General features: G+C 38.8%; 1 protein-coding gene across 2 annotated transcripts; it reads right to left on the reverse strand.

Moving 5' to 3' along the window:
• Positions 1-15114: 15114 nt before the first annotated feature.
• Positions 15115-58661, reverse strand: Slc27a6 (solute carrier family 27 member 6). Of its 2 annotated transcripts, XM_027400939.2 has the most exons (11): positions 58541-58661; positions 57577-58203; positions 45239-45436; positions 36814-36972; positions 34226-34350; positions 28750-28944; positions 23871-23961; positions 20358-20556; positions 19110-19207; positions 18044-18174; positions 15115-16020 (listed from the first exon to the last, which is right to left on the reverse strand). In XM_027400939.2, the coding sequence occupies exons 2-11, from the start codon at positions 58055-58057 to the stop codon at positions 15844-15846; spliced, it is 1854 nt and encodes a 617-aa protein (XP_027256740.1). In that variant the 5' UTR covers positions 58058-58203; positions 58541-58661; the 3' UTR covers positions 15115-15843. The 2 variants fall into 2 exon arrangements, with proteins under 2 accessions (XP_027256740.1, XP_035296029.1); XM_035440138.1 differs by lacking the exon at positions 18044-18174 and having other exon boundaries at positions 15937-16020.
• Positions 58662-72089: the final 13428 nt, after the last annotated feature.

Consider the following 72089-nt stretch of genomic DNA (forward strand, 5'->3'; position numbering starts at 1 on the left):
CACTGCCATAAACTCATTAGCGAGTGGATATTAATCCAAATACCTTTTCTGGAATTGGACATTTATTTATTCAAGAAATGACTCTGCCTTGCATTTGCCTGAACTTTTGGGAAATGGGTACTGTGTTAGTCAGATGCTTGTCACTCCGACAAAGTTCCTGCCTGAATCAACTTAAAAGAGAATGCATTTGTTTGGGTTCACAGTTTTAGGAGTGGCACTACATTGTTGGCTGGCTGTATTGTTTCTAGATCTACCGTGAGGGACAGCATCATGGCAATAAGACAGGTAGACGCAAAGCTTCCGACTCCATGACAGCCAGCAGACAGTACCAGGAAGGGGTCAAACCAGACACGTGGTTCCCAGAACTGAGATGACTCTCTTCCTGCAAGTGGGTCCCACCTTCCTCTGCTCTTCTACCTCTCAATAGACCACTACATTTTGAATCAACCAGTGAATTAGCTACTGATTAGGTCAGAGCTTTCAGGGTCTAAACATGTTTAGGAACACCCTCACAGGCACACCCAGAGCTGTGTCTTACTGGTATGCTAGATTTCTCAAACTTAACCAATCAAAATTAAGAGTCATAAATATTTCTGGTTTCTGTAAAATATGTGCCATATGCATTTTTATATCATTTATAGGCAGTGACTCTTTTGGATATATTCAAAACTTTCCTATTTGTCAGTTGTTTTAGTCTTTAAAACATGTTTGCAAAGTAAGTTTATAACAAATCTCTATTTTGCAAATAAAAACATAGGTTTTAGAGTTGATTTGATCAGGTAGCACAACTGATTAAAAAGCAAAATTGTAATAAAACACAGAAATTCTAACTCCAGTTGCTCTTCGGTTACAGAATTTAAGTTGAAGTAAGAGTTGAGCTAGTAATGCATAATAATAAATGCCAGATAAAACTAAATAAAACTTCCAGAAACTATTCATTAAAATAAACCTCTGTCATATTTCAGATATATGCAGTGATGAAAATGTAGTATGTTTATCAGTGAATACATAGTACTGTTTGACAAGAGAAATTTTAAAGAAGAAAAAGAAATGACTGCAGGGGTTGGAGAGATGGCTAGGTGGCTAAGAGCACTTGTTGCTCTTGCAGAATCCTATTTTAGTTCTCAGCACCCACATAGTAGCTCACAGTCATGCATTATTCCAGTTCCAGGGCATCCGATGCCTCTTCTGATCTCTTCAGTCACACACGGTGCTCATACATACATGACAAAAAAACATACACACACATCAAGTAAGTAGATCTCTTTAAAGTCTCTCCAGATTGATAGGCAAGAATAATCTCCATGGTCTGTTCTATAGAATTCATAGAATCATAAAGTAATGTCTCTACTACAAAATAAAATTCTGGAATTATTTAACACAGAAAGAGCATAAAATTAAAATTTCAATTATAGACACAAACTCATTTCATAATGTATATTTTAAAAAGTCATTCCTAGCTATCACAATTTTAATTGCTGCTTTTTAAGCATCCTAGCTTTCATTTGTTGCTGACACCTTTAAATTAAAACCAGGTACTTTGAATAAATGTTCAAGTATCAATATTCTAAATGTCTTTACAGAACCACTAAATGTTTATTACACCTTGAAATAGTCACCACAAGGGAAGTAGAGTGAAGGAATCTTTTACTTGGCTGTAAAGAGAGTGGATGCAGTTAAGCAAAGGATATCTATTATGCTCTGCAAGTCATGATTTAGAGGTTTAAATTCAAAGCATTGATTCACACTTATCTTCATATATATATATATATATATATATATATATATATATATATATGTACATGTTTATACACAGGTTAATCTCAGTATGTGTATTTCTTTGCTCTGCTGTCAGTTGTCAAGACCTAGAAACCAAACATGCCACTGTCAACCCAGACCTCTGATTCTTCCATTTGCCCTTCAGGAGGAAACTGGAATGGATGATTGGGGTGACTGTTACACAAAGTTGCTAAAGTACAAAGCATGCTGAGTCCTAAAAATCTTGTGGGGCATAAAAAGTTATTAAAACAGCGAAGAATGCTTTGATCTGAACTACATAAACATCTATTAAATGCACACTATAAAAATCATGTCCATATTGTCATAGATTAAAAAGTTAATAGGGACTGGGTCTTTTCCATCTTTGCTTATTCATTTATTTATTATTTATTTTGTATGTTTGCTGGGAGGCATGGCACTTGCCATGGTGGGCATGTGGAGGGTAGAAGACAATTTGCAGGAGCTGGTTCCTTGCTTTTACCAACTGGGCTCCAGAGTTTGATCTCAGGTCAGTAGGCTTGGTAACAAAGAACAAATGCTGTTACTTCTGAATTGTATCACTGGACCCAACATTTGTTTCAAAATACACTCTTACCTTTGAATGCCTTTAGATTTATTGAAAAGTCAGTTCAATCAGACAGCTTCCCTGTACACATATCCAGTTTCCACTATTGTGAAGTCTTGAAATAGTGTGCTGCATTTGTTATGATTAAAGAATCAATGCTGATAATATTACTGGCTTTCATCTCCTTCCCTAGCAGATTTTCTTAATATTTATTTAATTGCTCTTTGTGCTGCAGAATCAGAATTCTACCCAAGATACCACATTACTTTGATATGCTTTGTTTAGTCACCTTCATGATTTTCTACAGTGCTTTTCTTTCTTTCTTTCTTTCTTTCTTTCTTTCTTTCTTTCTTTCTTTCTTTCTTTCTTTCTGAATGTTCTTAGTTAGGATTTGTCTGATGTTTTTCTCACAAGACCAGGGTTAGCTCTGTGTTAGTGTAGCCCAGTGTCAGCAGACAGCAGAATAGTCCACTTTGAAATCAGTTTGCTCTTGTTGTTTTGCTCTTCTCAAGGAATTATTAAATGTTCACTCATTATTTTTTTCTTGCAACTCTATTTGCTCTAAACGTCTCTAGGTTTTCAGCCAGCATGCACAGCATATGTTATAATAATTCAATCATAATATATAATAGTTGTTTTAGCAGTTTCAAGTACTTTCTCTTTGGATTTGAATAGACTGTGTAAAAGAAGGAAAATAACAAACTCAACAGCATGGATGGTGATTAAAAACAACTGACCACGATAGACTTTCCTTTTAAGCTTAATGATTTGACTTGCCTACTAATCACCAAAATATTTGATATCCATCTCAGAGAAATCGTTATGATCATTGTCTGTGCTGTGAACTAATGAGTATGAATTTCTATTGCAGGAATTTCTATGCTAATATGGGCAAGTTAACTTTGATGGGAGAGGAATTTGTTCATTGCATTATTACATTTTGGCAGAGCTTTCATGTGCCATTTTCAATATTTTAGTTTATTTGCATGAGACTATAACACATGACACCTATTAATACTCTTGCTTAAATTTTCCAATATGTCATTGACAATTTAAACAGTTCATGTCTTTAGAAACTGGTATTTCAGACAACTACATATAAACACATCTAAGAAAACAAAAGAGTCTGGTGAAAACTGATGATGTCTACTACAAATTTAGTGGCACAAGTAAATATGCAACTTCATCATCTGGCCCCTCCATTGGTCTGAGCTTTCTGCTCTCTTCTCAAGGACATTGGACATGCTGCTTTGCTGATTCAAGTCACAATTCCCAAATGCATTGAAAGAGGAACATCCATCTCTCGGTTTGAGAGATCTGCCTTCTGCAGTCGTATAAGAAGACTCTCAGAAGTACAGCCAAGATACAATCTCCTGATCATCAATCCACCAGAACCATTTTTAGCAGCATTTTTGTATGCTAAGAATGCAAAGTTACCCTGCAGAGAATTTAATTTGGATCACAATTAGTTTAATTTCCATTTCGAAAGTTCATAACAGGGCTTGATTTCAGACAGTTATGGTCTTTCCTTCTCCTGGACATCAGGTCTAAGTTCTTTAGAATGCTCTAATCACATTTGGAGAGAAGGAAGGGGTCAGATAAAATGCTATGTAACTTATCCAAAAGAGTCATTATTGAGTTTGATTCTCAGAGGTTCATAATTTCAGCCACAGAAGTGTCCCTCATTCACAGTCACTAAACCTCTAAAAGCCCAATGACTTTATTACTGATGTTTCAACCCTAACTAGAGTCATGGAGCTGCTCTGTTTCATAAATGACCTCATCAATTTTCTTATGGCAGCCTCCCTAGTGACAAAGGAACCGGCATAGACGGAAGCTCCCTTCTTCTTAAAGCTTTCCAGTCTGATCTCCTAAGCAATGAAGGTGTGTTTCACTTTTTGTTTGTTTGCTTTATGCTGTTATTTTAATTAAGATGGGGAAGGCTTTCCTGTGTGTTCTGTCCTGGTAAACTTGATATCGAAAGAAGATGTGTTTGTGTGTGTGTGTGTGTGTGTGTGTGTGTGTGTGTGTGTGTGTGTGTGTGTGTGTGTGCGCGCGCGCGCGCGCGCGCGCGCGCGATCTTGTGTGGACATAGCTGCATATGCATGAATTCATGTAGAAGCCAGAGGTCAGTCTTGGGAGTCATTGTTCAGGTTCCTCAGGAGCCATCCACACTGTTTTTTCAAGCAGGGTCTCTCACTCTCCTGTTGTTCACTGGTTAGGGTAGACTGGTTGTCCATTGAACCTCTTGGATCCGCCTGTTCTGCCTTCCCAGAACTGGGAAGTGTCACCATTGTAGGCTTTTGAAATGCAACACAGCTCCTCATGCTTGAATGACAAACACTTTACCCCTTTACCTCATCTGGAATCTTGTTATGAATTTGCTTTCTCATTTTCTTTTCCTTACCCTTATGACCTCTCCCTCCATTGACACGGCACCAAAAGAATTTAAGGAGTCCAGTATGCATTGAATCCTCTTGTTCTTCCATTGTCCTGGAGAAAAGTCATGATGGCGCCTTTCCCCAGGAAAGGAGGATGAATCCCAATGAGAAGGAACTTGGACCATTATACACAGTAAGATTTCCTGTTCTCATTGGAGATCTTTGGCCATTTACTCCAATAGTTTCACAGCAAGGGAAAAAGAAATATCCAAATCTTCTTATATATGTATAACAGAAAAATCATTTTAATATGTTAAGAATTTGTAGTACAACAGATGTCCTATTCACTAGAATAAAAATCAGGAAAAAGGCAAGTTACATGTCACAGTAGTTTATCTGGGCTTATAGACTAACCCTGTCCTTATCTCCCCAGTTCTAGACTGTATGATAGGGACAGCCAGATGGAGAAAGTGGAACACATATTATTTTTTGTTTTCGTTTTTTTAACCTAGATAGTGAGGTCAACAGCAGTGAAATAATCACAAACAGCAGTCTTGGAATTCTGCTAGCTCATGCTTAGGTAGACATCAATGTTAAAAATAATGCCACATCCCAGATGACAGGGCACAAATTTATGCCACCTATAAAGTCTTAAATAAATGTGGCAGAGGTAATGGTCACCACTCAATTCCTGGTTGAACTGTTTGATACATGAAAAGATCAGTGGGATGGTGCTGGACGACTGTCAGTGAGAGGTCAGGGTAATAAAAAGCTGACAAGTGCATTGGAAGTCTTGCTCCCATATGTTGCATGCACTTTTGAAGGCAGAAGAAAAGTCCTACAGGTACTCATCAGACTGCCTGTAATTGTGTAATAATTTCCACTAAGATTAAAATATTCCATCCTGGGGAAGCTCCTTAAGCAGGAAGGTAAACCACTCAGAATCACTAGGTCCCTCCCCATGAGAATAAGCAATGAAAGCCAAGAAAAGCAAGAAGAAGAAGAAGAAGAAGAAGAAGGAGGAGGAGGAGGAGGAGGAGGAGGAGGAGGAGGAGGAGGAGGAGGAGGAGGAGGACTTGCAGACAAGCCAAGCTGCCAAGAAGTCTCCAGATGAGCTGCCTAGAAGGGGTTTAGGCCAATTAAGGCATCTCAGCTGGAAAGGAGGGTCTGTGGGAGCCACCCCAGCATGGCAGTCTTTATCCACATGGTAGGGAGTGGCAAGTCTGCTTGATGAGTGGAGTGCATGGTGTAAATAAGGAAGATACCCTAAAAACAGTAAGGTTTGGAGGAACTTTTGGAGGGTCAACATTGTCAGCAAGCAGCAGCAGAAATTGCCTGGCTTCTGTTGTGTTTATTTAGAAATGCATCTGAGGCCGAGATGGCAGCCAGGCAGGAACTTGCTGTGTAAAGGAGCAATATGAATAAGAAAGACAAATGTACAAGCATCCTCTGTGTTAGCTTCTGATTTGACAAGTTGCATAAATGAGAGGATAAAAGAGAGGTGGTAAGAGACAGCCCTTAAGTGAGAGATTTTTAGAAAAGGAGGAAAGTTCTGCGATCCCAAGTACAGATGGGGACTTTACAGTGGTCCAGCACAAAGACACTAAGGTGATCAGGAAACACTCAGCACTTGAACTTCTGAAATCAGGGAAGGCTTTTAAGCAAGACATGAAAGAGCCTGTTATAGCCAGGTTTGTGAGGCTGTGGGACATGAGAGTAGGAAAACTGCTATGGATGTAGGAAAACTGAGTAATATCTAATGCAAAACAAACAAAATAAAAAAAAAACGACTTAAAGGCAGAGGCTTTGTAGCATGAAATAGTAGGAAGGAAGTCAGTCCCTGATGGACTGGGTTATCAGAGCCATTAGGGACACTCATTTATTTCCATCCAAGGTCCTTACAGATGCCTGGGAATGGAAGATTATAGAAAAATAGAAAGCACTATTGATGGAACTAACAATATGAGAACCAGTGCTTGAGCTACAGTCCATTAGGTCAGATGAAATTATGTTCACAACGGATTTTTAAGCCCTCTACATATGCACAACAGTTATATAGCTTGGTCTACTTGTGGGACTCCTATCAGTGGTAGTGCGGCCATCCCTGATGCTTTGACAGGCATTTGGGGACCTTTCCTCTTTCAGGGTTGTTGCACAAATTCTAATTGTTCTTAACAACAAAATCTCAGAGTCAGCTATCAGGAGGTGAAAGCTGGAGGATCAGAGAAGCAGAGCGGTCAGCCACTAGAGTTCTTACCTCTACCAATGCTCAGAACAAAGGGGCAATCCTGTCCCTGTGAACCCTCAGGCTGCCTCCTCAGACTGCATCCCTATCTACAAATCCTCAGGCTGCCCAGACTGTCTGCTCAGACTGCATTGAGCTCCTGTCTCCTCCTGCCTTATAATCATCTCTCCTCCCAGTCGTATCACTCTTGCTTCCACCTGCCTAGTGCTGAGATTAAAGGCATATGATCTCACGTTCTGGGATCACCTTTATGTGAAATGTTGCTGTTTTAGACTGGATCAATTTCTTGTAGCTCCGGATGGTCTTGAACTCGCAGAGATCCATCTACCTCAGTCTCCTGAGTTCTGGGAGTAAAGGTGTGTTCCTGGAATCTATGGCTAACTAGTGTGGCTAGCTCTGCACTCTGATCTTTGGGCAAGCTTTATTTATTAGATCGTAAACAAAGTATTACCACACTGAGTGGCCTTGCCAAGCTTAATCCTACCTCAACTTGATATATCATGCTTTGTTGACACCCAAGGGAGGCCTGCCCCTTTCTGAACAGAAGCAGAGGAGGAGTGGATTGGGGTAGAGGGGCAGAGGGGAGGTGAGAGAAGAGGATGGGAAGAGAGGAGGGAGGGGAAACTGCAGTCAGGATGCAAAATGAATGAATAAATTTAATTAAAACAATGGTTAATTGAGCAGGGACTTGGAGACTGGTATGGAATAGACTTGACTGGCCCTGCTGAGCCCTTTGGTGGGTCAAGGCCTCTATAAAGAAGGAAAGGCTTTGGCAGATCTCAGTCACTTGGACGGCATGTACGTTGTGTCCATGAAGTAAGAGGGCAACCTAGAGGAGTTATGGGGACAAAAGGATAAAACATAAAGAGATGTACCTAGATTACTTGAAGAAAAATGTGGTAGGACTTGTACTGCGCTGAAGTTCCTAAGGAGAGAACTGAAAAGCAAAGACGATCAAAGGCCAGACTGTGTGCTGCTGAGGAGATCCTGGAAGGCCTAGTGCCTGAGGAGCAGTTTATAAAGGGCATCCGTGATAAAACAACACAGGTGAGGTCAATCATGCCTGCTCCAGTTGTGGTCATTATCTCCCCAGACTAAGGAGGGTACATTTTGCTCCAGCAGAAGGTTATGCTAGGTGTGGAAATGGTTTGTCCATCCAGGGTGGGGGAATGGAGAGGCAGTAGCTAAGACTACAGCCACCGTGCCAACCCAGAGTCACTCTGACACAGGGAGCTAGCAGGGACAGCAGGGAAGAGAGCAGGGCTACACTAACCTTTGGCCCTGAATATCTCTGAGCAGATTAAGTCAGGCCCACTGAGTTAAGCAGGGGTGAAGAAATGTAGGGAGGCTCCATAAAAGAGATTCAAGATATAAAAATGTAATTGCTCAGAGAAAGCGACTGAAGGTTACAGGGAGTTAACTGAGTTAGAGCCTCCGATCCATGCTCTGTAGCCAACCTCACCCTGTGGGAAAAACAATTTATGCAAATAAATGGAACCTTTCCCTGCTGCATTAGACTTTGCTAGTGTCCAACTTTAGTGTCTTTTTATTTGTGAATCACTGGGGTCACTGAACACTTGCTGAGACTAGGTGGCAACAGATTTCAGAGTACTTCACCAAGGCCATCTTTGTAACCCCATTGCTTGTTATGGGAACATGATTTGGGTCATTACTTTGTCCTGCCCATCCTCTATGAAAGGTATATGTAGATGATGCTAACCTCAGAGTGTTTTACCAATTTGAAAAGCTATTGGGGAGAAAACCAGTTATACTGGTATTTCCATCTACCTTATAACCCTCCTGGAGCTGGGTTAATTTTTAAAAACTTGCAAAAGGTATCCTGCATGGATTAAGAAGGACACTCCTAAAGGCTAAGGCTATTAAATAAAAGCCCAGTGCTAGAGGTAGGCTAAATCCCTGTGAATTGTTGGTCAGGAGACTCTTTGAGGCCCTGCAAACCATAAAGGCTACTGACACTGCTGTTGGTTGTATGTGAAAACTAAAAGGTAAGACTATTTAAAAAACATTCCATGTGCATGTGTAACTACAGGAGAAATTAAGTTGTGACTGAACTGGAAACTCCCACCATGCTGACTGGCTTTCAGAGTGCCAGAAGGGGCTATGTAGACTACTGGTGACAACTGCCACCAACATTCCTGCCTGGCAATGGACCCCATATGCTAAAACACAGCATGCCAAGCAGGATGGGCCTGCTTGCACAATAGTGACTTAGTGGTCATGGGTAAAACAAATGGCCTTCTGTATGGATATAAGGCCCACTTCTTAAGAGGGAGTATAGTACCACATCTGGTACTATAGGTTCCAATGGAAAAACAGCTTCTAGTGTTTTACTAGATGGATTTGATGCAGCTGTCAAATGCTTTTTAAACATACATGAACTTATGTGTTTACCCTCATAGGTCACCCACCTTTGTTGTGAGCCTCAACTCATACCCATTGGTAATGCTCTGGAGAGCAAGTGTACACTGATACACAGTGTACACAGTGATGTATCACCCCCTGCAAGGCTGGAGATCATTGCAAAAGATCACACACACACACACACACACACACACACACACACACACACACACACACAAGAAACAGGTGGAATGTTGTGTAACACTTTCCTCCAAGGCTGAAACACACCCAGCATGGAAGTTCATTATACATGATGATAAACAACTTCAGGAAGTCTGTAAAACAGATCAGATTCACTCGGCTCCTCTCTGACAGAGTAAGCAATAAAACCCGTAGAGAAAAAGAAGACTCTCAGATAAGCCACACTGTCAAGAAGACACTGAGACCAGACCTGCTGTCAGGAAGAAGCTGAAACCAGCTGCCTGGAAGGGGTTTAGATAAAATCACTTGGAACGGGCACTCTCCAACCTGTTGAACGGCCTGAAGGCTGTGCAGTGTTTTAGATTCCCAGATTTGTGCGCTGTCACCCATGCTGGGGTAAGCTTTGGTGATGCAGCTGTCTTTGACTCATTTCTCCTCCTATAAGTCACCCCTCACCCATACTCCAATAAAACTCACTGATTCACCAAGTTGGTATTTGGTGGTACTTTAGTCTGTTATGGGTTCCCTATTTGGGGTGAGCAGATGTCTGTGGGGTGTGTGTGTGTGTGTGTGTGTGTGTGTGTGTGTGTGTGTGTGTGTGTGTGTGTGCTTGGTCTCCTCGGTGAAAAGTTTTGTCACACAGTCCTGCTGGATCAGTGAAGCTTTCTGATGTTTAACTTCTAGCGTAGTCATGTTCTTGAATCTAAAATAAGCTTATCACCCAATGACATACAATTGGATACTGCATTTTTATGCATCTGCCACTTATATGTTTCATTGGGGAGTTTAACTCATTTATATGTGAATTCTTGATCCATACATATATATCATTGCTCTTTTACTTTTATTGGTATCAGTATAAGAATTCAGCTTCTTCCCATGTTACTGGCTTTGTACTTCATTTTGTGTGTGTGTGTGTGTGTGTGTGTGTGTGATGGGCTTTGATATAGATATTATCTCTGTCAGTAACATGACTTATGAAATACACACACACACACACATTGCAATAGTAGCACCCTGCAGAGTTATATTTCCCACTGAATTGTGTGCTTTCCTGTGTTCTTGAAGCACTGTGCAGCATCCCATCGCTGGAAGAAGTTCTCTTAGAAGATGGGTCTAATAGTGGTGAAGTTTCTTAGACACTGTTTGACTAAGAAAATATCCCACTTTCATTTCAAAGGGACACATTTGTCCAGTATTGTGGTCTTGTTGGAAACTTTTCTTCCAGCCTTTTCCATACATCACTCTCCTTCCTTTTGGCCTACAGTTTCTGCTAAAAAGTCTGTTCAGTCTTTAATAGCAGCACCCTGATTTAACTTTACAAAACATGAGTATTAAAACTAGCTGTGGTTAAGCTGTGTTCATGGAGACACAATTTAAGCAGCTATACACTGTGGCGTTGAGAGCATATCATGCAGAGAGAAATGGAAGTATAGGGTGAACGCATGCAGTTAAAGCGGGGTGCTGTAGTCTTAGATCATTCCCTCATAAGTCACTTTACACCTCATGCTTCCAAAATTCTTTGTCTGACCTTTGACAAGTTAATGAGCACAGGATCCACTGCATCTCTTTTATGTCCTTGGGGCTTCCTGACACTGGAGGCTGATTTCTTTCTGAGTTTGGCTGATTTTCAGATATCATTTATTTAACTGAACTTTCTATTTGCTTTTCCTCCTTCTTTTAGAACTCCCATAGCACAGAGGGTTGGTTCTGTAGGTAGCTTTACTCATTGGTCCTTTGGACAATTGTTTAATCATCACCTGTCTTTCTTTGAGTTCCCAAACCTTTCTTCTAGTTGATTTAGTCTGCGGCTGAAACTGTGCTCAGTGTTAAACACACTTAGCTGTTGCTTTGTTCTCCAGCATTCCAATACGCCCCCCCCAAAAAATACCCTGTAGGCCCTACATGCTGTCAGAAACAGGTAAATCTCAAGCCAATAACTCAGACTGCAGCTAGCAAACTGGTGGCTAAATGGGTAGCCCATGTTTTCCCAAGGAAATGCTGTAGGCTTGCTTTCTCCTGACACAAGTCAGCCATTTGAGAGGCCGGTAAAACTGTGCTTCAAAGTAAAGAATCAGGATACAATACTAACCGCAATTTAGAATTCTAGAGCTGTTGTCACAAATCCATATTTACAAGACACTGAGTTCTGGATTCAGTAAATCTGGTAAAAGTCAGACACACGCTTATTAAAAGTTGCAAGAATGGCTTGTTGTACCCTCTAGTTTTGAGAAACAGCTGATATTTGTTGAAGGCCGGGCCTTAAGGTTATAAAGATTTCTGTTATTGTTGAAATTACAATAATTCCACAAAGAAGAAAGAGCCATTGCTGTTGCCCAGGTCAGATCTGTTACCTAAGTCATTGAAGACATCAGCCATTTCACCACATGGCTAAAGTGTGACATGGTGCAGCCAGCAGCTGCACAGCTGTGTCGGACCTATAAAAGGGTCAGAGTCCCACAGTTTACAGAGGGAGGTGGCGGTTGCTCTAAACCAAGAAGCCAGTGTTCTGAGTAAAGAGAGCATTGCAAGTTTATAACATAAACTCCACGGACAGTTTTAATACTGCGTTTTAATGCTGCTCTTTAATCTGCCAGTGATGATATTTTCCAGGGCTGCTTGGCATGGAGGCTGAGGCATGGCACCAAAACCCCTCATTGGTGAAATAGTCACACTTGTGACAAGCTTTCAAAGAAGCAGTGTGTGTGTGTGTGTGTGTGTGTGTGTGTGTGTGTGTGTGTGTGTGTACATGTGCATTCATGGATAGTCAATGGTGTGTATGTATGCACAAGTCGGTGGAGGCCTGCATACAACCTTGGCTGTTACTGCTTAGATGTAAGCGTTACTGCTCCGAGGGGAAAGGTTCCCCCAATGAAGTGCTACTCCTCTGAAAGGATAGGTACCCTGGCAAGGCACCTTTGAGATCCAGGGACATTTTATTCCCTATACATTAAGTGTAAACCAACAAACCATTATAAATTTTGTTTTACATATTTATGGGCCATTTTTAAATAGAGAGAAATGAATTTTCTTTATATCTACCCAAATGTGTGCCTTTCAAAAAATCATCATTTCTTCCTTCCTGAAGATAGGAGTTTCCATATAGCTTATTTTACATTTATCTAAAATAAAACCCACTTTAGCATTTCTTGTGGGCAAAGTTTCATAGCTCATGGCTGTTTTTAAGGTGCCATGGGTGAGACTGCTTTTCAACTTCATTCCTAGGAAACTTTTCTCAGTGGGTGTAGAGTTCTGAATAGATGTTTTGAGTGTTTAGTATATAAAGCTTTTCCGTCTTCATCTGGGTTTCTTAATTTTGATGTATCAGACATATTTTGGCTTTTATTGCTTCATGCAAGCAATATGATTAATTTTCTGAGATATTTTCTTATTGCCTAGCATTCAGTAATTTGGTAACTAGTAGAGATTTCAAATCACTAGATTCTAAACTAGATTCCTCTCCTCCTCCCCCTTTACCAGCTCTTATGGAACCATCCATCTCTACATAAATATATTAAGACATACTTACACTCACAGTGGAAGTCACCTGAGACATTTTTCTGAAAGTCTGTGTTTATGCAGTATAACTGTGAACAATTTCAATGCAATTATCAATTCATACACCATAAAGATGTGTTCTATTTATTTTCTCTTAGTGCCTGGCACTTTAAAAATAGTAGCCCTTCCTGTGGTTTGCTTTTGTTCTGCGTAAACTTGTCCATTCATGTGGTGTTGGCTTCCACTGCTTTCCTCAGTCAGGAATGAAATTGTTCGCTCATGGACATTTTCCACCAGCAAAGGGAATGCAGAGCATCTGATGGAACTTTCTGTGATTTATTGCCATGGTTCCACAGCAGCTCACCCTCAGTTTTCATATGCCTTCTTTTGCCATTGCAGTATTTCAGCTGTGTAATGCTGTTTCCCATTTCTCCCACCATTTCTTTAATCACATAATCTCATCTGCTGTGTTTTCCAGCATCTTCTTACAAAACTCTACCAACTTGTGACTTCTATCCCCATCCCCATTTCTAGAATGCATTGTTCTCCTCCAAACCTTTGCCTCTAACACCTATGGGTTTGCCAAATTTGAGTAGTGGTACAGGGTGCTATTTAAAATGTGTTTGTTTATTGTCACAGTTCAGTATCCCTGGCTTTTAAGGAGTTAGAAATTAGTGGAAACATGCTAACACATTTCAAATTCTTAAAGGACAACTCCAAACTGCAAAGCACATGCCCCAAGCAAAATCTTAATAGTAATGGCAAAAATACTGTGAACATTAACAGAGGATTATGCATTCACGTAACATTTTTTTAATAAAGGAAATCCATCCATTTTCATTCACGTATTGGTGTGCAGGATTTCTTAGACAACATAAATAGGCAAACTTCCTTTTGGAGAGCTAGGTTAACAGGTCAGGGCCATCCAGTTGGGCCCTATTCCACTTCATAGTTCTTATTCTATATGGCCTTCTAATGTGGTTATTATAAAATGCCTGGAGTTGGGTGGGGTCTTACACAAAAAAGATGTTTATTTAGCTGACACTTTGAGAGGTTGAATGTTATAGATCACGTGACCATATCTGCTTGCCTTCTAGTAAGGGCCCCCTTAGGCTGTATCATCCTTCAAAAAGCAGAAAGAGGTATGTATGTTCAGGAGAAGCCAAGAACAGCAACTCATTCCCTCAAGAATGACCTGGAGTGTGAAGGGACTATAAATTCTTACTAATCCTTTCCAAGTGTGGCCACCCCAATGGCTGAACTATTTTCTGGCAGACTCTTGCCTCTGTTGTCACCTCAACACTGTACACTGGAAGTCAAGCATCCAGCACAGGCAGTTTGGAGGATGACACACTCAAACCCCAACCAATCCTTGTCCCTTTCCTATTGATGATACTTCACCTTATTGAGGGATGTTTTGTGGTTCTAGATTAAAGGCAACACCAAATATGAGTGCTCCAGCTTGTGGCCAGCACACTGTTCCTCACACAGTCCCTGTGCCTTGTGCTTCAGGTGACTCCTCACATTCCTGTTCAGGCTGGTTGTTCTATCTGTCTTTGATCTTGGTGGCAATTCCAGGGCTCTGCTCCAGTCCAGCTGTTCTGTGTATCACTCTTGTGGTTCCTATGGCTCCTCAAAAGTTTATCCCTAGTCTTCTGTTTCTACAGCTGTCCAACAAGGACATGGGCTAACCTGTTTCCCTGTTCTGTACTTTGACACTTATACATTTGTTTGCCTCTTTAGTGTGGAGTTAAGAGAAAGGACATATGAGTAAATGTGTTTTCTGTCAGGCTCCTTCTTTTGGAGTTTACACTTGAAATCAACACAACAAAGACCCAAGTCATTGTGCTAGAGAGATGGCCACTGTAGATAAGAGTACTCTACTATTCCAGAGAAGCTGGAGTTCAATTCCCAGTACCCACACAGCAGCTCACAACTGTCTAACTCCAGTTCTGAAAAATCTGGTGCCTTCTTCTAGGCTCTGTGGGCAGCAAAAACAAACAAGGTGCACAGACATACATGCAGGCAAAACACTCACACACATAAAATAAAATAATAAAAAAATGTGAAACACCCAAATTACATATTACTAAAGATGATTTTATTGAGTTACAAGATAGAACATGTAAAAACAAACTGAGTAAAAATTTTATTATTCATTGAAAAGTATAATATTCACATATTAGAAAGCATTTTAAGTGATTACCTGTTAACTACTTATGTATTATTTAAAATCTTCACTATTAAGGCAAGCATTTAGTTATGCTGTGAATCTTCAAATTGAAAAAAAGCAGCTAAAGTTAATATGAGATGAAGCAAATTTAAGCCTTATTAAACTCAAGGAACTTTTGCCTTTGAAAGGAATGTAGTACATGCTGGATACTACTTCCCCACCTCTGCTTCAGAGTAAATTATCACCTTTCCTACAGTCTCAGAGTCATGGGATAATACTGTGGACTGATTGGCTTTATTTCCCAAATGTAACCAGAAAACACTGTATTTTGAATTGTGGTCTCCAGAAGGAGACCACATGCTACGCAGTAGGACACCTTTTGGTGATCCTGGGCAGCAACTGTGGGCAGTATCCCCAAGTCAGCCTCATGAGCATAAGGTGAACTTCTCATATCTCATTGCTCACTGTGCTGAGAAGTACTAGCCTTGAAAGCTCAGGTATAGCAAATGTACTCTTCATGTATGATACTTTCAATTTATGATTGATTGATGAAAGGAGCCCTCCTTGGATGTCAATCAAGAAGCTCATGTGTCTTCCTTCATCTTTCCCAGGAAGGAATCAAAGTCCTATAAATAGAATCTTAAAGTTTAAGCTCCTCTACCATTATCTGATTATAAATTTCTTTGGTCAATGGAACATAAGATTTTTTCAAGTTATCCATGAAGTAAAGTGGGTCAGAAATCTTCAGTGGATGAAATCCTTCTTCCACCAATTGCATCTTCTGTAGCTTGAAAGTCCCTGTTGTTTCCATCTTATCCTAGGAAACAATTACAAATCTGAGTGGAACAAGTGATTAATATTCATGGAGGCTGCTTTGCATGGTTACAGCGTTCAACAGCATAGGCCACATCTTCTTGTCATACTTTGTATCTACTTAACTTCTTTATATTAATCTAATATTAGAAATAGAAAACTTTCATTCATCTGTAAACTTTATTGAAATACTAGCTTATTGAATATACAATAATTATTAATATAATCAATAAAATAAACATGTTTGAAATACACATTCTACCTCATATCAACACCAAAACAATAGAATGAATGTTCAATGCTGTAATAAGAGAGTTATAAAAGACAAAACTTATGATAGAAGTTTTCTCAGGAGGTTCTGGTAAGTTGAGTCTCTGGTGTCTTCAACAAAAGACAGAGTTAGCTTTAATTCAGCCATATTGAGTGCTAGAACATTTAAAAATTTTTGTCATGGGCAAAACTACCCTGTTAGGAATGTGACTTAAATTTTTTTCACAAATCAGTTGTTTTATTGATGTGGACAGAAGTAAGTTTTAGTTCTGTATTTTCTCAGATTACTTATTACTATAATTAGTTTGTTGTATGTATTTTTTTGAGACAGGGTTTCACTATGCAGCCCTTCCTAGCCTTGAACTCATTATATAGACCAGGTTGGCCTTGAACTCTGAGAGCCACCTGCACCTGTTTCAGACCCTCGAGCATTAGGATTAAAGGTAATTGCCACCAACTCCTGCTGCATAAATATTTTTGAGATCTGAGTATAATGCTTTATTTAAATGTTAGACTTTCTGTTAATTGTAGCAAATGAAATAATAATCATAGCTATAATTACCAGTGTTTTGTTTGGAAATTAATGACATTAAAAGATTTTTTTAAACACTTATGATGCTGACCTAGTCTTCAATAGTTCAATGCTAAAATATGGCTTCTGCATCTGTGAGTAAATTATAAGTTATTCTAGGATTAAAGGCTTAAAATATTACTTTCTAAATCTATGTTCTATTCCGTGAAGATATATTTCCCATGGGATAACAGAAGGGAGGTTGGGGAGAGTGGGAGTGGCTATAAAAGGACAAGGTAGAACTATTGGCTTCTTCCTTCCCTTGGAAGCTTCATGGCAACTTCTAGTATCATAAAAGCTAACCCTAGAGAGGAGCCTTTTAGGCTAGATCCAGCTCAGATCCTCTGGCTACTGCGTCTGAAATATACATGTCTAAAGTCATAAGGATTTATCTACAAACTTTGAGAGGCAAGCAAGGACAAAACCAATCATCTACCATGTTTTAGGACTCTTGGGTTCCCTGACCAACAACTAGTAAGGGGACTATGAACTAAAACAAGGACCAGCATGGCACAATAACCCTAAGAGTGCAATAAGGACACTCATATCTTAGTGGTAACCAAGGGCTCTCTAAATGGATTTAAGAGCTGCTCAATAAGAAGAAAACCATGTCTTGTACTAGAAAGGTATCCAACTACCCTAGAGAGTGCAACTAGCTAGTGAGGTCATGAAAGAGTCTTTATCAAAAAACAAATGAGCTCAGGATTTCCCATAATACAAGGGTGGGAAGAGTGAGCCTAAGGACTATAAAAGGGGTGGGGGAAAACCTGCTTAAAGACAAATGGCTCCAGGTTCTGTAAACAACCTGCAAACACCTCCAGGATGACCCAGAAAGACCTGATTTTAGGCAAATCTCTCCACTGTCTTCGGAGGATATTTGCAAGATACAGTTTTAGCTTGCCACCTCAGAGAGAGTAAAACTTTGTTCAGAGGTCCTGCCTGAGGAGGCTAAGAGCAACTCTACAGGAAGGACAAAGACAAACCTAGCATTTCCTCATTCTTCCTTCTGACACAGCTCAAGTCTAACATTAAATAGCATCAACTCCACATCTTTCTGCTTTTTATTATTAAAATTTACTAATAAAAATAAAATTGACATGTTAACTAAAGGAGACATTTTGCTACTGATCCACCTCTTGGTTCTGGCTCTTATAATTGACAATAAATTTTGAAGCTGTAAAATTACCTGAATTCTTAAAAATCGTGGACAGGCATAAGCTGGTAGAGATGTTACAACTTGGTCATACATTTTTTCTAAGTCTAAAGACTTATTTGGTTTTAGAATAATAGAAGTCATCCCTGCTTTTCCTTCATAACCTGGGGAAAGGGTTGAAATAAAATCAATGTATTATTATGTGAATTTTCAAAATCAGTCCTGTCACTCCCTCACTGCTACAGAGACATTCAATATGTTGCAGAGGTAACAGTGTGGCAGTATCATAAATTGAGTCTGTGTCTTTCCCTGACATAAGATTTAATCACTAGAAGTAACTGAACAAGAGGGAACACCACACTTTGACCCTTGACTGTACCTACAGAAATGAAACAGGTGGGATGGAAAACACAATAAATTATATATAATTTGCATCCCATCAACACAAATATTAAGAAAGAAAATATTTATTTTGAGGTAACTATAGCCCTGCAAAAATGTACATTTCAATCATATGAAAAAATAAAGGAAATATTTGAAGTTAAGAAAACTAGAAATCGGTATTTTGACTACGGCACATTGCTTACCGCCTACCATGCCATCTGCAGACCACAGAGAGCTGATGCATCTCTCCAGTCATCAGGGACAATTTCTGAATCTGTCCCCTCCCTCCTCTGCTGCATCCCTGGCCTCCCTTCCAGCCACAGGATAGCAGGAAACACGGTTATTCGTATAATAGGACACACTTCAATCACATTTAAAGTAGAGCATATTCCTGCTTAGTAGAGCATAACAAGAAAGCTGAGATGATTACAAAGATCAGCTTGAACAATTTTCAAGCAGTAAGTCCCTGGCTAGATTTTCTAGCTTCTACCTAAAAACACAGAAAAACATGGAAATTCCTCTGTACCCTTCTTCTAGGGTGTCCATAAAATTTCTTGGTTTACTCAAAGGCCTGCTTGCCAATGCAAAATGAAAACATTTTAAAATATTAATTTTAATATGCAGAAATTTAAATATTGATTAAGAAAGTAGTAAGACCTGAAGAGGACATGCATCTTCTCTTCTACAATTCTCAAGGTCATCAATATCCACATACCGGGCACAGGCACACCATACACATTTGCTTCCTGTATGAAGTCCAACCTCCCGATCACATCAGCGACCTCTGTGGTTGCAACATTTTCTCCTTTCCACCTGAAAGACAGACATTTCCAACTGATAGCACAAGCATTTGAAGAGCATGCTCCCACTTAGGGTTTTAGTGACTTGCATTTGGCTCTGTGAAGCAGCCTCTAGCGGCCAAAACAACTAGTTTCCGAGTAAAAGCCATGTCTACAAAAGCATTTTGTTCAGAGTTCATTAAAGTCAGCAGCTGTGGCTTGTTAAAATAACTTAGAGTTTTTATTGGTATAAATTGTTCGCCGTTAAATATTTTTAAAAGAGCCATAAAAATAAATGACGATAGAGAGGATATATCCGTACAAAATCACTACTCGGTGCAATAATAAAAATTAAGTTTAAAACTGTTTCTTTTGTAGTAGTAGTTGAAAGAAATACTACAATTATCTCAGTATCTTAATTCATTTTAATCTCTAGGTTTTGACTCCTCCACTTCTGTTATTTTAATGAAGACAATTCTAAAGATGAGAATTTGATATACTACTGATTTATTCCTTATTTGTCGTCACTCAAGCCCTTGTTAAATGCTTACTTTATGCTATTGACTAGTCTATAGTCATTGAATAACAAAGTAAAATAAATTAGAAAATAAAATGTAAAAACAGGAGGTAGCAGTTTCAGTTTCAAAATCTTTTCATTACATCATGAATAATCTCACGACTGGTGAGACAGCTCAGTGAGTGGAGGTGCTTGTCACCAACCCAGAGTTCAATCCCTGAAACAGACATGGTGGGAGGAGAGAAACAACCCCTCAACGTCACATGCCCACCAACACTAAATGGGGAAGTATGAGATAAGAAATGAATGAATGAATGAATGACTTTATAGCATTCCTATTTAATCCTAACTCTCAGTTTCACAGAGTACTTCTCTTTTATGCTAATACTAGCTTCACATGTAGATTCTGCTTTTATTCCCACTGATTTCATACAGACTGATTAGGTTTTTTTTTGTTTGTTTGTTTTAAAAAAACAATTATGGAGTTTGACATCAGGACTCAACTCATAGTTTGTTCTGTAAAGAGAAGGCAAGTGAATCTTTGCGTGGGGAGTCATTGTGGAGATGAAAGGACTGTGTCCTGAAATAACAGAAGCAAAGGCTCCCCACTTCCCACAGGAGGGGTTCACAGGCACCAGGGCCAGTGGACATCCAACCTCACTCCTACCTGAATGTGTCTCCAATACGGTCCCAAAAATAAAGGAAGTTCTCATGATCTTGGACCATTAGGTCTCCTGTGTTGAAGTAAACATCTCCCTTCTTAAAAACATCAAAAAGCAGCTTGCTTTTTGTGTGCTTGTAAGAACCAGCATAGCCAAAGAACGGATTCTTCGTATGTACACGAGAAATGAGAAGTCCAGGTTCTCCTGCAAGAGAAAGGGCCATTTTTGCAGCCATCTGATCTGACAATTATCATTACAGACACTGCACATGTACCTATGTTATATCAGAGAAACCCAGCTATTACAGGTTCTTATCTTCCTTTGTGCTTGTTTCCATCCTACTTAATGACATTTATTCTTTGTGCCTACATCTAGAATATCCTTTCACAAACAGCTTTGCAAAAATCAATGGCAAAAGAAATATATGCAAAGGTAATGTGAATTTAAATTCTTTTATACTCTGGCTTGATAGACCAAAGGTAATGTCTCTTGTAATTGCACAGATTTTTTGCTCAAGTAATACTGAGAACGAATAACTCCATAATTTTAACAAGCTAATAATAGCAACACATATTAGTGACCATGCCCACTCAGCAATTATAATTGTATTTAATTTGATTAACAATTGTTTGAAACTGGTATTACAATTCTTTTTTTTTATTATTAGTTCAAATTAGGAACAAGATTGCTTCACATTTCAATCCCTTGGCATTACAATTCTTATTTCACTGAAAAAAAAAAGAACTAATGTCCAGCTTCAAAATCAGAAAAAGAAATAGATGTAGAACTCAAAATGAAGCCTTTACAATTTTGAATCAAAGAGTCTGGGAAGTAGGTTGACCCAATTAAGACAGTAGTAGAGTGTTTAGTCCTCTAGGATGTTATTCTGGAAACACTTGACAGGGAAAGGGAGGACATTAGAAAGATCTCCTATCTCATGACCCTTATTAGTGCCACTCACGCTTGGACACTTATCTGAAATCATTATTCCAGTTAAGCCTATTTAGTCAAAGTTGTGCTTGACCATCTGCAAGACAAGATTACATTTGAAATAAAGGAAAGCAGTTTCCGCAGAAGGCCATTGTTTCCTTTTATCTGAATTAGCTGCAGTGGTGGGATGAAGCATTCATAGGGCTCTCGGCAAGGGCTGCGCCATACCTCTCTGGATAAAGATGCATGCTCTCCTCCCACAGAGCCCCACTGAGTCTTTCTCATCATTTCCATTCCCACTAGCACCACCCCTATCGGCATCTTCACCACAGTCATACTGCACACTCTATCTTAGCATCACTGTTCTTAGAGCATTGCCTGTCTATCCATCCCCTTCTCATCACAAACCTCTAAGAAAGGTCTTGGTTACATTTTCATTTTACCAATGCAGAAAGGGAGGCAGACGAAGTAATGTGCCCAATGTCATGCAGCCGTAGAAGTCATACATACACAGGTAGAAGTTAGAGTGTACATTTTAGGACAAGGTGTACTTTCCTCCAAAGCCTCACATACATTGTGTAGTCTGTCAGGCTACATTTAATATTCTAGAATTTTAAAAAAGTCTTATCTTCCTCAAAGTTTATACTATTTGTTTCTACTTCTGAGAATGTAGATATTAGTCCTTTTTTTTTTTCCTCTGCAAATTACTATAAATGCTTACATAGGTCATGGTGTATTCATGTCTTTCCTGATGAGGCAAAATTTACATAATGATACAATGTTATAATATAGAGTAAAATGCAATAGCTCATCATGCAGATTCCAAAATGGAGTCAGTCAGCATTTTTAGAAATGCTGAAATTACATAAACACAATCCCAAGGCTCAAGTTCCAGTTTCCGATCTCATGGTGATTATGAACAAACATGCTACAAAGGACCTCAGGTTCTCCAAATCTTCCACAGTTGATCTTTTACTCTTGGACAGTGTCTGTGGCATTGAATTAAGAGGCATTTGAAAATATTTATTTTATTATTTTTAGTGTGTGTGTGTGTGTGTGTGTGTGTGTGTGTGTGTGTGTGTACCAGTGCAATAGAGTGCAGGTGCTCTCACAGGCCAGATGCTCAGATCTCCTAGAGTTGGAGTTACAGGCATCTGTGATCTGCCTGACAGGGGCTGGAAATTGAACTCAAGTCCTCTGCAAGAGCAATGCCTCTGTTTGTGTCATTTCTCCAGCCACCAAGACACTGATTTTTTAAAGTAAATAATACTTTCTTTTGCAACGTCTCCAGTACCAGTAAGAGAAACAGAACAAGTACGACAGCAAAGCGGGTTTACAACTTGTATTATCACATTGAAGCATTGATCTAGGAAGTCTCCTCTGGTGCTGTGTGAGGCAGCCTGAGGTGCTGTCTTGTACTTGAATGTTGGTCACATCTACATAGATAGCACCTCTAAACAATTCTAAGTGCACATCTCCACAATCTATTTTTAATGATGACATAGAGGTAATTGAAACCTTTGTTTCCAGCAAAACTTCTAAACTGAGATGCTTAGATACTCTACCTTGAGAGAGGGATAAAATGGAGAAAAGAAGGAGGCAAGAGGCCACAAAGATTTGTACACACCATTTAATTGTCAACATGAGGCTCGTGAAATAAATAATGTCACTTCTGATTTACACAATGAGTCTCACATCAGCTAATCTGCCCACAATTTCTAAGTGTCAAAACCCAAACCTAAATCAAAAGTAGCCTGACCTCTGGTTGCACCTAGGATGACAAATTAATTTAATATTATTGGTAATATGTGATGTAGACATGTGTCCTGGTAACTGTGGGGGAACATTTGATCACACTATGAACCCTGAGGAGTTTGCACTTGCATTGATTAAATGCAATTAACCTTGGATCAGGAGGTTCAGTTAGCAACTAGCTGACAGGAAGTAATCATAGAACATCAGAGGGCACCTGGGAGAGATAGAAGGACATGGGAAATAGTAGCAAGGGATTTGGAATGGTGCAGCTTTTTCTGGTTTGGTGGAGAAGAAGCATGACTCTTCCCAAGATGCCAGCAAGGACAGAGGGTTAGCTATTTGCTGCTCAGATTCTCACCCAGCCCTTGAATCTTATTTATAAATAGAACGATAGAGATTTAGTTAAAGCTACCTTTAGTGGCTGTGACAAGCCCGGTCAGAACAGAATTCCCACCAGGCTGCAGTCTGAGCATCCAGGATGCTGCTAGAGATGCAGGCCCAGAACTGCAGAGTCACAATTGCTGGCTGAAATAGCATTAGGTTAAGGCCCAGCCACTGTGCCAAAATTAAAACAACAGCCTACAAACTTGATGTGTATAGAAAAATAAATAAAGCCAAAGGGATGCCACTGAACCATTTAACAAATTGGCACTTAAACGGCCTGATGAGGGCTCAGCATCCAGCAAGTAAGCCAGTCCACCTGCACTATGATTCAAGGTCACTCACATTCCGAACAGCCTTTCTTCCTTTCCGGAACCTGGCACCAGTCATGTGTGGGTGGATTCAGGTTCTTTTCTTAAGAAGACATATTCAAAATTCATAATTCATCTTACCTGTTCTCACCCGGTGACACCAGCCTTCATCATTCCTCATTGGTTCATCTTTTTGAAAGTCATACCTTATCAACTCAAAAGCAAAAAAAAGCTGCAAACCCAAAAGGAAGCAAAAACATGTGAACATTGGGCTATTTGTGCATGAATAGGAACTGCCAGTACATTCCATGCTCAATTTAAACAAGGGAATTTAACTGACAAAAAGATTTGAAATAAAAATGTCAGGCATTAGTAAGCAGCCCCACCTCCTACTTGGTATTCATTTTTTCCCTTCATGCTTTGTTTCACCTTAGCACTGTTAGGGTTTACCCACAAGGGAATGAAAGCAAGTGACAGAAGGTACCCAGCACTGGTTTCCTCATCCTTCTAACCATGCACAGGAGGACCTGTTTCTAAGTCTTTGAAAGCATCTCCTCTAAAGGAAAATTTTAAACAAAACTAAGCTATGAGCCCTGAATTATCAGGGTTTCTGTTGTTGGTGGTATTTTCCTCAAAGCCTCCAGGAAAGTGACCAGTTGGCTAAGAACTAGAGTAACTTGACAAATGTTTGTTTGGCTTTCTTCTGGGCCTTTCAAGTTAACTCCCCTAGACAAATGTGTAGGAGTTTGCCTATCATTGAGGCATGAGAAGATGTATTTGGTAGAATGCCCTACTCACTCAAAAGCCAGGCTAACAGGATGTCCATCTCCCCATCTTCAAATGGTCCCAGTTGCCCTGTGATTGCTATATCATAGTGTCATGTTGACACATCCATTCTATCAAGTCTGACCAGACAGTAAACTAAAAATTGTTCAGTCCAACTCCCTCATTTTATCTATAAGAAAAGTGAAATTTTATTGGCCATTTAAATCCATAACCTTATTAAACAAAATTAGAAAACAGATTTAACATGGAGGTAATAAAATTACAAGGGCAGGTAAATGAGAAGGAAGAAATGAGGAGGGGGTGAAGATTGCAAAATGCACAATAGGAACAAGTAAATTTAAAAAATAAAAAGAATCTCAAAGATAAATACAATAGTAATATAAAAATATAACAATATCTGGTGCTTAATCTTATTAAAAACATTTAATCAGATCCACAGCTCACCATCCAATAGTTTTTAAATTATATTTAGTTATTTACTGTGAATGTATGTGTTTGTATATGTGTATGGGCACATGTATGCCATCATGTGTGTAAGGGGGGGGGGTCAGAGGACAACTTTTGGGAGTTGATTCTTTCCTTCTGCAAATGGTGCCCAGGGTAGACACTTTTATCCAATGAGCTCTCTCAGCACTCCACAATTCATCATTTTAATTCAGTTTAAATGGCAGCATCTGAGGTACAATGGCTACACCTACATGGATTTCTATAATCAGATGCATAAATGTGTATGTTGTTAAGGAATCAAAAAGTTTTTCTCAGTAAATACATGAGGAACCAAAAAAAGACCCCAGGTTATGACGTCCAGTAGAGCTGACACTGGAACAGGGCTGTCTGTGTTTGTGTCTGAGAATTTTGCCTTGAAAATGATGCTTGGCCCCTACCCTCAACTTCTTAATCATTGTCTCCAAAAGCTTGCAATGCTACTCTTATTAGGGATATGCTCATTTGTCTCGGATGTTTAAGTCATTTTTCACAGATGCTTAGGGCAATCAGATAGTAACGATGGGATTTTTAAATGGGGTCTCTTAGCCATTCCAACAATGGTGTGGCTGGGCTTTGGGTCACACAGCTGCTGCATCCCAAGAGCAGGAGGAAATGGAGGCCAGCCTTGTGGGCTGCAGAGAGAAGACACATAGCGTTGTCCTTGATCCTTTCCTGGGTTCTACCCATGAGCTGGTCCCTTGGCTGGATTTAGACTGTTCTTTAGCTGTGATAAGCTGTCACCTGGAGTGTGACAGCTTCCAGCCAGCTGATCCCTTGTCATCATCAAGGGTGGTCCTGGAGGCAGGTAGTAATAGGGCAAATGTGCCCTGACTGCATTTGGTGGACTTTGCTCATGGTGGAGAGATGATTAGGTTACATTTAAGATGATTAAACAGCTTGTACAAATGTTAGGAAATGAGTTTTTTTTTTTAACAGTCCACATTTTATCTTCATAGTATTTACTTTATGGAAGAAATACCACCTGTACTTCCTCTCCACTATTTCCTGTATAGGTTGGTAATACATACATTTTATGTTTTCAGATTTTGTTTCCACTCCATTTAGAGGCATAGCTTGGATTTGTTTAATCTTCTGTATCTAAATGGATTTATTACTGGTCATCAAACTTTTTAAGTTGAAGTTGATATCTTTTAAGTTTTGTTTTATTTTCAGACTGACCAGATGTTTTCATCCAATGTATTTTTTCAGAGAAGTACAGCATTCTTATAACATATATACACACACATACAGATACGCGCGCGCGCGCGCGCACACACACACACACACACACACACACACTTCTATTTATGTGTAAAACTTAGAAAACTCTTTGTTGCCCTTATACTGGGAGCAATTTAATCTTTATTAGAATCCCTAGATGAAAGATGAAGGCATTTCTCTTTTTTGTGGTCTGGCCTTTGGCTTTCTGTTTGCATTTTTTTGAGAGATCCCTACACCTTGTCCCATAGTCAACCAAGCTATGTTTTGTACAACCCATATTTCTTTTTTTCTTTTTTAGTTTTTTTGCTTCAGCATCACCTGGTTATTTACATTTTGTTCATTACCTTCACTAGTGTATGTTTTTTCTGTTTGCTGTTCTACACCATACTTTACTGGAACATAGTATACTCTTCACCTAAAGATTCAAATCTTCATGAGCATGTTCTTCTAGTATAGTTAAAAAAAATTATCTTTCTCTGGGACCAGTTCTTTTCTACAAGATCAGTTAAGCACATTCCAGAACTGTCATTATTTATGAACTATCTTTTCACTTGTATGCACACATCATATCTTCTCTTCAACAATGTTTACAATCTGTTTTGTTTTTAAGCTTTTTATGTGATAATTCATTTCTATTGATGTTCAGTTTTCTTTATTTATCTTTTTGGGATAAGCATGTCTAGTTTCCAATTCCTTTGTTGGTCTACATTGCTCCAGAAACCTCCTCTTATCAAGTTTTAAAGAGAATCATGTTGTGATCTTTTCTTGAATTTATAGAAAGAATATTTTTATAAGCATTTCTTTGTCACTTTGCAGCACTTACTCTTTTGATGTGATTTGTTTTTCCGTTGGCTGACTATTGTCCATATTTATAGATTCCTTTGTTTCAAGATTTCTGCCTTCCATAGATTTCATGTTTAGCCTTTACAAATTATTTCCCCAGATTAACATTGGAAAGGTCATGGATGCTCATAAATTTGAGTTGGTTTCACATATATTTTTCTGGATTGTCTCTTTTGTTTACATTGGGCACGTTTACTGGATGCAGTCTCTTTAAAGAGCACAGATTGCAGCTGTAGGAATATTGGGGTTACAGGAATTCCACATTCTACATACTTTTTCCTTTACCCATAACATTATCTCTGTAGTTGGAAGCTGATTCCTCTCCAAACAGAAAGCTTTCAAAGTTTGTTTTTGTTTGTTTGTTTTTGAGACAGGGTCTCTCTACAGGGCCCAGGCTGTGGTGGAACTCACTATGTAGACTAGGTTGGCCTCAAACTCAGATCAATCTGCCTCTGTCCCCAAATGCTTGGATTAAAGGAATGTGCCACCATGCCTAGCAACGTTTCAGGTTTTAAGAGACATACTTAAAAAAAACTCCTTTGTCTAATTATTTAATAATTATTGAATGTTTTTATTACTCAGCTGTAAACAGGCAGCATTTGGCTGAAATGATAAAAAGACAAACTAGAATCCATATAATATCAGGTGCAACTTTAAAAAGAAATCATACTATGAATAACTGAACTAAAATGAATTTAAAATCAGTATTTTCCCAAAAATATGGAGACAGTGTGATATTTTGTATTACTGACATTATAGCTGTCTCTCAGGAGGAAACTATAATGAAGTCAAGCCAGCAACACAAAACACAAGTCATCTTTATTATACTTTTGGGGTCTTCATATGAATGCATTTTTTAAACTTCCTAAGTGGTCCAGTAATTTCTTTTTAATGTTTCCCAAATGCTTGAAAAGAAAGGGTATTATACATTTAATATATACAGGTCCCACGTACATCACTTAGTTTAAGTACCTTTTTATTGTATTGTTCAAATATCCTACATTATTGCAATTTTGTTTATTTCTCCTTGAGGTGTTTCTTTAAACGAATTTCCCTTTACAGCTTTAAGTTTGTTTCAACAAAACTTTCACCTTTCTTAAGAATTTTTTTAAAACAATCTTTATTTATGTGTATGCGTACATGTGTTTGTAAGTGCATGTCCTGGGTGTGCAGGTGTCTGAAGTGGTCAGAAGAGGGCATCAGATTCCACAGAACTGGAGTTAGTAGAGGTAGCTGGGAGCAGCTGCCTGACAGGGTGCTCAGGGTCTCTGTGTCCTATCTATTAAAGGAGCTCTCCAGACCTTGCATTAATTTTTATTCTTAAAATATGTATATTATTGCTGTGTACTAGGAGCTTTTATTTGGCATAAATGATAAGAGGCATGGAGGAGTGGGAGAAAAATACTCAAGAGGAATGAAAAGAGACTTGCTCAGGACTGGTGCTTTGCTCTTAAACATGGAACTTGAAAAACTGAGCAAAAGTAAATAGTTATCCTCGTGCTACTGAGGGAGCACATGGCACAGGACTGGAGTTTGCAGAGCTCACAGCATCGCAGTTCACATTTTGCAAACGACCCCAGCTTCAAAAAAAGCGATAAAAACTTTTCACAATGTAGAAGCTTAAGTTCCAGACAAGAGTTTGTAGACCTCAAATCATTTCCTATAGAGAAAGTGCTATACTTACCTTGTAAAAGAAGTTTGCTCTCCCGACTGATCCAATCTTCCCGGTGTGGTTCATGAAACATATGTTCCCTTCGGTAGCACCATAAAATTCGCACATTTTAATATTTCCGAATCTGTCTAAAAACTGTCTCCACACATCATTGCTCATGCCATTTCCAACTGCCAAACGCACCTGATGGTCTTTTTCCCCTTCTCTCTGTTAGAAGAAAAGATTTCATTTGTAAATAACTCTACTTTCCCTGTCTCTCTTTTATTGGTGCTATTTATATGGCAACTGTGCTAAAAGTAAACAGGGCATGTGCTATTGCAGAAGAGAGGCAAATACAAGAAGAAAGCCACAGAGTTCTGTTGGAGAATTGTGTCCAGTAGCTAAAAAATAACAGTGGGTTGTATCTGGTTCCTTTAAATATGTGGAGGGACATTCTTCCAAATTATAAATGCAACGACCCTTTTGGGGGGTATATACTAACAGGGAAGTGTATTTCGGGATGGGCAAAACTTTTAAAGGGTTATGAAATATTAATATTTTAGGCCTATCATTTATTGCCTGTATAATTTTGATATTGATTCCCACTCTGATTCTGTTTATTCATATTTTTAAGATAGTAGTGGATCCTGTATATTGCAGCTTACCGGTAGTTCTCAATTACCAACATAGGAGGTAACAGTAACTTAAACCCTTGGAGTCCATGTCATAGTTAACTGAAAATGAGGCAATGGGATGTAATGCATATTTATAATGACCGACCTTTGCACACATTTTTGTATTTCAAATTAAAGAAGAAATGTATTTTCTTCTGTGTTCAAGAAACAATGTTAATCAATGTGGATAATGAACATTTAAGTTCAAGTAAGATTATGTTATCATTATAATCATAGTAAACTAATAATTTGCTCAGAACTACTTTTGGGTAACATATGATCAATTGATCACAGTATGTTCCAACTTCTCTAAACACCACAAACTGGTTTTAAACAAGACATTTTAATCAATGAATGCTTAAGAATAAATAGAAATGAATGTGAAGTGATTGGGAACCAAAAATATAAACAGACAGTAAGGCATGACTAAGGATGGGTGAGGTGGATACACAGGCCTGCATGCGGGACCCAACAAATGTTCCTCAATGTCAAGAAATTGTGAGAACAGGGAAGCTACAAAGCTTGCCTGGGAGTCTCCCCTTACTTGCTCCTTCTTCTTTAAATGCTAGGGAAGTTACTCTCTGAATACCAGATATAAAGAAACCAGTTTAGGTTGAGATGTTAATGAAACAGTAATGTTTAATGAAAGTGCATTTCAGATGAGGGAAATCACACTGTGCTGATTGCAATTCTGTGACACTGTGATTATGGACAAAGCAGTAAACTTTTGAGTTACCAGATAAGTTATTTAAGAGAAAACACATCCATTTTTAGAAGTGCCTCAATATAGAATGTGAACTTTTGGGTGCTAAATACCATACATCTTTAATTAGATTTTAATGCAAGTCTGCAATATTATTAAGCATCGATTTTTAAAGGATGAAGCCTGTGAAAGGGTGTCTAAGATGTCTGGGCTGCCTTGAAAACTGTCCCAGAGAAAAATGTATATACCTGCAGAACAGTAAACTACCAAAAAACGTTAACAACTATTTTTAAAAGAGATAGGAGACTATCAAGCTATGTAATCAAGGTCAAAAAAATTAAAACAATAAATATGAGAATGGTATTTGAATATTTTCTGGTAAATTAAGGGGAAGAAACAAAGAGAGAGAGAAAGGGAGATAGATAGATAGAGAGATCATTCTTAACGAGGCAGTAGAGAGACAGAGACAGAGAGAAACAGACACACAGAGACACAGAGAGACAAAGAGAGAGATCATTCTTAAAGAGGCAGTGGAAGTACTTTTGGCTATTTTATATTCTATGAACGTATTGTTTAAAACTTTAAAAATGAAACACATCTTCAGAAAACTAAAAACTAAATGCTGAAGCTGGAGACATGAGTCAGTGGTTAAGAGCACTTACTGCTCTTGTAGGGCACCTGACTTCAGTTGCAGAGGAACTGAGTTGAAACTGGCACCTATGCCAGGCTTTCAACCACCTGTAACTTCAGCTCCTGGGGTACAGAGGACAATTACATACATGTAGCATACTCACACAGAAACATACATATTCACATAAATAAAAAATGTTGTAGAGATAGGTAAAACTAAACGAGTCAGCAGAAAGGAGTGAAATGAAGTATGTATGTGTATGAGTAAATGGACATTTACTCTTGAATGTCAATAATGTTTATAGTGTATTTCATGTGCACAGTTAGTGAAAATAATTATAGCATTCAAGGTATTGAATGAATGAAAGTTTTATAAAATCAATGCACTGTCATTTACATGGGAAAATACTGTCTCATGACAGCACATGACAAATTAAGAATCAGTGTTGTATTGTTTAAAGTAAATTACCCAAGGGACTACAAGGATAGTGTTCAAGTTCTAAATTAAATTTGTGTATGTGTGTGTATACACATGTGCTTTTAAATGATTTTCAATGATACTTGAAACCCTAAACTTCCAAATATATTTACTTCTGAACATAAAACATGACAAAATTATTTTCCTGGGTGATATAATGTTATTATCGCACAGGTCATTGAGCCATTGGAAGTTACTGGTATCATCATTCACAATTGTGTTTCCTTGTGAATTTGCTAAAACAGAAATATGCACATATAAATAAAAATAATGGGCTTATAATAATAAAAATGTAATATCACAAATCCCTGTAGCAAGCCCAAAAGTTAGTCCTATTGGTGTATACACTTATGCACACAACCACTATTATTCATATTTACATATGTGGAAGGAGGGAAAGAAATGAAAGGAGCCCTAAAAATCTTATTTGCACATGAACAGAAATTTTGCTTTGCACAGTGTCTAATATTGCCATGAAGTCTAAATCAAGCTTTGACAAACTACAGCCTTCAAGGTACACTCATTGGCCACCTGTGTGTTTGTAACATTCCAATAAGCACAGTCATGCCTGATTATTAGGAGACCATCTATGAGAAATGTAGATGAGATTTTGAATATGGATTTTATATCTAGAAAAGCAATACAATTCTTTTGATAATACTTTCTATGGTGTTTTCTCTGACATCTACATACTCTTTTCATTTATGACAAAGTCTCAAAAGTCCACAAGTCATTTTATTAAGATTAACCCAATGGTTTCAGTAATGAAAGGCTATGGAAACATGAGCTTCTGATGCAGTTTTTCTCTTAATATTTCTGAAAAAGCATACAGAATTCTTTACAACTTTACTGCCAGATATTTATATAGTCACACACACATATACACATACATGAGTGATAGAGATAGATGATGGATGGATAGATATATGATTAATAGACAGACAGACAGATAGATGGTAGCAGGCACATGGATGAGCCATTATCTAAACCACAGAAAATACTTGTTTACTCTCCCAACACTTAAAGTCCCTTAAAACAGTTAAACAGATTTCTGACAGTTAGAGCTTCTATCACAGATACCCTATGGACTTAGATCTCAGTAGACATATCCATCTGGGTTTCAGTACAAAGAACTGGGCTGATGTGATGATGTCCATGAAGAAGTCACACCAACATTGAAGCTCTGGTTTCTTTAAAAACCTTCTTGTGAAGCTGCTGCCTGGTGCAGCAGGAACAGAAGGGAAGTTACCTACTACCAGATCATCAATTCTTTCCCAGAAACAGTCTCTTTCTTCCAGAACACAGAGTCCATCCAATTTTGAGAAAATCTAACACAACCAGGCCAAAGAACCTCTATAGACATCTACAAAAATGGAAACTCCACAGTTTCTCTTTAAATGCAGAAAACTCTATGTATGAGTTTTAAGGAAATGAGAATGTTAGTTGCTACATGGGGAAGCAGAAGTGAGACACACTGAAAGCAAAATCAAATGACTACTGCCTCCAGCCCAGCATAGAAGACTGTTTATTGCAGAAAGTAAGGTTCCATCCTCAAACAATCATCTAAAGCTCTAACAGCAGATGGTAGGAATTTTGGTCCTTCCACTCTGATTCTAGGTAAGACTTCTTGGTTCTGAAGCCTACTGATAATCATGCATGCATGCATATGCCTGCCATACACCCATGCCTCTTTAAGAACAATCATATGATCTGACAGTTGACTTTCCTTGCAAGCACTACAGTATATATACACTGAATTAGTACAGGCAGCAAGTTACATAGGTTTACAGAATGGGGGCAAACTATGAGTATCCCATAGACCATAGTTTGAAACCTTATGTACATATTTTTATTTTAAAAATAATGATAAGAAAGAATAATGAAACTACATGTTCTTTAAATCCAGATTTGCTGATAAAAATTGTAGATAGCTTATAACAAAAGGAGGAACTTGGGTAGAGATGGTGAACTCCAAACTCATGAATAAAAACATCTTGTAGATCAGGCTCTCCAAGTTCACATTCTTTTCTGTGTTCATCTGTCCCATGCAATCCTGCATACTCAATAAAGTTTTATTGAGGGCTCCCTGCCTAGTCTCATCAGGATTGGAGATAATTAGTGGAAGAAGAAGTAGTGTTAATATTTTAACCATGAAAGAGATATCCTAGTCTACCATCCTTAGAAGACATGCTGAATGAGGGAACTCAGGCCAGGAGGTGTAGCTCAGCTCTATGGCTCCACTGTCTCTCCTCATAGAGAGTAGTATCCTCCCTAACATTCCTGGAAGGGGTTGATGTTGATTTGATTCAAGGAAAAATAATCACTTCTTTGCTGTCAGGGGTGTTTAGGAAGTCAGAATGTTTTCCTTTTCTTTTTCTCTCTTTTCTTTTTTAAGCATTTGGAAAGATGAATGAGACCAGAACAAAGACAAGGACAGAAAAAGCAAATAAGCCACAAAGACACACTCCAGACTCTGACAAATCTCTGTGCTTACCTATTTCTCATGCAGTGGCAACTGATCAAAAGATGTCATATCCAGTTTTGGGGTTGGGGGAATGAGTACAAATAAAGTTCCCTTTTAATGCTAAAACACATTAACAGGAATGTACCCACTATAATTATTTATTCAAAAGAAAAATGGAAGAGTATAATTGGTGTCATTTTTAAAGCCCAGTGTTTTAAAGCATTGTCGACTTTAAACTTGGAGTTATTTTTCTGCAGACATCTCATGCATCTAATTTCATAATAAAATTGAATTAACCTGGACTTGAAGTGCACTGCAGTATTGATCTGTCCTGTTCTGCTACAGAACAAAGCATACAACACTTTACTGGGTAATCTGCCTCTTATTTTCTTGTGCTTTTATACTTTTTTATCATAAGCATATCTGTGTCTTTGATAGATTATGTTCTGGAGGACTGTGGAGTGAAAGCAAAGAAACCAAACCTCTCCCCTGACACAACCCTCATCCCAGTGCATATTCTATCTGAAATCTTCAGCATCTTCAGTAACGGACTCTCTTACCTGAGGTTGTTTGCACAGATAACGGCAAAGTTCTCCAATGTACTGAAACACAGTCACATTGTACTTCTTGCAATCATTCCAAAATTGGCTCGCAGAGAATTTCTTCTTTAGTACACATGTGGCACCTACATGAGAAGAGGCAAAAATAGGCAGTAGGTCACCATGAAGCACAAATGACACTGTTGTCTTAACAGTTCCACTCACTTCCAGGGCCCTCGTGACTCATCCTCAGTCACGAGGTAGTGAGTTCATTTGGAAATACTACCTTTACTAAATTTTTAGTGTCGTCATGTGATAATTATGATTTTCTACTGCAAATGTGCTTTTTGCAATTTGCAGAAAGGAAGCACCTTCAAAATTAGTAGGAATTCCATTCATAGAAACACTAGCATTGGAATTACATGTATAGTATCACAAGCATTGGAAGTTTGTGTATACTACCACAAGTGTTAGACATACACACATACTACCACAGTCACTGGAAGTACATGTATACTACCACAAGCATTGGAAGAACATGAATACTACCACAAGTGTTGGAAGTACACATATACTACCATAAGCACTGCGAGAGCCATCCATCCTTCTCAGGGATGAATGATATTGACTCATTTTATCCTTGCACAAAAACATGCAGTTTGTTCTGAAGACTTTAAAACAGATTTATCATATGCCAAAGTTGAGATTTAAGAAGCTATATCAAAATTCCACCAACAAAAGTTCACTAGTAGATATAGTACCTAGTTTTAGGAACATATTTTAACATGGTGTTCTATATTTAATAGGGATATAAGTCATGTACCGAATAATTCACAATTTAATGCATACAAACCAGTGGTTTTTCATATAGTTACAAGCCATCACCTAATTCTAGGACATTTGTTTTTATTACCCCAAAGGAACTTTACCACCTTAACAGTCATTCCAATGTCCAACTCCCCTTACCTTTGGCAGCCATTTATGTACATCTGCCTCTAAATATGTTTGTTGTGTACTAATGTGACATATTGTGTCTGGTCCTTTCATCTACTATAAAATGTGATTTGAGTTTATTTATCTTATAACATGTATCAATATTTCACCCTCTTTATGATTTAATATATTCATGGGTATGCAATATTTTATTTATAATTCAACAGTAATATGTACTTGGGTTGCTCCTTTTTTTGTCCATAAACAATAATGGTAATAGGCACACTCATGATCAAGTGTGAGTGCATGTTTTCAGTTCCTTTGGACATGGATCCATGAGCAGAATCACTTGGTCATGTGACTACCCCATGTATTACTGGCTCTGAGTTCTAACACAAATACCCTCACAGTGGATGGAATCTTGCTCCCACCTCTGCCCCTGGTTATTCAAGAAGTGCTATGGGCAGTTAGTAAACTAGCCTAAGGCATTTCTCCAGCTCAGTGCATAAGAGTGTTGGTGTGTGGGTGGGGTCTCTGGAGCCTTTACTGACAGTGGATTCCACCATGGAAGGTTTGGTATTGAGCTTCAAGAAAAGATGTAAGTCAGTTGACTCTCCCTCTCTCTTTTTGTCTCTCCCCGCTCTCTTTACATCTCCCTCTCCTTCTTCCCCTCTCTTTTTTCTCCCTCCCTCTAATAAGCTGCTTAAAGTTACTTAAGGGCCAACATGGAGACAGCTCCTTCCCTTTTGTCTTCTTCAGCATGCCCCTTCTTTTTGTTATACTAAAATCAGGTGCTCTGGTCTGTCTCCCAATTTCCTTAATTCTCACAAGATGATCTTTATGTGTATGTACGAATGACCATTTTGCTGTGTCTGTGGAGAAGTGACTATGATCCTACACTCACTTCTAATAATCTAGTAACAGGAATGGATGTCTCTGTACAGATTCTTACAGACACTTTTAATGATTGACACTTGCTTTCTGCGAATGACAAACACACTCTAAATAAACTACCATTGTATGTCAGGCATACACAAGCTGTAGTGAATGAGCTCTATTATTTCAGAGCTAGTGAAGGAAACATCATCTTGCATGTCTACAAATGGAATCTCCTGAATCATCAGTTCTATCACAACAGTTCTGGGGTGTTTGGGACAGACTGTGGGGAGAAGAGAAACTGGCCTTAATAATTCCTTCCCCTCACTTATCTGTGTAGTACCCATTTGTCCTTCTCGCCTGGAAGAGGTGGAGTCTATTTTCCCACTGTTTGTATCTAAATGCTTGTCTGAGCTTTGACTTTTTTTGCTCAGCAGAATGCTGCTGAAGGCATCCTCGTGCTTTTGGCGAGTTTGTTGCAAACAGTTATGCAGCTGACATATTTACTCCCTGTGATTGACAGCCTGGGGATTGCAGGGCTAGTCTCCTAGAGAATGAGAAACCACAAGGAAAGAGGAGTCTGTAAATAGCTGAAATCCCACAAGCAAATGCCCAGGACTTTGGCTTTTGCAGTTTAGGAATGTGCTATGACACGAAAATGTGTCCTTGCCACAAATATTACAGTGTAATTGTGCAATATCGATGCAGTTCCTCAGAATTCTATGAATACTTTGAAGTTCTAGTGAATATAAGCACTGTTTAAGCATTCTGATGACTTATCAAAAAGAAAAGAAACTTACCCAACTCTATACAGCCACCAATTCCAAGGAGAGCCCCTGAGCTATGGTATAGAGGGAGGGTTATATAAATGATGTCATCAGCTGTGCAGCCAAAAGCCCACAACCCAAAAGATCCCTTCAACACCTGCAACTGACTAATCACAGCTGCTTTGGGTAGACCTGGAAGAGAAGAAAAGAATGAAAAATTAACCCACACACATTCTCTCTCTGAGGAACACTTGAGTTCTCCAAGGGACCCCCATCCATGTTAAAGATTGTGTAAATTGATGGCAGCAAAGTACAGTATCATAATTATGAAGGGGTAGAATGTAAGGGGGAGAACCAAAATTATCTTTGGATAGCTTACATGCTTTAGAAACTGGCTTCTAAAAGTTTACCTTTGTATGAAAGCTAATTTTCTCATGACCATTGGGTAAACTTTTTGGAACATGTTGCTAAGCTTAGAAGAACTCTAGCCTCCACCAAACTTTAGCTAAGTATTCTTTCAAGTAATATCTGAAACATACTGAAAGAATTTCCCACCTTGCTGTAGCTGGCTTATCTAACACCACTTCTATATTCACAGAATAGGTTGATTTATAATTTCCTTTGTTCTGTTGCTACAGAAGTTCATGGAACCCTTTAAATGGCACAACATGCTTCCAGCATAACTTGAATCTGTTATGAAGGTCATGGTCACTGTTAAATATCAAGTGTGTGTGTGTGTGTGTGTGTGTGTGTGTGTGTGTGTGTGTGTGTGTGTGTACATGTATATGTCCCATAACACATAGATCTATGAAAGAAAGTTTATTCTGATACAAACAACACAAAGGATTGAGACAAAAATACATCCAATTATTCTAGATGCATAGCAGGAAACATGCAATGTGAACTGTTGGTGTAATGAAGTTCTGCATTCTTTAATCTATTCAAAAGAAGTCAAAATTACACAAAATCCAAGTACAATGTCTTCTAGAAACTAATGAAATAAATACTAATATCTGCAAATATATGCCCTCAAATGAGAGGACTCATAATATAAACCTAAATTACATGTAAAGTAGAAATTTTCTAGAGAACAATTCCTTCCATTAGGACTCTCACTCTGGACCATTCACTTTGTCATGTTTAAACATGTCTTGTCATATGATCCTTTAAAAATGAAAGGCTCGGGCTGGAGAGATGGCTCAGAGGTTAAGAGCACTGACTGCCCTTCCAGAGGTCCTGAGTTCGGTTCCTGGCAACCACATGTTGGCTCACAACCATCCCTTATGAGATCTGGTGCCCTCTTCTGGTGTGCAGATATACATGGAAGCAGAATGTTGTATACATAATAAATAAAATCTTTAAAAAAATTAAAAAAAATGAAAGGCTCATGAAATATGTTGGAATGGTTCCATGCATTTCATGAATCAATCAATTTCCTTCTGTCTAGTCTTCTTTCACACATAATTAGTTTCTTATGAAAACATACAGTTGTAAGTAATATATAAAATGTTGGCATTTTGCATAGTGTCCTGGTACTAGCATGTATAGGCAGATATTTTCCTTATTGTTTTGGGATTTGCTATTGTTATAGAAGATTATAGTGTCAGTGTAAGAAATTCATCCATTAAAAAAGACCTGATAGGTTAACACATATGACATTGTATGATCGGTTGAACATTATCACTTTTATGTCTTTCCAACTATATGTCTCTATCATGAAATATGACTTGTTTTCCTGATGGTTAATACCATCACTTCAATTAATTCATTAGATTTGATTGTATCCTATTCTTCTTGAAGTTTAAATGGTCTTCATTTTTCAAGTGACTTTCTATACAGGGCTCCATTTTGAATCTATCTCATTGTGACTTGAAGTGAGACTCAGTGGTAAAGGGATCACCCAGTCAGCGTTAAAGAGTATGCATGCCCAGAGTCACAAACACTAACAAACATATGTCATTAATAAACTGGTTGTCATTATAAAATGCTAAAGGGATAAGGCCAAGCATAGGTTTTCATGGATGCAGGCAGAGAAACAAAGCCTGAGTGACCACAGGAGGCATCAAAGGAAGGGTCACAGTCCACAGAGACTTCAAGTGCCCTCCAGAAGTCTCCAGTGTGCATTATTCTATACCAGTTCTGAAAATCCTCCCAGGCTTTGTGCTATATTTCATTAATAGGATCAGACTTGACCTCATGTATGAAGTTGGGATAATATTTACCACCCTCTTAAAGTCATGTTCTTTCTTAAAAAGAATCCTTTGTAACTACTCCCAAGAGCTTAGACTTTTGCACCCTATACTGAGAAATTCTCCAAATTTCCCCCTCAAAACTACATATAAATATATGAAGTGAGACTATCTCTAGTTTATGGTTATAAAAATAGATTTCTGTCCCTCATGCAGAGGAGCAAATATTGTTGCTTTTTCTGCTACAGAGAAGTTCTGTGTCTTAGTCACCACATTATCCATTCCAGGCAGTGTCCCTGCAATCCACAGAGAACCAGCTCTTAAATTAAATGCTTGTCCTGGGGAGGCTGGTGCAGAACCAGGAACACTACATCCAATGCTCCCGCCACCTTTCAAGGCACTTTAGCAAATTTCTTGAGCTCTTACTAGTTTAGTTATTTTTCACTATATAATAAATTCATGAACTTTACCTGAAAAAATGGAAGGTACTTAGTAAAAATTTGATAAAGAAGACAAGAGATAGGAATTTATCATAAAAAAGATGGAAAGTTGATGGGGTTTGGCTTTGGGTAAAGAAAATAAACAGGAGGATAAATCTAACCTGATTAGCTCTTATTAACACATTATGCTAAGGCAAAATGCTATTACATTGAAGAGCTTAAGATTCAAGGAGCATAGAAACTTTGGAACAGACATCAGTGATGTTTCTCAAACTAATATAGTGATAAAGCCCTTGTTTGCATCTTTCTTGGTGAACTTTTTCTTAAGAAATGTTACCTTAGGTATGGGTACTACAGTTTTTGACACTTTTTTTTTTTGTTTGAATTAGAAACAGGATTGTTTTACATGACAATCCTATTTCCCTTCTCCTACCCATCCTACCCGCCCCCCCCCACCTAAAACCTTATCTGTCACATATCTTTTCTGCTCCCCCTGGATGGTAAGGCCTTTCATAGGGTGTCATCCTGACACTGGAACTCTCTTCAAATGTAGTCTCAGTTGAAAGGATCACTGAGCTAGGTCCCAGGAAAGAAGTGAGGAATTGGAATCCATCTGGTGGCTGTAGAGCTAGGAGAAGGTTGTTGGGAAATGCTAATGCATGCCAAAAGAACACTGTTTTCAGGGGAAGTACAGTGTGGGAAGTAACTGTGAAGCTTGGCTATGATGTTAGACAAAATGAGGCGGATCCATAAAGACGTGTATTCATGGAACTCTCTATATGGTAACAACAACAGAGACAGAAAGCAAGCTGAGGCTTGTTTTCCTCCTGGGACTTATGGCAATATTTGAATATATTGCTGCTCTATTCAGGATGAGGTGGCCTGTTAGAGACTCCTGATTCCATCTCTTCAAGTCCACCTAGATTGAACACATCAGCAGACCCTATGCACAAAGGAGACAGACTGAAGATAACAGCCACAGAGTTTCATTAAAGAGATAAGAATATGGTGAGTCACAGCACGCATCTAATAAAGCCAAATTTAAGGGGAAGCCCAGAGAAAGCTGGTTTGTATCCTCAGATCACCAGAAAGGCTCACAAATAAGGAGTAGAAGATAAAGACATGACCATAAATAGGATGTTGTGTGGGAAGTTCTGTTTGTGAAACAATTCTGGTCATGAGCTGCCCCGTCAACCCTGTAGACAGCTGAGGTTTTTTTCTTTAAAAAATAGAGGCTAAAACAGGGAGATAATTTCCCACTCCCCATTTAATATTTGATGTTTTTCTTTTTGAAAATTCTTTTCTGAGACATCTGCATAGTTCACAGATTAAAAAGAAGCCATCAAGGGTACCTTGTTACACACACACACACACACACACACACACACACACACACACACACAGTCAAGATAAAGATAAGAAGTCAGTGGTATCCCACTGCAAACACATACAAGGAGAGAGAGAGAGAGAGCGAGAGAGAGAGAGAGAGAGAGAGAGAGAGAGAGAGAGAGAGAGAGAGACAATGAGCAAAACCTAGGGGATGAAACCAACTAGTAAATAAATCCAACTCAGGCATGCTGACCTTTTACTCATGAGGTAGTTTGCTTTGGGGTTTAATACCTAAACTTTTAAGTATGACTGGGAAGTCAAAAGAAACTCCAGTGTTTAAGGAAATTCTCTAGCATAATGAAAGCAATGCAAACTATAACATCGAAAGACAAGAAAAACAGACAAGATAAAAATATTTGAAAGATAATGAGACAATAAATTATCAAGAGTGCAATAATACAATTCTAAACAGAAGAAAAGTCAAAGAACACAGGAAATGGAATCTCTCAAATAGTAAATCAAAAGCTAAGAGATGGGAAATAGGAAAAAAGCAGGGAATTGATGACTTAGTTTAAGAGGCTCAATTTTAAAAATGGAAAGGCTCCAAAGACGAGAGAAAAAAATCAAATAGGAAAGGTGTATTATTTTTTAATTTCAAAAACACATAGAACTATCAGACATTAATGTCTAGATTGAAAATATCCTTAGCTTCTCAGAAAATGACCAAACAAGACCAGTGCCAGTGTCAGGCATCAGAATGCTGTGAACTACTGAAGATTCAAGGGCAAGAAGCACAAAGTTAAAAGACTTCTCAGCATGTACAGAAAAAATTCAAAGTCAAAATCCTGAATAAGAAGAATTTCCAACATACAATTCTACAAGCAGTCTTCCATCTGTAAGAATAGAAAAAAGATGATTGGGGGTATGTAAGAATTTGTAAAAAGTGTTGCCATCCATGTATCCCTTATCAAGACGCTGCAGAGCACAGGGCAGAGAGAGAGAGAGAGAGAGAGAGAGAGAGAGAGAGAGAGAGAGAGAGAGAGAGACTGAAGAGTGACATAGCTGAGGCTCTAGTGAGAAGGGGACCAAGAAAAGGAAATGTTGAAGGGAGAACAAATACAAGGCAACACAGCAGCTGAACAGGACTGAAGGAGGGGGAAGAGTGTCTGGACCAGGGGTGTCCAAAAATTGACTTGACAGAATGCATGGGCTCCTTCAGTATCTACACCTACATTTCCTTGTTGAGGCAAAGGTGGCACCACAAATCAGTTCAACACAATTATTATCTCAGGATCCATGCTGTTGGAAACCCCAGCTATCTCTTTCAGCTTCTGAGAACTTTCTATCACCACAAGACTGTGCTACAGTAACATGTCCCCCATGTCACTGACCCTTACCCTCACAACCTATATGTTTTGACCATGACAAAGCCAATGATCAACACCAGGGCCATGTAAAAATTCCTTCTTCATGAGTGTTTTCTTTAATCTAGCCCATGCATGATCCCTATAGAATAATGCAAGGGATAGTGCCCTTGGGATGAATTCCATAAGCCTTCATCCTCTGGCCTTTCTCCCTCACAGCACTTGAAGTAGAGTTCCTTATTGCCCCTTGACCTCCCACATGCATCCTTAACCTCTCTAGACTTTTGTGGAATCCATTCCTTTTCTTTACTGTCTTTTGTTCTCATCCTTCATCATGTCTTGCCTGCTACACACAGGCAACCATCCCTCCAACCATCAGTCCCCTGAAGCTAGCCTTCTTAGCTTCCCAACAACGGTAAGAGAGGGCCTTCAAGACTTAACTTGTGAAAGAACTAACTAACTGACTAAAGTTGGAAACTACAACACTGAATATAAAGCAGTTCTAGGTGGATAACAAACTCTGCGATCAAGCAAACTAAAGAAAGAATTAATTCCAGATTGAGAGGAGTTTGACCTGAAAGAAAAAAAAAAAACAATAGTCTGGGTTCTATATAGCTCGGTTAGAAAGTGTCCATTGTTACAACACTGATCAGATAGCATTTAGTGGATCTAAGTATGATAAAAAGAGGAAGTGCCTGCATCATAAAGGAGTGGACTGAGGGGTGGGGTGCAGGTGAACTGAGAACCATCAGTAGGTAATGTTTGGGGACTAAGTGTCTGCTAAGTTAACTGTTCTTTCTAGACCTAGAGAAGCATTTTTGTTGTTCTTGTTGTTGTTTAAAAAAAAGGATGGCACGTAATTTCTGCCTTTGAAGCAGAATAAAACAATAATTACAGAGCTTTTCTCTCATGTATCTACATTTTTTCCAATTCTGTGCTATATAATTGTAATATAATAAATATAAAATGTAAAATTAGTGGTGCCTTCTCTCTCAGACAGTTGTGCAACCACACTAAATGCCTCAGCTTTGAGCTTGAAGATGAAATAAATGTCTGTTACAATCTGCTCCAGTCTGTTCTCATTAGAATGGACATGTAGAGACTGTCTTTAAGTTATGCCCAACTTGTCATCGGAACACAACCACAAAGACGACAAACTGGGTAAGCACCTTCTTCTGCTGGGATATAAGGAAACCTCATTCCAAAAGTTATTTTCTTTCAAATCTCAATGTCTAACTAAATTTGTGCTGAGAAACTAATATACATGGGCATTTTTGAGTTTATTTATTCTAATCATATTTTAGAATATATTTAAAATACAGTCTGCTTTCTAAAGGACTAGGATAAATAAGATGTATCAAATAATTGACTGGTAAGTTTTTTTAAATTATTGTGTAATTGTAGTTATGCTTACAACATGGCACATGTATAGCTAATAGCAATACTGAAAGAGGAAAACAAAATCCCAATCATAAAACTGATCACAGAGCCTCTTTGGCCTGTCATTCACAGCTCTTGTTGCTTCCTAAAAGCCGAAGAATTCTTGTGAAGTCTCCAGCAGTTTCATTATCATCTTCTGGTTATCATCATTTAACCTTCCCTCCCAATGAAGAGAGCTGAGCTACTGGAGCCCATTTTGTTTCCTTCTGGGGATTCACAAAGCCTTCGACTCTTCCAGTGAATCACAAGACCCAGTTATTTTGGGAGCTAGGAGAGCTGCCACCTGCACCAAAAATCAAGAATAGAAAGAACTGCTCTAGAGTCCGTTACCAGATTTGTAAGCACAGAAGGTGAATGAAAGAGAGAAGTAAAAAGGAAAGGGACATGACTATTCCCAGGTGTCATGGAGGAGAAAGTTTATTTACGCTTATAAAAGGGAGAGCATAGCCAGACACCGGAACATCTGAGAGCCCAGAGTAGACATGACCAGGCTGAGCAGGGACGTGTGGGGAGGAAGAAAAGGAAAGGCAAGGGGGAACAAGCTGTGGCAGCTAAGAAGGCAAATGTACAAAAGGGCAGGTAACCAAAATGGCTGCACTATATAGGGAAGAGCCTCTGGGGGAAGGGCAGAACTGTCGCGGGGCTGGAGGGGGATAGGGCAAGGTACACCAGCCATGCTCTGTAGCAGGTAGAGATCGAGAGATGGCTGAGAGGCTGACAGCCAGGTCTACTTTGGGATGGTAAATTGACACCTCAGCCTTTTTGTCCAGGGTTTGAAACTGGACAGAAGGTAACTATCAACTACCTACACTATTCTCTTTATTATTAGGTATGGGAATCCGAGGACCAGAAAAAAAGCAAAATATTGTCAAAGAAATTGGCTGAGCTCTAGGGCTGGGCTGAGGTCGTAGGAAATCCCAGGGTCCTTTGATTTACAATCCTAAGGAAATCTCAGGTGAGATTAAGGCCAAACTCAAAACAATTCACCTTTAAGTCAAAGCAATTAACTTCCCCATCTGCGTTTGAAAGTTCCTGGACACAAGATGCTTAAGGTTTTTTTCAGGCATGCTTTCTCAGATATTAATTCGTTACAGATGACTGGAAAATAGAGTGTTGTTTTGTTTCCCTGTTTGGCCTGTAACTCATTCTGTAGACTGGGCTAGCCTTGAACTCATAATAGAGGACGGCCTGCCTCTGCCTCCCAAGTGCTGGGATTATGAATGAAAATATGAAAATTTAATTATAATTCATATGTGCATGTCTGTGCAGTGCCTATAACACCAGAATTGGTCTCTCTCTCTCTCTCTCTCTCTCTCTCTCTCTCTCTCTCTCGCACGCACGCACGCGCACACACACAACACACACACACACACACACACACACACACACACACACACCAGGTGGATTCCAGAGCTGGGTAGCCAATCAATCTAGCTAATAATAATAATAATAACAATAATAATAATAATAATAATAATAATAATAATAACAAATGGTAGAGAGCAATAGAGGTCACCTGACATCCTATTCTGGCTTCCACATGTGCACACATGCATGCAGACGCATATATATCCATACATACAACACACACATACAAAAAGACACACACACACACACACACACACACACAGAGAGAGAGAGAGAGAGAGAGAGAGAGAGAGAGAGAGAGAGAGAGAGAGAGAGAGAATGCACATACCTGTTGTTCCAGAGGTAAAAATATATAGGCAAGTAGACTTGAGGCTTGACGTGATGTGATGGCTAGTTGGCTCATCAGAGGCAAGGCTCAACTTTTCTTTGAGGGAAACTATACCCTGTGGGACAGAATCCTTCATTCCCCAAACACTAATGTGTTTAGGGAGGCTGGGAAGGATTTCTTCTATGCTTCCAAGCAGATCTGAAAAGCAAGGGATTAGAAATAAATAAAAAGGTCAAATCTCAAATTTCTTGTTGGGTTTCTTTCACATGTTGGGTCAGAGATAAAATGGAAACACAGTATCTTCTCTGTCTGATTGCGTGACATCAAGGCTATTTTATGCTTATATCTGGTTTGGGAAATGTTTTGTTTTGTGGCATGCCACCCTAAATACCCCTAGTCTATCCTTGAACTTGCAATTTCCCACCTCAGTTTGTGAAATTGGGGGTTATAAGCCTGAGCCACTATTCCAAGCCATGTGGCTCTATTTCAGCAAAATTAATGAAACAACTATTTTGTCACCATCTGATTGAACAACACAAAGCGGATTTTCGTTAACTGTTCCTGCTAATAGACTACACTTCCCAGCTTCCATTGTGGCCCAGCCAAGCAGTTCTCAAACAGAGGGCCTATGGGGTGGTAGTAATTTCTGCCCTTGTAAGGGGCCAGATCTCATCTTCTTCTGTAGACATTTGGCCATCCACACACTTTCCCCTTGCCATGACCAAGCATGGCCTTGGTCTCACCAAAGGTCATACAGCCTCTCTTTCTTCCTGCCTTCTCTTTATAGCTCTTTTAAATAATCTAATAGATTCCATTACTAAAAAATATTATATTTTCCCAATTTTTAAAATAAAACTACTTCCTAGATTCTCTTCAAATTTAAATTTAGGATACTGCAGTTTTGTTCTACAACTTGGTAGTTAACCAGGGAGAATTTGGGTCTAAATTGTTCCACTTTAATGAAACATGTTTGAGGAATTCCCTTGGCTGCTTTGGAGTCATTATGGTTTCAAGGCCATTTTGAAGCCAAAGGTTAATGAATTCAGAGAGAGGCCTGTTCTCTTAGCATCATAAGTAAAGTTGAAAACCCCTGAAGCAGAGGGGGTGGGGAGGAAGAATTCTTTCCAGAAACAGAACAAGGTCCCCTATTCAGGAGACAATGTGACAGGGGCAGCTGAGAGTGATGAGAAGAGCCTCCAGCAGCGGCCTGTGGTCTCAAGGCCGACAGAACTGAAGTCAAACAGAAAAAGGGAATAATTAATATTGAGAGCTGAGTTTCTGTACTGAAAAACTTTGGAGTGTAGTTTCTTCAAGGCTCTGAGTGTTAGGGGACAGGAAAGCAACTAGGGTACTATTTTTCAGAAATCCTTGTTTCAACATTAAGAATACAAAAAGGCAATGGCTCAGGTGAGGTGAGACTAAGTTATTTGAAACTCCCTTGGCCACTAACATACTTTAAGGGAGGTCCTTGATGGGGAAGAAGGGCAATGAGACAGTGGTGAGCCCCTCATAAGGAAGCATTAGATATTAAGGTACTCAGTACACAGTACTCAGTACACAGTACACCCAACAATACACAAAAGAAAGACAATTCATCCTTCCTGAAAACCTTTTGTTCAAAATATAGAGGAAACTATGTTCATAGCTGGGCTGGAGAGTTGGGGCTCAGAGTTAAGAATGTATGCTGCTCCTGCAGTGGACCTGAATTCAATGTCCAGCACCTACACCAGGCAGCTCACATTGGCCTGTAATCTGGTTCCTGTGGTCAAATGCCTTCTTCTGGCATCTTTGGGCACCTGTACTCAAGTGCACATATACACACAAAATACTTTTTGCAATAGTCTCAGTCAAAAAATAAATAAATACAAAGTAACATCCTGGGATAACTTTAATCAAGCAATAAGAGACTTGAATAAGAAAAAGTTTGACACTGAAGAAAATTGAAAAAGACACCACAAGAAGGAAAGATCTTCCATGTTCATGTATCCATAGGATTAATATATTCAAAATGATCATTCTACCAAATCAACCTGCAGATTCAATGTAATACCCAATACAATTTCAACATAATTCTTCACAAATATTGAGAAAACAATCTTCAACTTCATGTGGAAGCAAAAAGACGCAGGAGAGATAAAACAATCCTGAATAATAAAAGAATTCCTGGAGGAATCACCATCCCAGATTTTGAGTTGTTCTATAGAGCTATGTTAATAAAACTAAAATGGTATTGGCATAAAAACAGACACAATGATCAACTGAATTGATTTGAAGACCCAGAAAGAAATGTCCACACCTATGAACACTTGATTTTGGATAAAAAGCTAAAATACACTGGAGAAAAGGCCCATCCACAAATGGTGCTATGCAAAATGAATGATTGCATGTAGAAGAATGAAAATTGTTCCATATTTATCACCCTTCAGAAATTCAAATCTAAATGGATCAACATAAGTCCATAGAAGAGATAGTCTGATAAAAGAGAAAGTGAAAAGTAGGCTTGAACCCATGGGCACAGAAAGTACTTTCTGAACAGGATACTGGCAGCACAGGACACCAATACCACAGTCACTAACAATTAACAAACGTGACCTCATAAAGCTAAGAAGCTTCTTTATGGCAAAGGGCACCATCATTCTGTCAAAGCAGCAGCCTACAGAATGGGAAAAGATCATTGTCAATTATACATCTGATAGGAGCTTATTATTTATTTTATATAAAGAAGTGAAAAAAACTTGAAGAATCAAGTTTTATCAAGAAAATAAATAACCCAGTTTTTAGAAAATGGAGTCTAGAACTAAGCAGACTTCTTAAAGAGGCACCACAAGTGGCTGGAGAAACACTTCATGAAATGTTCAACATCTTTATCCATTGGGGAAATGCAAATTAAAACTCTTTTGAGATTTCATCTTTCTGTAGTCAGGATGGTCAAGATAAATAAAGCAAATGGCAGCTCATACTGGTGAGGATTTTGGATAAGGGGAACACTCATTCACTGATGGTGAGAGTGCAAACTTGTACAGCCACTGTGGAAATCAATGTTATGGTTCCTCCCAAATCTGGGAATACATCAGTCTCAAGATCCAGCTATACCATGCTTGGGCTATGCCCAAAGGACTCTGTATCCTTTTACGGAGACACTTGCTTAACCATGTTCATTGCTGACCTGTTCCCATAGTCAAAAATTGGAAACAGCCTAGGTGTCCATTAACTGATAAACAGATAATGAATGTGTGGTATATTTACACATTGGAATATTATTCAGATGTTAACAAAAAATAAAGCTATGAAATGTTCATTTAAAATGATGAAACTAGGACTAAAACATCCTGAGTGAGGTAACCTGGGCCCCAAATGGCAAATGTTCTATGTTTTCTCTTTATGTGTATGTTAGCTTTTAAGTTTTCAAAATGTATGCTTTAATCTAAATAACCACAGAGTTTAGGTATCTACTATGGGATTAGAGTGGACGAAAGGATCTCCCAAAGAATGTAAAATAAAATTCGTGCTATGGAGAGACAAAGGTAATCTAGGAGTATTGAAAAAGGAAGGGGATGGGATTACAGGATAAGCAAAGAAATATGGGGAGAGACAACTAACATTAAAGGCCATTTAAAAAGTATATGGAAACCTACCACTGAAGAAGCTCCCTGAAATACATACATATATGAAACAAAAATAAGTGGAGTAACCAAATAATAGGGGATACAATGCCCCAATTAGATATCTTATGCCATCAGGTAAAACATCCAGCAGCAGGAATTGGTTACATCTAGTTGAGTCATTGGCCAAAGGGGCCCAATAGGAATCCCCAAACATCAGAAGCCACTGCCAATGTTATTGTTTGACTTCCACAATCTAGTGGTAAGGGCTTATTGCTGAAGACAACACTTAGTCAAGCAGGTACAAGCAGGTGCCTTCACTAGAAGCTTCAGCCTTAGTGACTAGCATTCATGGTACTGGATTGGAGAAAGGAGAAAGGTACATCAGTGCCACCCAGCTACAAACCCTGTGACCAATAACAGTGACTGGCTGCAAGAGATACTGGTGCAATTGTGGTACAAAGTGGAGGAGGTGGGAAGACGATAAAAGCCAGAGGTGATGGTTGACTCCAAGAAAAAAGTGTCTTCCAGGCACAATAAGACTGATGTACATATGAACTTACAGATATGTGACAGCATGCACAAGACCTGTTTAGGTCAGATCAGAAGGGGTCCCAGCACTGAGATTGGGAGAGACACAGGGTCCCATGCCAAACCAGGAAGCTATCTCTAGTTGCTGTCTGCTGGGAAAGGGAAGTTCAGTTTTCTCCAATGGAGTCTTATTGGGTGTGTCACCACACTTCAGGGCAGGCCCTATGACTAGGAGTCATGGGCCAGCACAAAGAAACTCAATAATATTTTTATGGACTTTTTAATTTCATTTTGCTTTTTTTGTCTTTTACTTGTTTGCTTTTATTTTCTTTTTTTTGTGTGCTGGGCCTGTGTGTGTGTGTGTGTGTGTGTGTGTGTGTGTGTGTGTGTGTGTGTGTCTTTTTTTTTTTTTTGAGAGAGAGAAAACCCCATAAAGGTGGGTGGGTAGGCAGGTCAGGAGGATCTGAGGGAAGGGGAAAACATGACCAAAATATATTGTATGAAAAATTCTTTCTTCAATAAAATTAATACAAATAAGTAAGTCAAATGGCACGAGGTAAACAGTAAATAGTACCTGTAAGAAACACATAAATGAGGTGTTACATTGCCAGGGAGCTAGGAGTTAGGTCTTAAAATATCTTATTAATCTTTATTTCTATGACAAATACAAATTAAGCAAAATGTAAGAATCCAAGGAGAATTCACAGTTCTGGTGAGTGTATGCAGTTATGTGGTATCCTGCTGTGTGCAGGCTGCTTTGGCAAGAAGTGAAAACCCACAAGCATGGCTAGAAGGAAAGACAAGACATAAACAGAAAGACAGCAAAAGGATCTAGTCTTTCAAAACAACAGTTCTAGATTTTGTTTAAATGACTCTTTCTGGCATTTTGAACTTAGTAATTACTCTCAACTATGTATTGTAGTTATCATGATTTCAAATTGGCCATCTGGAATTATAAACCAATGGCTAAACTTCTGTAACTTCTTAATGAGGTGGGATATAAGTCCAAAGATACAACACAACTGTTGCCTGAATCTTTGTTGAAACTGCAGAGTCTAGGGAATAGTGAGAATTTACGAAGAATGGCAATGTGTATAAGAATGAAGGAAGTGAGTAAAAGTTGAAGGAAACATATTTTCATATCCTTCAAATTCAGCTGGTTCAGCTGAGGCAGAATTCTCAAATACAATTCTTTCAACAGTGTTTAAAAAATGATTGTGGGCATTGTAATGAAAGTTTGAAACATCAATGGGAGAATAGAGGGACTGGAGGATGGCTCAATGGTAAGAGCATTTCCTGTTCTTCAGTTCCCAGTACCCACATGGCATGTTCAGCTCCAAGAGGTCCTCTTTCTGTTCTCTGAGGGCACTAATATACATACACATGGGATTCACCAACCCCCAGCCTAAAGTAAAAAAAAAAAATACATCTTATGAAAAAAGGATAAAGAATCACTAGTTGCTTATCGTTACCAGTTTTAACAACATGAATAAGTCTTCTGTCATTTTGACAGGAAATTCAGAATATTGATGTGACTTAAAATTATGTTTTTTAATTATACTTATTTTTTGTGAAGGTGTTTTGCCTGTATGTATGTGTCATCACACTATGTACACCCTTGGTGCCTGTGGAGGTCAAAAGATATCTTTTCAGATCCACAGGAATTAGGGTTGTAGACAAAGCTGTGAGCCCCGTGAGTGTGCTGGAAATCAAACCTGGGTCCTCTGGAAAAGCAGCTAAGGCTGTCAAATGATACTCTTTAAATGCATTCATGAAACTCAACTCATTAAGATTTACTCCTCAAAAAATGTACAAATTATTGATCTCTGTAGAACAGCAGACACTTCAAAAGAGTGAGCTAACCAGTCTGCTGCTTACCACACCTGCCTGCGCACCACATATTCTGGCTAGATTTCTGGTTAAAGGAGCTGGGACCTGTGCTTGGGGTACTACAATAGATGAAGATCTGGGTATTCAAATATGTGAGTACATGAGTTAGCTGGGTTTCCTATGATATTTAATAGTCTCCATTACAGAAGATAACTCAATGCATTTGGGGTTGTTTCTTTTGTTTGTTTTAAACAGGTTATTTCAAGAAACATGTAAAATCTGCCCCCACATTTAAGCCGTGGCATTAGATGGAATCCCAAGAGTAAAAATGAGTAAGTGATGATCCTGTGTGTGAGCACTCAGCAGCCTTAGTACAAAAAAAAAAAAAAAAAAAAAAAAAAAAAAAAAAAAAAAAAAAAAAAAAAAAAAAAAAAAAAAAAAAAAAAAAAACGATTTCTTGTTCTTACATCATCATTGTACCTCTTAGTCACATTTTGAGACTACAAAATCAACAAAAATTTCAGTGTCCCTCTAAAATGCCATACGAATTGTGCTTTGCATCTTGCTTTAATAACTCTTTATGTCACCCTGCTCTACATTTTACAAGCCTATAATATAAAATATGGGGGAATGTAATCAAGTGATTATAGCTCTCAATATACTGGTAAATATTTTACCTTTAAACTTTTAGATGACTCAGGGTGTAGGTCCATGGTAGCATGCTTGTCTGATATTTATGGGATCCTTGGTTTGATTTCCAGCACTAGAAACATTATAAACTCAATATGAAAACCAACTCCAAATGCATGATCTGATATCTCTATAGTACAAAGCAATGTTCACAAGAAGTTGGGGTGAAATTGTAGATTTTATCATGTATTTGTAACCAACACTCTCCTGTGTAGAACGGCTCAGTAGCCTTGTTATAGAGGCCTGACTAGGCTCTGGTTTTTAAAAAAAATGATGCTTAGGCAATCAGTGTGCTAAAGAACTATTCAGACACGATACCAGTGCTACATAATAGGCACAGAAACACAGTCTTGAATAAACAGTGCTCCAGCTACTTTTATTAACACTGTTTATTACAAATCATGGAACACTTTGCAAGTGTTTACTATTTCTGTGTATTTATGCTCATTATCATTATGTGTTGTGTATTATGCTATTTATGTATACTTTTATGAACACTGTTTATTACAAATCATAGAAAACTTAGGACGTGTACACTATTTCCTTTCTTGGAAATGAAGCACAAGGTGTCTGAGAACAAATGAAAACCTAAAAGACAACAGCTTGTCCAAGATAATGAACTTGTTTTAATCCAGGCACACTAAACTTCAAAATCTACACCCCTACCCCCATTAATGTCCATTCTACATTCCTATTCATTATAATTATTTTCAGAATCAGCAATCTTCACATGACTTGTTAAGTAACTTTCCCTTTTCCATTGATAGAGGTGATATGTCTAAGCCATTCTGTTTCATTCAATTCTCTGTGTAGGTCTTTTTGAATTTTTGTTCTTTGTTTTTAATTACAATTGTACCATTTGTTTGTTTTTCAAGATAAGGTTTCTCCATGTAGCCCTGGATGTCCTGGGACTGGAATTGCCGTGTCGATCAGGCCTTGCACTCACAGAGATCTGCCTGCCTTTTCCTCTTGAGTGCTAGAATTACAGGTTTGTGCCACTACCCCCTGGCTACACTATACTTTTAAATTAATAAATTCAATTATTTTCTTCTGTAGCAAGGTAACTTTCTTGACCCTGATGAATCTAAGATGGAGAAAATATGATACAGCCATTCTAATAAATACAAAAAAATTAGCAATATCCTAAAAATGGGCATGGATCCCATGTAAGGATATCACAGGACGCAAGGTAAGTAATAAAGTTCCCAGGAGCCTTTGTCTTTTGTACCTCCACACATGTCACTTACAGTAAAACTTAGAAGGACTTTATTTTTCTTCTCGTCCTATTGAGTGTTAAGAAGCAGTTGCTTTTATGGTTAAAGGGCATTTGCAGGATTGCAAAGCTCAGTTGTTAACCTGAACATTTTCTTTGCAGTCTGAGGGCAACTGCTCATAGAAATAGGGCCAGGCTGTACAGGTTAGCATGTCTACTGCAAACACCATTAGTTCCTTCTCCTGAGGAGGAATATGAAGTCTTTTAAAATAAATTTATACACAAAATGCTGTCACATTTAAAGCAGAGGAGATAGAGGTAACATGAGATTTTTAAAAAGTTATCTGTTTATAGTGATTCAAACGTGGTACATTGAGAAAGTAAAACGCATACATTCTAATAACAAGGACACCTGTGGACATCTGGTCGACGCAAAGCTCTTCTTTTCTTTTAGGAGCAGTGTTTTCTCTTCCCTAATAAAAGTTTTCTTTACCAACAGATTCTGTCAGCTCTGTGGAGAATTTCTAGGCTGTCACCTGTCCTGACTGAGATTTGTCCTGACTCTTCATTTTAATTTTTGACTACCAGAGAACACAGACCTGATCCAGACCCCTAGACTGGAACATAGATAGGAGACTCTTTTGCAAGTATGCACGAGTCTTCAAGCTTCGTTGGAGGGAATAGTATCACACACATTTTTCTAAATAGCATGTATTAAAATCCTGATATCTTGAGATTGCTATCTTGGAATGTTTTCTTATAACTGGAACACATACTTTTTCATAACTATACTGAAGTGTAACCTTACAAGACTGGATGATGATTAGATCACAATCCCACATCAGAAGCTAGGATTTGAACACCACTTCTGCAATCTACTAAAATGAGTTTCTCAGCCTAAGCTACCCGATTTCTTTGTATAACATCACTACATCTGCCTCTCAGAGTCCCTGGAGGGATGGCTTACAGGAAACAGCCTTGAGAAACGGTAACAACTGACATCACTGTTGCAACTACTACTACTACTACTACTACTACTACTACTAATAATAATAATAATAATAATAATAATGTTTGATAGTGGTTTAATTGATATCTTTCCTTTGGCTTCCTCCTGCATATGGTTACCAGAGAAGTAAGCCAAGGTGAAATTGTACCTATCACCAAGGACATTATCTGACCTGACCCATAAAACTTGTTTAAAATTGTAGATTACTTCTGGAGCTACAAAGAGATCTCTGTAGTCAGTCAAGTGTTTACCTTAGAAGTACAAAGTCTGAGTTGGCCCCCAAGTATGCATCTTCAATTAAGTTTTTATATTGCACACTTCTGATCCCAGCACGTGGAGACAGAGACACATGCAGACACATGGTGTTTAGTGGCTGGCCAGGCTAGTCTATTTGATGATTTCCAGGCCAATGAGAGATACTCTGTCTCCAAATGAAAATGGAGGACAACTGAAGAACTGCCCTCAAAGTTGTCTTGTGGCCTCCACATGTACACTCTTGCATGTGCACCTGCACCCATGCACACATACAAATTTGCATACACTCCCCCAGACACACCCAAAAACTGAACATAACTTATAACAGGTATTTTTCTAAAACACCATTTCAAACCAACTGGGTACTATTCTTTTGGGTATAGGATGTCTTTATAAGCACAGCATGAATTCTTTTCAATAACTGAGCATTGAGCTTACTACCTAGCAGGCACTTGGCCACTTCACAAAAGCCAAATCATTTAATCCTCAGAACTGCACTGTGAAGTAGATGGCATTATCACCATCTTGTAGCTTAATAAAGTGACACTCACGGAGAGATTCCAGCAGCTACAAAGTGGCTAACTATACATGAACTAGGTCTGCCTGGCTGTTCTGCACAAACCACTCATCTCTCCACTTCTATACGCTCTCCCTAGGATTGTAAGGATCCGGATTAGGAACAGCTGGACAGAGTCTGTGGATTCTGAGGTTTAAAAATCTAATCATTATGAGTATGTAGTTCACGAATGCAGCTTAAAACACCAGGAATACAGTATCCCAGGATAAGAACTCTAAATATACACAATTTGCTAAGATCTAGGATGTCCTTAACCAAATAACCTATTCATTAATTAAAATCTTTAAAATTCATGCAATTTGTGTCTAGATATGTTAAAATGATTAATGTAACTTGATCTTAATTTCTACAGTTAACTATTTTTCTGAAAAACTCTACTAAATAAAATTGACTTAAAACTCCAGTAACCCAAAGCAGTAGTCTCTTTCTGTTTGCATGTGTGTGTGTGCATGTTTGTGCACCTGTGTGAATGCATGTATGTGCATGCGTGTATGTGACAGTATATGTGTGTGAAAGTATATGTGTGTTCATGTGTGTGTGAATGTATGTTGTGTGCATGTGTGAATACATGTGTGAGTGCAGAAATGTATGTATATGTGTGTGTGTGTGTGTGTGTGTGTGTGTGTGTGTGTGTGTTGTGTATGAATATGTGTGAAAGTACGTGTGCATGAATATGTGGGAAAGTACAGAGGTCAACTTTATGAATTCCTTCATTGAGCTACACCTTACTATTTTTGAGATAGAGTCTCTCATTGACCTGGAGCTCAGCAGGTAAACTAGACTAAATGGCCCTGCTCTGAGATTACCACACACAGCTCTTTTTTCTTTCTAATTTGGTTGCTGGGGATCAAACTTAGGCATTTGTGTTTGGATGATTCTTACTGGATTTAGAAATGCTCCCAGTCTCCATAGCATTTATGTACTAAAAAGGAAGTGGAGGATGCTGGGATGTTGGCATTGAAACAGAAAAACAAGGAAACACTGCCATTAGTTGCTGGAGAGCAAAGTCAAAGCTAGAACAAGTAAACTGCAACACTAATTTAACATAATCAAGCAACTCCTCACATACAGCCAAGTTTGCAGAACAGCTTGAAAGGTACCCAGCACTATGCCCATTAGGAAGACTCCTTAGTAATTTGCTCTGGGAAGCTTCTCACATTGGCCTCAGCATCACGGCCACAAAGATCTTTTCAAGGGCACTACAGCCCTCTTAGTATTCTCTTCTGAAGGGAGGTAATGTTTTCTAGCATAATTTGTCATTTAAATTTGCTACATGATATGCCGTGATGTAAGCTATGGGATAAAATGTTAGAGTGTGTCCAGGACAACCAACAGTGCTTAATTTTTCTGCTGCATTCATCACTGTAGCAATTGATGAATACTGTTTCACCACACTGTCAAGATTCCACATGCCTCATTGATTCTACTTGTCACCATGTGTCACTGAAACCTCAGTACACAAACAGGCCTCTTCACAAAGTAAAGTGGAAGACAGGACTGAGAAAACCACCTGACAGTACTCAAGGCACACACTTTGGCTTCTCCACTCCCATGGCCCTAAACTAGCTGAAACCAGTGCTTGACAATAAACCTTTCCTGACTTGTTGAACACAAGATCAGCGGGAAGCACACAGAGATGTGGGAAGAGTGACAGTGTTGAGGGCCAAGCCTTCTTTTGTCCACAGCCTAACTCATCTTTGTCATGTGTGAATAGGTGAGAGAAGAGAACTACTTTTTAGTCAACAACAAAGCAGAAATTAGATTGTGTTCCATACTCTTACAGATTCTGCAATCTTATATGAAGAACCCATATGTATCAATCTAAAATACGTATATATGTTTACCAAGATCTTTGCTTTGGACACCCTCATGACTTTACAGCTCCATACAAGAAGAAATTGTCTAAACCCTTTAGGTTGTACCAAGTAAGTGCCATGCTTCCTATTTCCATTTATTGAGCTATGCTCCTTCCTAACTTCCTTGTTAATTACTCATTAAACCAGAGATTTATCCCCATCACTCAGTGTGAATATATATAACCATAGCGATCTTAACTTGCATCAGGGAAAGAAGAAGGCAACTGAAAGAAAATGATGGAGAGGAGAAAGGAGAGGACTATTGTCTGCCAAGAGCCTTTCCCCTGCTCTGTCAAATCCTAGCTTGCCGAGTACAAAGTAAATGCAGGAATGAAGATAAGAATGTATGAATTTCACATTTAAAATTTCTGTTATCCAAATGCACTCATTCTTGATAAAGTTATCAATTGGTAGCTTTCTTATTCATGAAACATTTTGGTCAGGGCTAATAAAATAACTGTCCTGACCCCATGTCCCTTGAGTTCTTGCAGGGACTGAAGGTGAGAGTTGCCCTTCTCAAAATGGCAGGAAGCAGAGATTTCATAGAAAATACTAATTCATTGCATTGCTATTTACTAATCTACGACGAAGTGTTTGAAGAGGAGTGGGAGGAGCTAATCCACTGGCTATGGGACGGAAGAACGATTGCATATGCATAATTTATACACATTATCACCCACCTCAAAGTATTAGACAGAGAATATGGTTAGAAAAGGGGGAACAGGGAAATAGGTTGGTTCTCTTTGTTCATAGCAGACCACAGCCCATACTCTACCTTCGCCAACCACCACGGCCGTGGGCTCACAGGTGCAGATGCAGTGTATGAGGGAATTGAAACGAATGTTGGAGTTGAGGAACGCCACCACGCAGCCCAGTTTAGCCAGACCAAACCACACATGAATGAAGTCGGGCTCATTGCTCATCAACAAAGCCACAACATCCCCCCTTTTCAGTGAGGAATGGTCCAGAAAGGCATGGGCCACTCGGTTGCTTCTCTTGTCTACATCCTCATAGGTGTAGACATGCCCCTCATAAATAAGAAAGGCTTTCTGCGGCTGTCTCCTGGCATGGCTCAGGAATTTGTCCAGCACGGTAACGAGCTCCCCTCTCAGCTTGTATATCTCCATCTGAATTCCATAGCGCACCACCTTCAGCAGGAACCACAAATCATCCCAGAAATACGGGAACAGAAATTTCTGCACGAAGTGCAGGAAGAGCAGTCCAGCCCCAAATCCTGTGAGCCAAGGCAGAAGCATGAGCTCCCCGGCCACCAACTGACCCAATGGGTCCTCTCTCAGTGTCTTTCTTTTCCAAAGGCTTCACCTCTTTTGCCCTAGAGACCCCTGTCCCGAAAGCTCGGGGCTGGCACTTGTAATTCTGGCTCAGGCTTTCGGTGTGTATCCTGCAAAAGAAATCAAAGTTTTTCACATAGAAAGCTACAGAATGCTGGCTGATAAGGCTTGGGACACTGGACATGGCAGCCCTGAGTCTTCTTATGGAAAAAACAAAACAAAACCCACAAAACAAAACAAAAACAAACAAAATCACAAAACAACAATAACAACAAAACCCAAAAAACTGCTTACACACACAGCTAGAAATGAGCCTCGCACAGCCCAGTGTTCCCACCCCTACTGCTGACAGAGTGCGCTGGATGCAGCAGACTCTGGGCTTCAAGCTAAGAAGGTCTTTGTCACCTCTTGCTCTCCCTGTAAGAGCTATGCTATGCTGGGATGTACCTCCACAGACAGATGTGCCCTTTCGGCCGCCAGGATCTGGAGGCTGAATTGGAGCTGCAGCGGCAGAGAAAGCCAGTGGTTTCCTGCTGGCTCCAGCCTGCATTTACCCAAAGGCTCAGCCACGCCTCGCAGTCCCCAGGCAAACACTGCAGCCAGAGCCACCCTTGTCCAGTCACCTCGCCCCGCCCAGGACAAGGATCTCCCTTCCCTCCCACACAAGCTCAGTCTATGGGTCACAACGTCTGCTGGAAGGAGCTGCTAGGCACAGAGTCTAGGAATCTTCTTCCCAGAGTCCTTGGAGCTGGGAGAGTCACCCTCCTTCCTCCCCCAGCCCTAGAGCCAGCGTGGCAGTGACTTTTTGGACTCTGTCAGGCTCTGCCAAAGGCCCCCCTCTTCCACGTGGGAATGTGGTGGCCCGCTCAGGCTTTAAGTCCAGCCTCAGGCAGGGTGTCTCACAGTTTGGTGTAGAGTAACACAGCTACTGGCATTGGTTCAGGGGTGATGAGGAGACTGGTGAGGTGAAAGCATGCCCCATGGTGGGGGGTGTCGTTAGTAGATTTGGCAAACTATTGATGGGATTAAAGGTAGAGGCTCCAAAGAAACAAAGCAAAACCTGCTGAAAGCAAAAGAGAGGGGAGTGTGCATTTTTTGCATTAGTTACATCCCAAAGGGATTTTTTTCTGAGAAAAGGGGGAATGCTTGAACCCATTCGTGAAAGCTCACGGGTTTTCTTCTTTTACAATAGGCAAATTTGTAAGTGTGTGGTTAAATAAGTAATGGTCTGTCCATTGTAACTCTATCCCTAGAGTGCCAATAGAAAAACAAACAAACAAGCAAAAAACAACAAAAAATGATTTAGTATCTGAAGTCATAACCATATTTTTTGAAAGTATGGAATAATGCCTATCCTGTATGTTTTGGAAAAGGGATTGTAGGGACGAATCGGGTAACAGGGATGGGAAAGACATGAGAGCAGGTGGGAGTTGCATTAATCAGAATGCACTCAATGCATGAAATTGTCTAAGAACAAATTCAATAAGTTATTTTAAAACAATACTTTTTTCCAGTTAAGCTGTTTAAACAATTGTCAAAGTTGAAAGGTTTACTCAGATATGCTTGGAGTTCATAAGGAAGCAGCTACATCCGTGGCTCTCAACCTCCCTCGTGCTGCTACCCTTTCATACAGTGTCTCATGCTGTGGTGACTCCCAATGATAAAGTTATTTTTGTTGTTACTTCGCAACAATAGCTTTGCTCCTGTTATGGATAGTAATGTAATATTTTTAGAGACAGAGGTTTGCCAAAGGGGCCACAGGTTGAAAACTACTGATCTGTATTAAAAAGTACATACTTATTTTTTTTTGCAAAGGGAGAATTTTACTAAAGCTATAACACAGAGGAGCATTTAATTATACATTTTTACTTTGTGTGTTTACAGACGTAATATTTATTTATAAGTGCATATATGTTTTCATGTATGTACACTTGTAAGTAGATATGCACACTGGTGTGTAACATTGGCTGTGGGGGCCAGAAGTTAATAACTGGGGTCTTCATACACCATTCTCCATTATTGTTTTATTGTTACAATGATAATGAGACAGGTTCTCTCACTGACCCTAGTGGGATGAGTAAGATTGACTGGCCAACAAACCTGGGGCAAGGGGGTGGGCTCTAGTCTCTGGGTCTCCCATGGGACTGCAAGCTTGTGCCATCTGGCCTGGCATTTTACACGAATTCTGGGGATCCAAAATCTGCTTCTCATGCTGGTTGTGCAAGCACTTGACTCATCTCTCTAGATCTTACTCATAAATCCTTCCCTAGCAGACACCATCAGCCAGGCTCTTTGCTTTCAAATGTGTATACGATTGGTATGCTTAAATATTCACCAGTGCCTCATTATGTCTGTTTTTTTTTTTTCATCCATCAGCAGGCTTCTAGTTAACTTCAGATTCTTTAAGAAAAAAAAAAAAGGAAAAACAAAGCACAGAAGGAAACAGTAACAAAAACTTTGATAAACCCCAACACAAGCTGTACTTGCCCTGGTTAATGTTAAGCCATGATAAAGATCCCTGAAGTCATAGACTCCTAGGTCCTCCCATGTAGATGAGGAGATAACTTGATGTACAAGCTCTCTCTTTTCAATTCATAAGGATATTTTCTCGTAAGAAGGAAAGGCTGTAACAACCAACATTTTAGACCTGAAGAGAGTGTCTGACATGGCATTGTTGCCCCCTTGGCTCGGTGATTCAGTCACATCCTGGAAAACCACCTTTAGGCTCAAAATTAATACATAGCAGATAGTGTCTTAGGGGGTTGGCTCCCTGATATGAGTAAATCTGCTCTCCTCCCAAGGGCATCATGAATATTAAGGATTTATATGCCTCTAAAAATGAAGGGCTGCACCTTCTCAGTTGTTCCTCCAGGAAACAGTCCTGAGGAAGCCTTGGGCCTCTGTGGATCATGCATGGAGAAGGAAACAGGATGGGCTGGAACCTCCACAATGCTCTGCGCAGCTCACCTATTTCTCATCTTTAATGATGGATGACTGACCAATTTTCACATTTAGGTTTCAGCCATGGCCACATTTGCTGTAGGCCTCCCAGGTTGAGTATGACAAAAGTACTACGGTAGACACATTGCTGAGGAAGGCAGAGAAAAAATGCTATGTATGTTGGCAAATTGGTCTCACCCAAAACACAAATAAAATGCCACCCAACTCCACAACAGGAGGCAGTTTGCCACTTAGAACAAGATGCTCATGAAGAGTTTAGCTCCTACCCTTCCACAGAAGCAAGGAGACACGGTACTGTCTTCCTTCATGAGGACATTCCAAAGGGGAGAAGAATAGAATTGAAAATAGTGACTACAGAACTCACCCACTTAGTAATCCCACTCAGGAACAGTAGATAGAGTTTTACAATTTTTAATGACTGCATTTAGACTGTGATACCAACTTGAGTTTTGGTGAAAGACTTACCTTTCTTGTAATCCAATGTTTATTTGCATTCATGAATAATTATTGCCCAGAACATTTTCCCTCACAAAGGCTTGTGAAACAAACAACATTAAAGCCAAGGAGTGCTGTTAGAAATGTGGGGCCTATTATTATTGCTACGTACCTTAGACACATCAAACACATGTTTTAAAACATAAAAAAATATATTACCAACTAAATTGCCCCATAATAATAGTTCTAGGAGCAACTACCAAACAAATTAAATATTTAACTATCATTTTACCACTAATTGAAAATGTACCTAGGAATTTATGCATATCAAAGTCCTAACAAGATACTTCACACATTTATTTTATTCATGGCATTTTTTAGATCCAGATACTTCTATGACACATTTTCCTTCCTCATTATTGGTAAAATTGACTTTCTGGAAAAGATATTTATCTAAAGTTTTTTTTTTTTTCCTGACTGAGAACTCATGGGAGTTTCATTAGAGCTTCCATGCACAATATGAAATACCGCTAAAATATAATTTAGGATTTTTTTGAGAAATGAAAATCAACCCCAGAATAGAAAAAAATTAACTTTGTAGTCCCTGTCACAACCTCTTTAGTTTTTTTCTCAAGAGAACAAGCTAGGATTTTCTAGCATTATACAGACTATCTGGTAATTTGCTTTGCTATGTAGAAACTTAAAATTTAATTTAGTTCACTTTGTTATTTCTTGGAGATATCCCCTGTGCTGTGGGAATGTTGGTCAGAAAGTTCTTGCCTATACACATTTCAATGTTTTCTTCTAGAAGTTCCATCATTTCAGCTTTTAAATTAAAGCCTTTGATCCACTTTGAATTGATTCAGTAGCATGAGTAACATGATTCTAGTTCCATTTTATCAGTTTTATCAGCACCATTTGTCAAATAAACTGGTTTTTATTCCCAGTATCGTTTTTGATATATCCTTATCAAAAAACAGATGGCCTTAGTTGTGTTATTTCTTCATATTTTGTTTACTGGTCTATGTTTTTATGCCAGTATAATGCTGACTTGGTAACTATGACTCTATAGCATAATTTGAGATCAGGTATTGTGATGCCTCAGTCACCATTCTTTCTGCTTAAGATTACTTTGACTACTTTAGTTAGGGGGTTAACATCTAGAATATAATGACTGCTAAAATCAAATGCCATTAAAAATTCTGCCAATCAGTAAAGGGACCAATTAATTGAACAGAAAGCCCTCAAAAGGAAAGCATACAAACTACCAATATGAATTTTTAAGTATTAAACATCCAAAGCCATCACACAATTAACTATTTTGATATTTCATCTCACACATTAGAATGGCTACCATCAAGAAAAAAGACACCGAAATGTCTGCAAAGATGAATGAATGAAAAGAAAATTGTTTTTATTTACTGCTGGTGGCATATGACTAGTGTCACCATATGGAAATCAATTTGAATGTTTCTCAAAATATTAAAAGTAGAACTACCATGTGACCCAGTTACACTACACTTGGGCATATATCCACAGGATGCTATAGCTACATTTACCAGAGACACCTGCATGTTCATATTTATTGCTGCTCTTTTCATAATAGCAAAAAAATAGAATCAGCTTAGCTGTTCATCAGCAAATGAGTGGATGATGAAAACTTGGTATATACAGATAGTGGGATTTTTTTCAACTGTAAAGAAAAATGAAATAATAAAATTTGCAAAAAATGGATGCATCTAGAAAGTATTATATTAAAGTAGGTGACCCCCATATCAGAAAATCAAATAGCACATGTTACTATTATAAGCCCATTTAGCTTTCAGTCTTCATATGTATGATCATGAGTGGGTATGAGTGTAAAGGAATTCACAAGAGGTGGGAAAAGGTATTGAGAAAAGAGAGGGCAATAGGATGCATGTGACATAAAAGCAAAAAGGATGCTACTCGGGGAGGATGGGTTCTAGGGATTGGGAAAGGAAAAAAAAGTCAACAAAAACACTCTGAAAACTTGATAATGAAACCTAATATTTTCTGCCAATTTAAAAATTAAATTAATTAAAGACAGAGCGTGAGCCCTAATTTTCTTCTTTGTTCCTGTTATAAAACACTGACAAAAAGCAATGGGGAGGGAAAGGTTTATTTAGCTCACAGACTATCATCCAGGGAAGTCGAGGAAGAAACCGAAGCAGAGACCATGGAGGAATGCTGGTTATTGGCTTAATTTCTCTGACTGGCTTAGCTGGAATTTAGAATGGCTTAACATCCATTTTTATCCAGAGTTAATTCTTCATAGCTATCCTTTCTATCATCTAGCTTTTATGGCATTTCAAGGGCTCTTTTTCTGCAATGTTCCCAGAGTCTTGGGTGGTAGAAGGTTTATATGGATGATCCTTTTAAGGCTGAACACTCGGAGTCATTTATTTTAACACATTAACCAGTTATAAATCTCTGCATTAACTACTACCAACTCTGAAAAATAGCATATTTGACCAAGGTTGAAAGCAGCACAAATCTAAGTTTACAAACATAAATATTTAGAATGCAGTTTGATAACAAGACCACTTGGCTAAGCAACACCAGTTGGTTGTCCCTAGGGCCTGGAACCTCCCCAAGCATGGGCAGTTAATCAGGTTTACAGCACTAGGCATAAAAATCCCTCTTGTGGAGCAGACCTTAGAATCAATCAGAAAGTGATTGGTTAACCCATAAATATCATGCCACTATTATGGTGGACATACCTTGTAAGGAGGTCCTATTATTATGGTATGCAAAGTCCATCACTAAGAGAGACCGCTGATGTCTTTTCTCCCCCACACCACCCTGTATACCATTTCCCAGAACCATGGAACTGACTGTAAGGCAGATAATTTCTCATTGATTTCAAGATTGAGCTGTCTTACACCGAGTGAATGTTGTCTTCAACAAAAGGGTCTTACTGTCTAATTGTGGTAGGCAACAGCAATAGCCTATGTTGTCTGGGGGAGTCTCTGAGACTGCTAGTACCTCACAGGGAAATATCCTATCCTTGGCACTGAGACTTTTCATTAATAACTCACACAGTTTTCTGGGATGAAAACATTGTTCATAGTTCACCCTCTTTGATCTTAAATGGGATTGCAATAATAGATATCCATATGATTTTTTCACACATCCTTCATTTTGGTTAATCATTCCCCTGTTATTCTTTCCTCCCATCTCTCATCCTACTCTATACTTGAACCTCTCTACTCATAGTAGCCACCATTTCTACTTTCATTTTATGCACATTTTTACTGTCTCACACACCTTAATTCATCCATCCCTCTTGGTGTGTTTCTAGCTTCCTGGATTCTACATATACTTCAAGTTAAATACACAAAAAAAAAAGAGTCAAAGCTGAGATCTACCTATGTTAGAGAGCCATGACATTTGTCTTTCTGAACCTAGGTGACATCATTCATCATAGGTTTTTTTCAGTCTCATCCATTTATAATACCTGAAAAATTAATAATTTTATTTGTTTATGGCTTGGTAATATTCCATTTTACATGCGTACCACATTTTCCTTAGCCATTCATCAGCTGATAGACATCCAGGTTGATTCCATTTCCTACCTATTGTGAATAGAACAGCAATGCACAGGGCAAGTGTCTTTAAAGTAAGATTTGATGTTCTTTTAGTATACGGTTAGGAGTGGCAGAGATGAGTCATCTGGTATTTCAATTTCAAGTTATGTTGAGAAACCCTAAACTTTATATTACATTTAAAATATGCAAGTTACTCAGTCTGAAAATTAGAAGAGTATAAGAAGAAAGACAGAAATTTTGGCTTCAATTTTACTCCTTCCACCTATTACACTTAAAAGTTGTCATTAATGTTTGCATTGTTTCTTTCTGAAAATATAAGAATATTTTCTAATGAATCTTCCATCTCATAGGCTTTTATAGGTTATTTTATAGACTTTCAGGTCTTATTATTTAAGAACTACATCTTTTAAGGTTTTAAGCAACGATTCATCTCTAGATCAAGGACAAGTAAGTAGAAAACTTTTAGGGAGAAATTCTCCATTGAAAATCCCATTATGAGCATCTATGATTCCCTAGAGTTAAAAATCTCAACATTAAAAGGAGTTTTGACAAAAGTGATTCAGCCATTATGGATAACGTTGAGAGAATCCAGACTTCATTTCAAAAAGTTACTCTGCTTGTAGTCCAGTGCCAGGAAAGCTGTGTAGAATGTGAAGCCATGACTGACAGTAAAAACTTTAGTGGATGGAGAGTTCTTCTAATGAATATACACACAGAAGTTGCTTTTATTAAATCCGCCCCAAGCAGAGTTGTTGGAAATGCTGTATAAAAGTAGTTGAGGAAATATCAGAGTCTAAGGGGAGTGACTCCATTTGACTAAATGCTGCTGAATAGCTTGTATGTGACTGCAGTTCCCCCGAAAAGAAAAGTTAATGGATGCTATAACCTTTGTCCTGTCTCATTTTAAACAATTCTCCAAAACTTTCTCTATGTTTTTCCAACACAGTCATCATGATCAGCAATTAAATTAAGGCATTCATCAGCCAAACTTCAGCATTTGTTAGGAATAAATTATCTTTAATTAAGGAATGTTCATTCTCTGCTAAAATGATCACACAATAGTTAGCAGTATAATGAAATCATAAGGTTTTCTTAATTTTTGTTTGTTTGTTTAGTTTTTTGAGAAGTGATTTCTCTGTGTAACAGCTCTGGCTGTCCTGGAACTCCCTTTATAGACCAGCTGGTATCAAACTGCCAGAGATCTGCCTGCTTCTGCATCCCAAGTGCTGGGATTACTGTTGTATACCACCACCCCGCTGGCCATCCTAAGTTTTATATTTAATGAGAAACCACAGAAAATCATGTTAGTCACTTCACTGAAATACTGCATTTATTACAGTGACCTGAACCGAAATCCATCATATCTCCTAGATAGATGTCTAATCAAGTTAATTGTATATATAACATATGTACATTATAGTGTGTGTGTGTGTGTGTGTGTGTGTGTGTGTGTGTGTGTGTGTGTGTGTGTGTGTGTGTGTTTGGTTCTGTGTTCTAGCAACATTATTAAAGTGATTTCTACTATAGAATAAAAATATTAGTTGACATGAAATTACAAAATTCAAAATCCATATGCTTTCTCTCTTTCACAGTACTAAGTTTCTAAGTTTCCTACATGTACTTATACACCAAATTAGAAAGACTAAACAAACAAACCAACCTTCCAGGGATGAGAGATATGACAGCAACATGGCCTATAAAATCCAGGACACACACTTCAAAGAGCTATTGTTCTTTGAACTATTATAAGAATAAGTGTGTTTCCTGATCTTGTACAGGAGGCACATACAACATTTGGCTCAATAAATCAGTGATGCACATGAGTAGTGTAGTATAACACCAAATTAAAATCTAGAGTTACAACAGATATTTGATGTTTGACACCAGGGCAAACCGATGGGTTTCCAGAGTTACTTCTGAACATAGAGAGTCTCCCCAAAGTCTTAGTATAATCTTTTTTCAATGTAGCAATGTCATGAATAGAAAGATATATATATATATATATATATATAATATATATATATATGTGTGTGTGTGTGTGTGTGTGTGTGTGTGTGTGTGTATACATATATATATCTTTGATATATATTTTATATATTGATAGAAACAGCTGCTTGCTGTCATTCACAGCTGAGGGTCTCCAAGAAATAGAGTCAAAACCAGATGCTCTGGCGCTGTTGCAGGAGAGACCCAGAAGAAAGGAGGGACAGAGTGCAAGCTCATGCCTTCCAGCAATTACAGCCTTAGGCTAGAGGACTTACCTGAGGAGGGAGATGCACAGGTAAGATCTGCCATCAGGTCAGGGTTAGATACAGCAATATTTATGAAACTGGAGCTATTTTTTTTTAAGTTTCCAGAGGGAATGTTAACTAATGAAGTGTCATCTTGCCATAGGTAATCATGTCTGCACTATACCTATGTCTGACATAATACTGGTGAGCCACTATCATCAAGCATTCAGAACTGGAGCTTCATGGTCACCTCTGATGCTCACTGGACATATGGAGCTATTGTTCATACAGATGGGATGGGCAGGAGTCTTATTGTTTGTTTCTGACTACCAAACACTGTGGAGTTAGTCTCAGTGGACCTACTTGTCCACATCCACACTCAGAATGGGCAAGGTGGCTCAATCAAGCCAGCTCGGGATAATTTTCAGCTCTGTGTTGCTCTTCCTCTCTGGCTTCCACGATCATATGACATAAGACCCAAAAGCTCAAGTAATATTCCTCCCCTGATGGGCTTTTTAGAAGTTCAAGTAAAGTGGGTGGTGGTGGTGCATGCCTTTAACCCCAGCACTTGGGAGGCAGAGACATGTGGATCTCTGTGAGTTCAAGGCCAGCCTGGTTTACAGAGTGAATTCCAGAACACCCAAGGCTACACAGAGAAACCCTGTCTTAAAAAACAAAAACAAAAAATTCAAGTAAATACATAGTAGTACATAGTACTCAGTCTCTACCTAATAGGCAACCCACAGACCACTACAAATTGTGGAGTGCCTGCGGTGCTATGTCATTAAACATATCACAAGCTTTTTCGAGATAAAATTTTCAGGCATTGAGTCAACATACATGTGTCTTCTTATCAGTCATGACTCATCCTGCAGCAGGTTGTGGCCAGGATATATAGAAGCTGCATGACAGATGAACAGGAAGTTACATCAGAGCTCTAAACTATGGCCAATAACCATGCAGTCTTCATGTTCATACATTGCAAGGATCCTGGGAAGAAATGAGCTATAGCCTTTATTTCTCAGTACTCATTCTGCTTGGGCATTGTACTCAATGTTAAACAGGTCCCCTAGCTCATACTCAGGTCCTAGTTAATCCACCAGGAAAGTACCAGCCTGTAATGTCTTTAGACTTCTCCCAAGGATTAGCTTCATCATTCTTTCCTATAACTATCCCATAATACTGCCCCCCCCAGCCTCTGTACTAGCAGTAGAGGGCCAGAATTTGTGACCTGGTAACCCTGTTCTCACATAATGACAATGGCCAGCTGTGGCGTGCAGAGGAAGCCCTAAGTGAGTGAACCTTGAGTAAATACATATTGTTTGACATGGGTGCAGCCATCTTAAGCACCCGTGAAAGTGGCGAAGCCTGGACAGAATCAGGGAAGCTGCCAAGCAGACTCATGCCAGCTGCACATTTAAATATCATCAGCCAGCTATAAGAGGATAAAGCTGGGAGAGCAGTAGAGAATGGAATAGCCTGGAGCAAAATAAACTTCAAAAGAGCTCTTGGTCTAGCTATATTTCCTCACACGGAATTGGAAGAGTGGCATAGCTGACACCTGATTGAAATTCTGTATGGAGCCTCCATAGAGACTTCTTACTTGATAATATATTTGGGGATTAGAAGACAGGTTCAGTGGGTTCTAGAAGATAGATTATATAGGTCTTGAAAATACAAATGACTTCATCGAGTTTCATCACTCCAGGTTTTTGTCTTTAAAAAACAAAGCATTTTGTGGGTGTAGTTAACTTCCTTGGGTTGAACTAATTGGGAGCATGGTGAGAGGGGAGAGGGAGTTAGGAGAAAAAGAAGGGGAGAAGAGGAGGGAAGAGAAAGACATGAGGGAGCAGGAAGTTTGAGTTGGGGGAAGAATAGAGGAGAGCAAGATAAAAGATACCATAATAGAGGGAGCCATTATAGGTTTAAAGAGAAATCTGGCACTAGGGAAATGTTCAGAAATCTACAAGGATGACACTAACAATCTAAGCAATAGTGGAGAGGCTGCCTTAAATTGCTTTCTCCAATAATGAGATTGGTGACTACCTTATATGCCATCTTAGAGCCTTCATCTAGTAGCTGATGGAAGCAGAAGCAGACACTCACAGCTAAACACTGAGCTGAACTCCTGTAATCCAGTTGCAGAGAGGGAGAAGTGATGAGCAAAGAGGTCAAGACCAGGATAGAGAAACCAAAAGAAACAGCTGACCTGAACAAGGGGGAGCTCATGGACCCCAGACTGATAGCTGGGAAACCAGCATAGGACTGATCCAGACCCCCTGAACATGGATGTTAGTGAGGAGACCTCGGAAATCTATGGGGCCTCTAGTGGTGGATCAGTGTTTTTCCTTAGTACACAAATGGACTTTGGGAGACCATTCTACATATAGGTTAGCCTAGACACATGGGGGAGGGCCTAGGCCCTGACCCAAATGATATGACAAACTTTCAAGATCCCCCATGGAAGGCCTCACCCTCCCTGGGAAGCAGAAAGGGGATGGGATGGGGGTAGGTGGAGACCAGGGGAGGAGGCAAGGAGGCGAGGGAAAGGGAACTGGCATTGATATGTAAAACAAGCTTGTTTCTAATTTAAATTTTAAAAAGTTAAAAAAAAGAGCATTTTATAGCCACATATCCCATTTGGCAATCCTGGATGGTTTTCTTACATGTTCTTACACCCTGTTTGACTTTCATGAAGATTTATACTATGGAAGATTTTGCAGAAAATTCATGTTGAAAACAACAACAGAGATAAAGACAAAGACCCTTCTGGGTGTAGTAGTGCAGCCCTGTAATCCTGGTACTTGAGAAGCTAAGGCAAGGGGGTTTTGAGTTTGATGTCAGCCTAGGCTATATAGTTAAGTGCAAGGCCAGCCTGTGCTATAAAGTGAGAAGGTACACTGAAGTGGGGAGAGCTTCTTTTTTTAAATCAACATACACACACAGAAAGATCTAAGGCATTCACAGCCTTAGAAGAATGGGCCTGGAGACCCTTCTAAGTCAGTTTCTTAATTCTATTACTAATGAGACTAAGAGCCCACAACAGGGAGCCCTGATTGGATCTAATTTGTTCCTTCATTCCTGGGTTTTCTTTGAAGAGGAACTCCAGCTGCTCGACTTTCTGATTAGAAAATGCTTTAGCTGCATTTTGTATGCTTTGAAATTTTATCTTTTGAAATTCATTATAATTCACAATACTTTAAAAGTCCCTCTTTCATCTTTGACCCCCGGTTTATTTTATAAAAGTGCTGTTGGTTCCTGTAAATGTGAAGTCTTCATGTTGTCTTCTTAGTAATATCTAACTTAATTCTACTGTGGTCAAAATACACACATTTGAAAATTGAGATTGTTTAAAAGTTATTAATATCCTTTTGTGACCCAAATAAATGTTCCAAGGGCATTTGAACCCAATAGGTCTTCTCTGGGTGGTTGGGGAGTTACAGAAATCATAATTAGCTCAACATGCCTGATAGTGTCATTAAAGCCTTATATAGCATTTCAGTCTAATTGTACTACAAAATATTGTATAATAATCGATATAGTCTATACATTATTTTGAGGGAGGGATGTTGGAGTTTTTAACTACAGCTGCCCATTTTTCTTTATCTTTCTTTCACTTTTTGCTTCATGTATTTTCAAACTTTAGGTTCCTAAGTATTAACAACTGTTGCTATCCCCATGACGAATACTCTTACCATTATTAAGTAGCCTTCATGTTATTTCCTATTAAATCTACTGCCTTGTCTGATAGTAATATAGCTAGTAGCAATATTTACAGCCTATGCTTTTGTTTATGATCAATAAATACATGGAACACAATTGCATGTCTTTGCTCACTTTTTAAATGCCTTCATGGATAGTGTCTGTAATAATCTCAATGGGCTGATTCATCTTCTCAAAATGGTGCATACTGTCCTTAGTGGTGAATACATTTGTTTTCCTTTAATATTGTTTTACTTTCTGGTGTGTAATGAAAATAAAGGACATTTTCTTCCATTTGAGACTTTAAAAAGAGATTTATTTTATTTTTAAGTGTGTGTGTGTGTGTATACACACACACACATGCACACAATTCTGCATATGTGAATGTTGGTATGTTGGTATGTTGGTATGTTGGTATGTTGGTATGTGTGGAGTCTACAAGAGGGTGCCAGATCTCCCACAGTTTCAGGTGCTTCTGGGTTGCTGGATATGGATGCTATGAGCATCTATGCTTTTCATCATGAACTCATTTCTCCAGCCCCCTTGATGCTAATGTTTAAGTTTCAGTGGGAGAAACCCAAAATACCGCTTGGTGTGGAATATTTGGTACTGCAGTATGTTTCGTAGCTTCTACACATACCCTATGAATACTGGGAGTTCCTGCTGTGAATGCTAGGTTTGAACAGGAAGTATTTTGGTCTTGTGTGAGTTTTACTTACTTTTATTTTATTTGCATTGGTGTTTTACCTGCATGAATATCTGTGTGAGGTTGTCAGATCTTAGAATTACAGACAGTTATGAGCTGCCATGTAGGTCCTGGGAATTGAACCAAAGTCCTCTGGAAGAGCAGTCAGTGTCCTTCTTAACCACGAGCCATCTCTACAACCACACTTCCTCACATTGTTTGGGTTGCCTGTTTCCTTTGCCTTTGGTCCCCTCTTCCAAGGACACTTTTCTGAACCAGTTGTGATCTAAACAATACTCTACAGATTTGTCCTTTCTGTGTAGCCCTCACCTCACTGACACTGAGCCTGTCAGTGTCTAACCATGTTTTTCTCCCTAGATTCTGAGCTCCATCTCTCAGTTTAGGGAAGCTTC

Source organism: Cricetulus griseus, chromosome 2, assembly GCF_003668045.3.
Source record: "Cricetulus griseus strain 17A/GY chromosome 2, alternate assembly CriGri-PICRH-1.0, whole genome shotgun sequence".
Lineage (NCBI taxonomy): Eukaryota > Metazoa > Chordata > Mammalia > Rodentia > Cricetidae > Cricetulus > Cricetulus griseus.

Excerpts from the sequence above, each read along its gene's own strand:
- Slc27a6 (XM_027400939.2), bottom strand. The coding sequence starts at position 58,057 with ATGCTTCTGCCTTGGCTCACAGGATTTGGGGCTGGACTGCTCTTCCTG. Across the intron at positions 36,973-45,238 it reads TTTTACCTCTGGAACAACAG|GTCTACCCAAAGCAGCTGTG; the intron begins GTATGTGCATTC and ends CTTCTCTTCCAG. Across the intron at positions 19,208-20,357 it reads CGTATTGGAGACACATTCAG|GTGGAAAGGAGAAAATGTTG; the intron begins GTAGGAGTGAGG and ends TCTGTCTTTCAG.